At 35.9% G+C, this 72089-nt stretch overlaps 1 long non-coding RNA gene across 1 annotated transcript; it reads left to right on the plus strand.

The window, feature by feature from the left end:
* The first annotated feature begins 41702 nt into the window (after nucleotides 1-41702).
* Nucleotides 41703-43586, plus strand: LOC145106983 (uncharacterized). The gene is made up of 2 exons (XR_013707672.1): nucleotides 41703-41942; nucleotides 43002-43586. It is a non-coding gene; the product is annotated as an uncharacterized LOC145106983 (long non-coding RNA).
* Nucleotides 43587-72089: the final 28503 nt, after the last annotated feature.

Here is a 72089-nt window from a genome sequence, read left to right on the forward strand (position 1 = left end):
GGAATACGAGCAACTGATGGAAAAACTTCAGCACTGTCTGTGACCTCCTTCGGATAGTGGTACGATTGAAAAACGGCTCTTTCTTCATCATTGGGCACCAAAATCCCTTCCTTGTTGTAAAAATACTGCAAAATCAAGCTCCAGTATCTTGCACACGAAATACCATGAATAGCATTCGTGTGTTCTACACCCTTTTGGAATTCCTTCCATAATTGTGTAGAATAGTCCACTTGCAGATCATAATATATGCCAGCAACCATAGCATAAACCTCCATTCTTCCCTTATCAAGACCAACTGTTCTCCCAGTTAAACATCGTAGAAAGATTCCAAACAAGAAATTCCATAGTCGTGGAAGACTAGATTTCTTAAAATCACTGATCTTAGACAATGGAGGCTGATATCCCATCTCATTAAACATGTTAACGATTTGAGGGAATGTGAAAGCAACATAAGGAGGTGAATTCGAAATTTCAAGAATTTGACAAAAGAGTTTCTTGGTTAGCCTGACCTTTTTGTCATTCACCAGATGAAAAGTAATCGTATCAGAAGCTTGTTGGATTAGGTGTCTAAGCCCATAACTATAATTGGTATGTACTTGAATTGATAGCAGCACAGTCCTTTTGGGTTGCCCTCAACCTAGCAACTGGACAAGGAAATTCTGAAAGGAGAGATATTAATTTATAAGATTAATGAATTAATATAAATGATTTATTAATATGTTAAAAGATTAATATATTAATTAGAAATCATTATGTTTAATTAATAGTTAGCCAGAAATTAATCAGAATTAATTTTGGGGTTAAAAGAATTAATTATAAAGTAAAGGGACTAGTTTGCAATTAACTAATAGTTGAGTGGAAGATTCCAGAACCCCCTTGGAAGGAGGTGGACGAAATTCTTAGGGGAAACCCTAGAGATTTCGTCCAAGGGGTCCAAATAAGGCCTTTGGATCTTGCTTAGGCCCTAAGCAAAGGATAACTAGGGTTTTCCCTAAACCCTAGATCCCTCAGCTATTTAAGGAGCCTCCTGGCTCACATTTGAGGTGACTGATTTCTTTGGAAGAAACCCTAAGGCCGAAATTGCATACTCTCTCCATCCTCTCTCCTCCAAGTTTCTTTCTTGCTAGTTCTTGGGTGTGATTCCATTAGAGGCATTACATTTGTGGTGCTAAGCTTCCAAGAAGATCAAGATCAAGATCAAGAGGATTATCAATTGTTTGCTATAACAATTGAAAGGTATGTAACTCCTAAACCCTAGTTTGTTAATTTCGAAATTAGCCTCTCTCCTCTAGGGTTCTTGTTTTGCAATTCAAAGTTATATGTTCAATAGTTAAAACATAGATCCAAAGTAGGTTGCATGTGAACTTAGGAATTGTTTTCTAGTTTATTTGTTTTACCTAAAACCCATCAGTGGTATCAGAGCCATTGTTTGTTTTAAATTGAATTGCTATAATAGTTGAATTGCAAATTAGGGTTTATAGCCATTAAACCCTAAAGGCCAAATTTTCGCAATTAGGGTTTTGGATTGAAGGGTTTTCGAAAACCCTAGCCTCCAAAGAACCCTAATCGAAATTAGGGTTAGGGTTTTGAAAACCCTAGCCTCCTCCCTTGTAAATTTCGAAATTGCTAGAAGTTTTAGGGTTTCTTGTTTTGGATAATTGTTACTTAATTAGATTAATTGGATAATTATCCTTACCCTATTTTTCGAAATTTAGAGGGATAAGGATTAGGATTAAATTAATTGATTAATTTAATTAGATAATCCTTACAAGATTTAATAATTTGATTAATAGTTAATTAAAAGATAAATATTAAATCTAGTTAATTGGTTTATTTAAATTTAAATTTAATAGTTTGAATTTCGAAATTTATATAAACCCTTGAAGTTTTAAAATGTTTTAAAACACACCCTATATATGTATTATGATTAAAAGTTTAATATTATATATGTATAAGAATATGGTCAGTCAAATCGCTAGTATGCCTCATTCACGAAGCTAATCTATAAGGGGGGTATAAGGAAACTGCCTATAAAATGGTAGTTGAATGGGTGTCCACTCTCACCCACCGCTTCCTTGATTAGTGGAGGGTCGTTAGCAGAACGGATTTGATAGGACAACTACTTCTCATTAAAAGTATAATGACATTAAAGAAAGTACTAGAACATTATTTTTAAAAATCCCAACTCTAGTTACTTTAGGAAAAATGTGAAAAGTATGCTAATCCATGAAATTGCACATTATGCTTTATTGGTCGTTAGTGGAGCGTGTGTGGTTAACCAGCACACTAAAGGGCACTAATAAAGAGTAGTAATGGGTATCTCATAATTGTCATTTTGATGGAGCGTGTGTGGTTTACCAGCACATCAATAGTTAATGATAAAGACAATGAGGTTACCAAGCACATTTGCATGGTTATTCACATCTTGTTTGTGATCCTCGGCATCCCAGTCACAAATAGAAGAGCATAATCTGAGATTAAAACATGTCATTGAATAGTTTCAATGTATCTCAAAAGAATTAGGAATTTCACTTCGTTTGTTTCGTCTAATGGTGGAATTGGTGAATCATCATTCACCTACCTTTATGAAATTTACACTTGGATCTCGGCATCCCATTTCTAAGTTGTGAATCTTCATAGTTGGATCCTAACCTTGATATTTTATCTTTGGGTTATTATATTGAGGTATCTTGAAATCTAACTAAAACTTTCTTTCTTTTCAGATGTCTACTCCTGGAAACACTTCTGCTTCATCCTCCTCCAACTAGAACTTCTCTTTGCTCAATATCTACTCCAAAGTCGTTATGGATGGCTCAAACTATAACGATTGGATGCGCAACATCAAGATGGCTCTTCGTTTTGAGAACAAAGAATATGTTCTTGAAAAGGAGCTCAAAGAGCTTGATGAGTCTGAAGCTACTCCTGAAGATCTTGCTGCCTACAAGAAACATTACGATGATGCTACCAAAGTGGCGTGCATCATGGTGGCAACCATGTCCCCAGAACTGCAGAGGTACTATGAGGACTACTGGCCTTTTGAGATGAACAAGGACCTTATGGAAAAGTACCATAAGCGAGCTCGTCAAGAAAAGTTTGAAGTAGTCAAGTCACTCATGGCTTGCAAGATGAAAGAAGGGGAATCGGTTGTGTCACATGTGCAAAGAATGCAACGCTACATAGAGCGTTTGGTCAAGCTCAACATTCACTTTGATGAGGAATTGGCCATTGACATGGTCTTGAACTCACTACCTGATTGTTATGGTCAGTTTATTCTAACTTACCATTTGAACAATACTGAGCAGACCTTGGCCCAATTGCACAACTTGTTGCAGACAGCTGAGGCAGGAATGAAGGGTAAAAGTATACCCTCCACGCCTATAAGTGCCCCTGTGTTGGCTATTGGACAGGGAAAGGGGAAAAAGAGGAAAGGTCCTCCCAAGCAAAACTGGAAGAGCAAGGCTCAAGCTGGGTCGTCTAGTAATGGCCCAAAGGCTAAGCCCAATGGTTCCACTCCCCATGTTTCTGATCCAAAAGAGGCCGTTTGCTTTTACTGCAATCAAAAGGGGCATTGGAAGAGATCTTGCCCACAATATCTGCAAGATATCAAGGATGGCAAAGTGAAGCCATCTTCGGCAGGTATTTACACTATTTCTGCTAATAACTCATTATCTTCTCGTTCATGGGTCCTTGATACAGGATGTGGTTTTCATATCTGTTCTGATTTGCAGGGACTAAAGGAAAGTGAGGAGATAGAGCGAGGAAGGATAAACTTGATCATGGGAAACAGAAAGTCTTCACCAGTGACCAAGATCGGAGTTTATCAGCTTCTGCTTAGCAATGATGTTAGATTAGATTTAATAAATTGTTGCTATTCGTCTGAGATGACGAGAAACATTATTTCATTTCATGCATTGTTCAGACAAGGTTTCAAATAATCTTTTAATGATTTGAATGGTTCAATTTCTGTTTATAAGAATGGTGTTTTTATGTTTGAAGCTTTACCTTGTGATGGTGTGTATGAAACAGTGACTTGTGTTGATAGCTTAGGAAATAGTGTACTTAATATTGACTTGTCTAATAGTGTAGACAAGGCATGCTTGTGGCATTGTCGTCTTGGACACATTAACAAGAAACGCATAGCCCAACTCCAAAAGGATGGAGTGTTGGAATCATTTGACCTAAAATCAGATGATATGTGTGAATCTTGTCTTTTGGGAAAGATGACAAAATCACCATTCACAGGGTCTTGTGAAAGAGGTAAAGGTCTGTTGGATCTCATACACACAGATGTGTGTGGGCCCTTCAGATCAACTACAAGAGATGCTAATCGATTCTATGTGACTTTCACTGACGATTATAGCAGATATGGATATATCTACTTGATCAAGCATAAGTCAGAAACTTTTGAAAAGTTCAAAGAGTTTAAGCATGAAGTCGAAAATCAATTGGGCAGAAATATAAAGATACTTAGATCCGATAGAGGCGGGGAGTATCTTAGTATCGAGTTTAACGACTATCTGAAAGAATGTGGGATAGTCTCACAGTTGACTCCTCCTAGGACACCACAGTTAAATGGTGTAGCTGAGAGGCGTAATCGAACCTTGTTAGACATGGTTCGTTCTATGATGAGTCGGGCTTCGCTTCCCATTCACTTCTGGGGGTATGCCTTAGAGACAGCCGCCCACATCCTCAATCTTGTCCCTACAAAGAAGGTTGCCAAAACACCTCACGAAATGTGGACAGGGAAAGTTCCCTCGTTAGCACATATTAAAGTCTAGGGTTGTGAAGCTTTCGTAAGACGAGAGACTCACGACAAGCTAGCAGCTAGAAGTGAGAAATGTGTTTTCATTGGTTACCCAAAGCAGTCTTTTGGATATTTGTTCTACAGGCCTAGTGAGAACGTGGTCTTTGTAGCACGAAGAGGAGTCTTTCTTGAAAGAGAGCTCATATTCAAAGAGGACAGTGGGAGCACTATTGACCTTGAAGAAATTCAAGAGTCAGCCAATGAAGGAACCTTAGATGACACTAGCACTCAACCAGAGGAAACAGTTCCTGTTGAACCAATCGATAACTCATTACCTCTTAGAAGATCCACTAGGGTGAGTGTGCCACCTGAGTTGTATGGTTTTCATATTACTTCAGATGGTGACACATTCATAAGTGACAGAACACTGGTAAACTTAGATGAACCAGTCACTTATAAGGAAGCAATGGCAAGCCCAGAGGCTTCCAAGTGGAAAGAGGCAATGGACAGCGAGATTAAGTCCATGTATGACAACCAAGTTTGGAATTTGGTTGATAGTGCACCAGGTCGTAAGACAGTTGGGTGCAAATGGATCTTCAAGAAGAAGACAGACATGGATGGAAATGTGCACACATTCAAGGCTCGACTGGTTGCAAAAGGTTTCACTCAAACCCCAGGGGTTGACTATGATGAGACCTTCTCGCCAGTGGCTAAGATTAAATCTATTAGGATATTGCTCGCCATAGCTGCCTTTCATGATTATGAAATCTGGCAGATGGATGTCAAAACTGCTTTCCTTAATGGGAAGTTGGCTGAAGATGTTTACATGAGTCAGCCAAAGGGTTTTGTTGTTGCAAAGTTCCCCAATAGAGCGTGCAAGCTTGAGAAATCCATTTATGGATTGAAACAAGCATCTCGCAGTTGGAATCTTTGCTTCCATGAGAAAGTCAAAGAGTTTGGTTTCTCTAGAAGTGAAGATGAGTTCTGTGTGTATATCAAGGCTAGTGGGAGTATAGTAACTTTTCTGGTGTTGTATGTCGATGACATATTACTCATTGGTAACGACGTTCCAACCTTGAAAGAAGTTAAGTCTTGGCTTGGAAAGTGTTTTCCCATGAAAGACCTTGGAGAAGCTGCCTATATTCTTGGGATTAGAATATTGAGAGATAGAAAGAAGAGACTAATTGGACTTAGTCAGAGCACATACGTGGATAAGGTACTAAAGAGGTTTAGTATGGAAAATTCCAAGAAGGGAGAGCTACCTATCCAGAGCAATACCAAATTGAGTAAGACTCAATGCCCGAGTACAGATGTTGAAATAGATGACATGAGTCGTGTACCTTATGCTTCCGCTGTCGGATCGATCATGTACGCTATGACATGTACTCGCCCTGATGTGGCATTTGCTTTGAGCATGGTCAGTCGCTATCAGGGAAACCCAGGTAGAGCTCATTGGATAGCAGTTAAGAATATACTCAAGTATTTGCGAAGGACAAAGGACTGGGTCCTTGTGCTTGGTGGCAGTGATACTTTGAGAGTAGATGGTTACAGTGATGCCAGCTTTCAGACGGATAGAGATAACTTACATTCTCAGTCGGGCTGGGTGTTTTTACTGAATGGAGGAGCAGTTACTTGGAAGAGTTCCAAGCAAAATACGGTGGCTGATTCTACTTATGAATCAGAGTACATAGCAGCAAGTGAAGCGTCGAAAGAAGCAGCTTGGTTGAGGAACTTCATCGGGGATCTCGGAGTTGTTCCAACCATCCAGGAGCCTATGGAACTGTTCTGCGATAATGAAGGAGCGGTTGCCTTGACAAAGGAACCGAGAGATCATGGTAAGACCAGACATATCGACAGAAAGTACCATTTCATCATACATAGAGTTGAAGAAGGCCATCTTATAGTAAAGAAGGTGTCATCTGAAGATAACCCAGCAGATCCCCTCACAAAGGGTCTGAGTAGGGCTAAGCATATTCAGCATGCTCAGAGCATAGGACTGAAAGATGATATTAGTTTTAGTAGTTAGATTAATTTTGTTCTGAAACTTGTAACAAAGTAAATGTAATTGACTTTTGGTGATTAAATAATAAAGTATTATTTATAAGTTCGGTTTATGCCTTTTGTCAATTGTTTATTATTGTATTTCATTTTTGCATGTTTTACTTCCCGAATAATAAGATTATTCAAACTCTACAGTCGCTCGTACTTTTGGAAGTAAGTAGTGAATCAAGACTGTCATGAACTGGATTGTAGATTGTCTAAAGGATAGACATGGCAATAGAATTGCTGCAACATTCATGAGTACTCAGAAATTGAGATTTGAGTATTGGATAAACCCTCGCTCAGAGTATCACTTCATGGAATTCATCACGAGTAATACTAAGACGATAATATCTTATAATCTTGAAACAAGGATATATGAGTTGTAATTTACAAGTCGGTCATGCATTGGTGATACGAAAACGCATCAGTAATTTGGTGTTATAAAACGTATTGTCATGTATAATTTGATGAGTAAAAGATACAAGCATATGAGTCAACGTTTATTCTTTCCTTTTGCCCTAAGCGGAAAAGCGATATATGTGGGCCCCTCGATGATTTGGTGTTGACTTATGTGCTGGGCCCAGCCAGGACTAAATTGATGTGTTCAATTAGAAGTCCTACATCATCACAAATCAGGAATCGGGAAACATAGATTCTGGACAAAGAGATTGATTATATTCCATGTCTTATGTCTAGGGATATCTAGTAGAACGAAGGATTATATGATCACTTATCTTAGGACACGTAACTGACTGGGTCAGAGTTCGGCAGCAGCTTTTGGAAGCTACAATTTGCTGGTCAAATTTAGAAGGCATACTAGCAATTATAGTTACAGACTTATCCAAGTGGGAGACTGTTGGATTAGGTGTTTAAGCCCATAACTATAATTGGTATGTACTTGAATTGATAGCAGCACAGTCCTTTTGGGTTGCCCTCAACCTAGCAACTGGACAAGGAAATTATGAAAGGAGAGATATTAATTTATAAGATTAATGAATTAATATAAATGATTTATTAATATGTTAAAAGATTAATATATTAATTAGAAATCATTATGTTTAATTAATAGTTAGCCAGAAATTAATCAGAATTAATTTTGGGGTTAAAAGAATTAATTATAAAGTAAAGGGACTAGTTTGCAATTAGCTAATAGTTGAGTGGAAGATTCCAGAACCCCCTTGGAAGGAGGTGGACGAAATTCTTAGGGGAAACCCTAGAGATTTCGTCCAAGGGGTCCAAATAAGGCCTTTGGATCTTGCTTAGGCCCTAAGCAAAGGATAACTAAGGTTTTCCCTAAACCCTAGATCCCTCAGCTATTTAAGGAGCCTCCTGGCTCACATTTGAGGTGACTGATTTCTTTGGAAGAAACCCTAAGGCCTAAATTGCATACTCTCTCCATCCTCTCTCCTCCAAGTTTCCTTCTTGCTAGTTCTTGGGTGTGATTCCATTAGAGGCATTACATTTGTGGTGCTAAGCTTCCAAGAAGATCAAGATCAAGATCAAGAGGATTATCAATTGTTTGCTATAACAATTGAAAGGTATGTAACTCCTAAACCCTAGTTTGTTAATTTCGAAATTAGCCTCTCTCCTCTAGGGTTCTTGTTTTGCAATTCAAAGTTATATGTTCAATAGTTAAAACATATATCCAAAGTAGGTTGCATGTGAACTTAGGAATTGTTTTCTAGTTTATTTGTTTTACCTAAAACCCATCAAAGCTTTGTTGTATGTAGCAGTAGATCCTGCTTGAGACAGCCATGACATTGGAACAGAGAATGAACTGAACATCGCCTTTGACAAAACAGAATTCCTCAAAGCAACAATTAGCATCTTCAAGTCTTATGGGTATTGAGAAACATCACCCTCCAAGTGATAGTTTGTTGCTTGAATCTTCATTATTGGTAATGAAGAGGCATCTTCAGTGGTATGAGAATCAACATGAGCAGAAGTCGCCATTGTTAGGGTTGGAAGATTTTGATGATCAGAGAATTTGGAAATTTTTGCTTTTTGATCGCGTCAACTGATAATGAACCCTTGAATCCCCTTTTATATGTAACCTGAAGTTTGAATTTGAAGCGGGATAGGTAATTAATGATATCTGACGTGGCACCTTGAAAATCGGACCATTACTGCGTAAAAGTAGTCATGCGTCAAAAAGTAGTTGTCACATCGCCTTGAAAAACGGACAGAATACCATACGTCATTTATAAACAGCCTGTCTTGTTTTCCCTAAGAATATTGTAACCGTCAGAACACTTCGAATGGAAGCAAGGCTCTTTCACTTTTGGGATTAAAAGCGAAGTCATATGCCAGAAGTTTTGAAATCATCAGCCTGAGTTGGTATTACTCAGAACCTCAAGGATTTCGTGATTGCAGTGTTCCAAAGAATGTAGATGAGAAACAAATATAAGAAAATTTGGGAATATCGTGATGTCAAACAATTGACACAAAAGCAGATAAAATCTCGGGCAAAGATTACTTCATTAATCATTAAGAGAAATGATCAATTGCTTGTGTGGGTTCCCGAGAATTACAATCGAATATTTGTTGATAAATATCGAAGGGCTTCTTTTATTAAGCATCGTGGCTAGTTAAAATATTTCGTTACATGTCAACCTAAACATAAGGTGATAAACTATAACCGAAATTACTTGTTTGACCAGTGTAGTCAGTGACAAGTTTGCTTTGAGAAATTTGAAATGACTTTGACATTCGAATGAAACTCACACGGAAATCATATTCAAGAATAAAAATTTGTGTTGGATCTTGTTGGATAACAAACATCATGGGTTTCAAATGTTTGATCAAGACCACTCATTCGAAATGAATATGATTTGGAGTTTCGAATTTTGGTACAGAAACAAAAGTTTCGTGAGAATCTGGATCATTGTTCCCCGTCAATTCCTTAAAAGTGTAGTGAAAATTGGGTTTCACTTTCATCACGGTCTCATGATGTCAGATCATAAACACAGATTTTTGATATGTTTAAGTCTCGATGGGTTTGATCACAGACCTCTCGGACATATGTCTTCGTGTGTGATCGTGTAAGAATTTTATAGATGAAAAAGATTAATGTAAGACACGAAAAGTACCTCTGTTATAGTAGGACCAAACAGTAAACTCTTAACTCCTTTTGAGAAGAGTCGGGTAGCTCAGAGACTAATGTGAATATAAGCCTGATTGGTAAGAAATTTTCGTATGAAAAATTTCATTAAGGCTTTCGTACACACACATTGAGTCATTGGAGGCTTTTGGACAACATGCAGCAGCATGCTTCTAGGGGCATCTTAACTAGTTCAAAGGATGAAAATTTTATCAATTCATACGAAAAAGGTACCTGAACCTAGAACTGCTAGCATAATCCACTCTGTATCTTCAAGATTAACTGCAACAAAATATTAAAAAGAAATAAGAATCAAAATATTTTTGTTGTTTTGATTTTTCGAAAGTAAAGACATAACATATGAAAATCTTTTTGGATTTTTAAATTTTCGAAAATTAAATGACAAAACAAACGAAAATCTTTTTGGATTTTTGAATTTTCGAAAATGAAATGACAAAACAAAAGAAAATCTTTTTGGATTTTTGAATTTTCGAAAATGAAATGACAAAACAAAAGAAAATCTTTTTGGATTTTTGAATTTTTAAAAATGAAATGACAAAACAAAAGAAAATCTTTTTGGATTTTTGAATTTTCGAAAATGAAATGACAAAACAAAAGAAAATCTTTTTGGATTTTTGGATTTTCGAAAATGAAAATATACTGTACTTGTTGCAAAAACACGAAATTTTATCATTCCCTGATTTGTGAAAAATGTACGAATTCGAAGGGGTCGAAGGGTTGACTATGAACAGTAACCTCTGAATCAACCCGTAAAATAAGTAACAAATTTACAAATTCGAAGGGGTCGAAGCATTGACTATGAACAGTAACCTCTGAATGCTGAATGACTTTGCATTGTCTTTTATTCAGCGCCTCTGAATCATTTCTTGTCAACCGTCATTCTCCTTTTTCGCATGGAACAGAATTTCCATCGATCATTCCAAGTCCTTCTATAATTTTCACAAGCGATTTTTCATCCAAAGGTTTCGTGAAAATGTCAGCTAACTGATAAGTTGTTTTCACGAAATGCACTTTAATATTTCCATCTTCCACGTGATCTTTGATGAAATGATAGCGAAGTGCTATATGTTTAGTTTTCGAATGTTACACAGGATTATGACAAATTCTTATTGCACTTTGAGAATCACAATATAATGGAATCTTTTTCATATTGATTGCATAATCACGCAATTGACTTTGAATCCATATAATTTGTGAAGTGCAAGCAGCAGTAGCCACATATTCTGCTTCAGTTGTTGAGATTGAGACACATGTTTGCTTTTTCGACTGCCAGCTCATCAATTTGCCATCGAGAAATTGACATCCACCACTTGTGCTTTTCCTATCAAGATTACAACCACCCAAGTCTGCATCCGAATATGCTTGTACAAAGAACCCAGTGTTCGAAGGATACCACAATCCTAACGAAATTGTTCCTTTAAGATAACGAAATATATTCTTCATAGCAGTGAGATGTGGTTCTCGTGGATTTGACTGATACCTAGCACAATTACACACAGAAAACATGATATCAGGTCTACTTGCTGTAAGATAAAGTAATGAACCAATCATGCTCCTGTACAGAGTTAGGTCAACTGCAGGTTTATTTAACGAAGGTGTCAATTTTATGCCAGTTGCCATAGGAACTCGTAACTTTCTGCTATTCGTCAATCCAAACTTCTCTAGTAGATTTTTCGTATATTTTTCCTGATTAATAAAAATCCCTTCTCTGTTTTGACGAATATTCAGTCCAAGAAAATTATTGATTTTTCCCATCATGCTCATTTCAAACTTGCTTTTCATCATATCTTCGAATTCTCTAGACAAGGCAGGGTCAGTTGAGCCAAAAATAATATCATCAACATAAATTTGAACAAGCATTAGATGATTCCCAACTTTCTTTCGAAATAATGTGGGATCAACAGATCCTTGTTTAAATTTAGATTGTTTCAAAAATGAAGTAAGTGTTGCATACCATGCTCGTGGTGCTTGTTTCAAACCATAAACTGCCTTATCTAAAATATAAACATGATTTGGAAATTCTTCGTTAATAAAACCTGGGGGTTGTTCCACGTAAACAGTTTCTTCAAGCTCTCCATTTAGAAATGCACACTTCACGTCCATTTGATAAACATCAAAATCTTTGTGAGCTGCATAAGCCAGAAATATACGAACAGCCTCGAGTCTTGCGACAGGGGCAAAAGTTTCTTCATAGTCGATTCCTTCTTGTTGTGAATATCCTTTAACAACAAGTCTAGCTTTGTTTCGAACAATGTTTTCATCTTTGTCGGTTTTATTTTTGAAAATCCATTTTAACCCAACAACTGAAACATTTTCAGGTTTAGGAATTAATCTCCAAACCTTGTTTCGTTCAAATTCAGACAATTCAGATTGCATTGCAACAACCTAATCTCAGTGGTCCATTGCATTCTTAACTGTTTTTGGTTCAATTTTAGAGATGAAAACATTGAACATGCAAAATTCTTGATGAGTATTCAATACCTCATTCTTTGCACGAATTTGAGCTCTTGTTAAAACTCCCTCTTGTGGATTCCCAATTACTTGATCCTTCGGATGATCTCTTGTCCACTTTTCCATTGGTGGATATGCTGGATCAAATTCCAAAGGTGCATCTTCATACATATCATCATTCTCTGATCCTGCAATTGAACAAACATCATCAAAATCATTATTATTCTCAATGTTTTCTAAATGCTCCCCCTCAACATTATGCTCCCCCTCAACATCAGCATTCAATCTTCCATTCTCCCCCTCGAAAGAATGTTCTTCCTCAACTAGAGTATTCGAATCCAATTGCTCCCCCTCCACTGGATTGGTTTGCATACTTTCGTCTTTCTCTGGAGAATTTGATGTTGAATCATCAGTAAGCTTCGTTAGTTCAGAGAGATGATTATCATTTGCTTTTATTTCAGCATCAACAGCATGATCTGAAATTCCAAAAATTAAATCATAATCAATATCTAATGTTTGTAAGGATTCAGATTCATCTTGTATGTCTTTTAGAATAGGATGATTTTCAAACTGTGAGGTAGTTTGTTTAATGTAATGATCATCAAATGTAAGATTAAAAGTTTCTTCAACTTTTCGTGTTCTTTTATTCAACACTCGATATGCGACTGAAGTATGCGAATATCCCAAGAAAATCCCTTCATCTGCTTTTGCTTGAAATTTCGTAAGATTATCCTTGAGATTCATAATGAAGCACCTACATCCGAAAACATGAAAAAATTTAACGTTAGGTTTTTTATTGTTGAGAATTTCATATGGAGTAATGTTAAATCGACGATGAATGAAAGATCTGTTTTGAGTGAAACATGCGGTTGATACTGCTTCAGCCCAAAGGTATTATGGAAGATTCGCATATGCCAACATAGTCCTTGCCACTTCGCATAGTGACCTATTTCTTCGTTCAACAACACCATTTTGTTGTGGAGTGTATGGAGATGAAAAGTTATGCGAAATTCCTTTGTCCACCAAAAATGAATCAAGAACATTGTTCTTAAATTCAGTTCCATGATCACTCTTAATTTTTTGAACAATCTTTTTCAATTTTGTTTCCATCTTTTTGATAAAGTCAATCATGATTTTTGCAACTTCGGATTTAAGCCTGAGAAAATAAACCCACGTAAATCTGGAAAAGTCATCAACAATAACTAGAATGTACCTTTTCTTGTTGAGAGTTGAAAAAGTTGAAGGACCACACAAATCAATATGTAAGAGTTCCAAAGGTGCAACAATTTTCGAATCAATCGTAATTGGATGACCTTGTTTATGTTGCTTGCCAACTTCACAAGCTGCACATAAAGAATCATTGTCAAATTTAAGTACAGGTAAACCTCTTACCAGATCTTGTACCACAAGTTTATTAATGTTTCAAAAATTGAGATGAGAAAGTCTTCGATGTCATAGCCAACTTAAGTCTGTTGTTGCTTTCGAAAGAAGACATATAGCAGGTTTCCCTACTATCGGATTGATATCCAAAGTGAACATGTCACCTTTCCTTTTGGATTTCAGTAAGACTTCTTTTGTGTTGACATTCGAAATAACACTTCCTTCTTCGTTAAAAAGAACTTGATTGCCAGTGCCCACAACAAGTTGAGAAACACTTATCAAGTTATGTTGAAGACCTTCAACATATGCAACACGATTCACTGTGAATTGTCCATTCATGATCTTCCCATATCCTTTGACTTGACATTTTTGATTGTTCCCAAACTTCACTACTCCAGCATTTTTGAGACTCCGAAAATCACGTAAATTTTCCTTCTTCCCAGTCATGTGACGAGAGCAACCACTATCAATGTACCACTTGTTATCATATTGCTCGTCACATAGTACCTTTAATCAGTGGAAAAATTTAGGTACCCAAGGCTTTTTGGGTCCTTGGAAATTAGATTTCAATTTCGAATGTAATGAAGAACTTTTAACCCAATCACAAACTTTGGTTTTGAGACTATCAATTAAGTTTACATCTTCATTTAAAGGAACCGAAACATAAGTTGTTGATGGTTTCGAATGTTCGCTGATATTACCCTTTGAATTCTGAGTTTGTGAATGAACATTCTTTGCTTTTATTACTGGTTTCCAAGCTTTGACTGAAATGTTCGAATCCTTAGAAGATGAACTGCCATTTGATGAAGTATTCACATACTTCTCATATGCTTCGTGAATTTGCTCCTTTGAAAATGTATTCGACTGATACATCTTTCCTTTACTTTCAAGCCAATGATCAATGTTCTTCCTTGAAGTCATTCCTTTTTCCCGTGAAGTTTTCATATGTTCTTTCTTCGTATGATTAGGAAAATTTGGCTTTTGAGGAACAAAATCAACTTTTGGATTTGTTAGAAAAGATTGAGCATAAGATGTACCAACTTTTGATTTAAAATTTTGACGTTGAAAGAATTTTTGATTTTGATTTGATTTATTTGAAAATGTTCTTGAATTGTTAGGTTCTGAAACTTTCGAAAATCCTGGTTGTTTATTCACTTCAGACCTTGAATGATTTGATTGAGATGAATGTTGAGGTTTTGTTGAAAAAGAGGAATTTTTAGCTTTGAAAACATTTTTGGGTGATTGTGATTCAGACATCTTTTGAGTCTCAACATTTTGCCAAAATATTTTCTTTCTTGCTTGTCTTTTTGAAATGTTGTTTTCTTTCTAAAATTTGTCAATTTGATCTTTAAATTCCTTAGAGTTTAGTTTGACAACTTTTTCACATTCCTTTACAACTTGTTTTGAATTCTCTTTTTCAATTTTTGATTTTTCAACCCATTTTCTTTGTGGTTTTTGACGTTGGAACACATACGAATTCTTTGTTAAGTTGTTTTCAACTGTGCTTTGATTTGCGAAAAAACCTTCATCAGTTGTTTTTGAATTATCCTCCTCAACTAACTTCTTTAATTCTGGTTTGACATTTTCAACATTTCCAGTAGTTATGAAAACTTGATTTGGAAAAATGACATCATCTGTACATTTGAAATTTGGATAAACCACTGTATTCGTTTCAAGATAGCGTTCACCTTTTTCATTCATTACTTTTTCGAACTTTTGTGTATCACCATACACTTGATCAACCACTATTCGAGGAATTTCTTCTTCCTTTGAAGATTTCTTTTCCTTCGAAATTTTCTTTTCATCTTCATCATCACTATCATCAGTTTGACTGTCTTTGAGATCCACAAAGTTCATATCACAAACATTCGAACTTGAAGGTATATCAGTTTCATTTTCAACCATCAAATCCTTAACTTTTTCTTTCCCTTTAGATGTTGATGCAACATTAACAACAGACAACTGAGAACAATCAACATCTTCAAGTTCACTAATTTCACTAATATTGTCAGAATTATCTTCAATATCAGCAAAATTAGATTGAGAATCAGATGTTGAATTCTCAGTCTCTTTCAAAATTTGAATTTGTTCAGATTTAGTCAAAGTATCATTCACTATGTTAACTAATTCATTCGCATCAAGACATTCATCAATTTTGACAATTCCATATTTATATCTATCATCAGGAACTTTGTCAAAAGCAGCTATTATTTGCTCACAATCATACGAAATATTATCTACCTTAGCTCTTTCGAATGCTAGAAAAGGTAGTAATTTTCTATGTTGCTCTTTACTTATGTCACACGAATGATGTAAATCAGTTAATTTGCCATAAAGTCTTTTAGCAGAATTACAATAAATGTTTCTTTGTGCTAACAAAAGTTTGACTTCACTCGTTAAAGTATCCCTATCACACATAATATTTGTTATTTGTAATTCCAAACATTCAATTTTGCTTATTTTCAAGTCTAATCTCTTTTTGGTCTCTAACAACTCCGTGGACAATTTGTTGGCCTCATTGCTAGCAGACACAACAATTGAATCAAAATAAGTAACCGTCTCATCAAAAGATATTAGTTCAGAATCATAAGCATGTGTAGGAATATTAAAAGATTCGAGAATTTTACGTACCTTTGTTGTCATTGGAGATTTGTCAGCTGCTTTGGATACGAAGCATCGTCCTCTCACTTCGAATTCCTCATCATCCGAGTCCTCCTCCATTTTCGCATACAACGCTCCGTGTGTCGGATTTCGCATTTCTTCATCGTCTGATCCGGGTGACCAGATTTGATAAGTTCCATCTTCATCCTCATGTTCACCCTTTGCAACCAATGACAAATTTTTGGCTTTCGCACGAACCTCCTCAAGCCTCTCTGCATAATACGCCTCATCCTTTACTTTATTCTTCCTCTCATCCTTCTTTCGAAGCATACAGTCATTCGCAAGATGATTCACACCGTTGCAATAGTGACAATCTATTCCAGCATCACCTCTCAGCTTTTTCTCAATTTTTCCTTCAGACACTTTCGAATCTTTCTTCTCAACTTTCTTTTTCTCCTCATCAGTAGTTTTACTCACAACACTTCCTTTTACCTCAGCAAGCTTACTTTTCGGATTGAACGGCTTTTTGAAAAACTTCTTAACATGATTATTCGAGTAAAAAGCTATTGCCTCATCATCCGAATTCATGATGAATCCTTCTTCTTCCTCAGAATCACCATTTTCTGCTTCTTTCTCAGATATTTTTGACACAAGTGCCAATGGACCTCCCAAATTTTGCTTCGTCTCTTCAGCAATTTCATTTACTTCTGTTTCGTGTGTTTTCAACTGATTGTACAAACCATTGAGAGTTGATGTATCAAAACTTTGCTGATTCTTCACCATCATACTAACACTTCTCCATTCTTTTCGAAGACCCATCACAGAGATGAGATTGAATTCCATTGAAGTCCTGGTAATTCCATAGCGATTACAACGATAGGTTAATTCGTTCAGTCGATCATAGTAAACTTCGATTGTTTCACCTTCTTTTTGTCTGAAGTCTTTCAGCTCAACCAAGCACTGTTTGACTGAATTGATTTTCGTCTTCTCACTTCCTTGAAACTTATCTTTCAGACTGTTCCAGATTTCCTTTGCAGTTATACAGCTCCTTATGTAGTTGTATACAACTTGAGGTAAAGCTCCTCGCAGTTCTCTGATACACCTCTTCTCCAGTTCTTCAGACGATCAGATTGATTATCAACTCCAGAATTTGTAGAAGATGATCCAATTGGTTGAACATTCACTGGAACATTGACATTTCCAGTGATACATGACCATAATTCTTCATCCAGACCATTCAGATAACCCTGGATACGATCAGCCCACTGATCATAATATTCAGGGATTAGCATTGGAAGGTTTCCTCGTAGTCAACTCCAGGAGTTTGAGTGAAACCCAGGAGTTTGAGTGAAACCCAGGGTTCTGACTGGTGAGAAGGTTTCCTCGTAGTCAACTCCAGGAGTTTGAGTGAAACCCTTCGCAACCAACCGCGCCTTATAGGTATGCACATTTCCATCCACGTCAGTCTTCTTCTTGAAGATCCACTTGCACCCGACCGTCTTACGACCTGGTATATTGTCAACCAAATTCCAAACTTGGTTGTCATACATGGACTGAATCTCGCTGTACATAGCCTCTTTCCATTTCGCAGACTTCGGGCCTGCCATGGCTTCCTTATAGCTGTAAGGTTTGTCCAGATTCACTAGTGTACTATCACTAATGAATGTATCCCCTTCTGTAGTAATATAAAAACCATAAAACTGGAGTGGAACACTAACCCTTTCGAAACGTCTAAGAGGCAAGGACTCGTCAATCGGTTCAACCATAATTTCCTCCTCAGGTTGAGCGCCAGTGTTAGAGGTTCCTTCATCGCTCGACTCTTGAAGCTCTTCAAGATCAATTTGCCTCCCACTGTCTCCTTGGCTTATGAGTTCTCGCTCTCGGAAAACCCCTCTCCTCGCAACGAACACAACATTGTCACTCGGTCTGTAGAAGAGATATCCAAAGGATTTATGTGGGTAGCCGATGAAAATACATCGCTCACTTCAAGGTTCGAGCTTGTCGTGATTCTCTTGTCTTACGAAGACCTCGCAACCCCAAACCTTGATATGTGCTAACGAGGGAGCCTTCCATGTCCACATTTTGTGAGGTGTTTTGGCAACCTTCTTCGTAGGGACTAAGTTAAGGATATGGGCGGCAGTCTCTAAGGCATACCCCCAGAATGAGATAGGTAGTGAAGAACGACTCATCATGGAACGAACCATGTCTAGCAAGGTTCGATTACACCTCTCAGCCACACCATTCAACTGTGGTGTCCTAGGTGGCGTCAATTGTGAAACTATTCCGCATTCCTTGAGGTAGTCGTGGAATTCAAGACTTAGGTACTCTCCACCTCGATCAGATCGAAGCATCTTGATTTTCCTGCCCAATTGATTCTCCACTTCTTGCTTGAACTCTTTGAACTTTTCAAAGGTTTCTTGCTTGTGTTTGATTAAGTAGATATACCCATATCTGCTGTAATCATCTGTGAAAGTCACATAGAAGCGGTTCGCATCCCTTATGGTGGATCTAAAGGGCCCACATACATCTGTATGCATGAGATCCAATAAACCCTCACCCCTCGCACAAGTGCCCGTGAAGGGTGACTTGGTCGTATTTCCAAGTAAACAAGACTCTCACACGTCATCATCCCTAAGGTTGAATGACTCCAACACTCCATCCTTTTGGAGTTGGGCTATGCGTTTCTTGTTGACATGTCCAAGACGACAATGCCAAAAGCATGCTTTATCCATACTATTGGAAGAATCCACACACAACACATCATTTCCTAAGTTATCTACAACCATCACAGTTTCATATATTCCATTACAAGGAAATGCTTCAAAATATAAAACATTATTAAGATAAGCACAAATAGAACCCTTTTCATTATCAGAAGAATATCTAAAACCTTGTCTATATAAACCATGAAATGAAATGATGTTTCTTGCCATATCTGGAGAATAGCAACAATTGTTTAAATTCAAATCTAATCCATTACTAAGCACTAAGGAATATACTCCAATCTTGGTGACAGGCAACGTTCTTCTGTTTCCCATGATCAGATTCATCCTTCCATGCTCCACATCCCTATTTCTTCTTAGTCCCTGCAAATCAGAACATATGTGAAAACCACATCCTGTATCAAGAACCCAAGAAGTAGCATGTGATAAACCATTAGATTTAATTGTGTAAATACCTGCGAAAGATGGCTTGATCTTCCCATCCTTGATGGCCTGCAGATATTCTGGGCAGCTTCTCTTCCAATGCCCTATCTTGTGGCAGTAGTGGCACTCTGCCTCCTTTGGGTTTGAGTTGGGTTTAGCAGAACCAACTTTGGTTCCACTAGAAGAGGTGCCATCTTGGGACTTTCCCTTGTGGTGGCCCCTTGAGGGAGCCTTCCTCTTCTTACCCTTCCATTGCCCTATTGCCAATACAGGGGCAGCATCGGGAGTTGGAGTTGATGCAACAGATTTGTCTTTGAGGTTGCTCTCAGCAGTCCTCAACAAGCCCTGAAGCTTGCTCAAAGATACCTCTTCCTTATTCATGTGGTAGGTCATGCGGAACTGGCTATAGCATGGATGCAATGAATGAAGGATGATATCAATTGCCAACTCTTCATCGAAGTTCACATTTAACTTCAGCAGGCGATCGACATATCTCTGCATCTTTTTCAGATGAGCGGTAAGGGACTCTCCATTACCCATTTTGGTAGTGATCATCGAAGTGATGATCTCGTACCTTTCTTGCCTAGCGCTCTGGTGGTAGCGTTCCAGCAGATCTTGATGCATCTCATAGGGGTATTGTCCTCATATGACTTCTGGAGTTCTGCAGTCATAGTCGCTAACAAGATGCAATGGAATTTCGTGGCATCACGCTTGTGGGCCTCATAGGCCGTGATCTCTTCAGCGGTAGCAGTGTCGATGTCAGTCTCCTTTAGCTTCTTATTGAGGACATATTCTTTGTCCTCGTAGTGAGTGACCATGCGAATGTTGCGGATCCGATTACTGAAATTGGTCCCATCAAAGATCACTTTCCCACACAAGTTCATGAGTGAGAACGAACCAGAGGAGTTTGAACCAGAAGCGTTGTTGTTTGCGTTCGAAATCTAAAAAAGAAAAAAGAACAAAGTTCATTAGAAACGAATTTCCCCAATTAATCACCCAAATGAGAAATTAGGGCTAGGAACCAAAAGCATTATTCACAAATTAGAAAAGGGATGTCGTAATCTAACAAGTAAATAATTTGAAGGCAAGTGAATGTCGATTCACTAATTCTTCACCTTGAAAAACGAAAAAAGATTAGGTTTTAAATGTATTGAAAAACTCCTAGATCTTTTGAGATTCATTGAACTTTTCAATGGCATGTTTAAATCTCGATATGCCCCTCTAGTTTGTGACTGGGATGCTGAGGATCACAAAGCGGGTGTGAATAACCATGCAAATGTACATGGTGTCCTCATTGTTAAAGTCACCTATTCGATGTGCCGGTTAACCACACACGCTCCATCAAACTATGACAAACAATGAGTCACCCTTTTCCACCTTTGCTTAGAACCCAATTAATGTGCCGGTTAACCACACACACTCCATTAATGTCTTAGCAAGGGTACAAAGTGTAATTTCATGGAATTGCATCAAATTCACTTTTGCCTAAAGTAACTAAGATTGGGAATTTGGTGAAAACATTTAGTTACCTTATATAGATTCATTATACTTTTAAATGAGGAAAGTTTTCCCTATCCTACCCGTTCGGCTAACGACCCTCCACCAATCAAGGAAGCGGTGGGTGAGAATGGACACCCATTAAAAGGCCATTTTATAGGCCATAACCTTATACCCCCTTATAGATTGGCTTCGTGAATGAGGCCTACTAACGGTAAGACTAACATTTAAGTTATACATATATATATATATATATATATATATATATATATATATATATATATATATATATATATTAATCTTATAATACTATAAAGTATAAGGTTGAATTTTAAAACTTGTAAAATTCTAAGGTTTGAAATTTAAATAGTTCAAATTAAACTTTTAATCACCAAGATTTAAATTTCAAAACTTGAGGACAAGTTTTGAACTTTTCAATCAAGGAAGCGGTGGGTGAGAATGGACACCCATTTTATAGGCCATAACCTTATACCCCCCTTATAGATTGGCTTCGTGAATGAGGCCTACTAACGGTAAGACAAACATTTAACTTATACATATATATATATATATATATATATATATATATATATATATATATATATTAATCTTATAATACTATAAAGTATAAGGTTGAATTTTAAAACTTGTAAAATTCTAAGGTTTGAAATTTAAATAGTTCAAATTAAACTTTTAATCACCAAGATTTAAATTTCAAAACTTGAGGAAAAGTTTTGAACTTTTCAAAACACAAAGGATCAAATAGCAAATAATATAAACTAACCAATTAATTTAATGATTATCTAAATTTGACCTAGTCAATATTACTTGCAAGATAATTCAACAATTAACTCAAATAATCAATTATTATCAAATAAGGAAATTATTATTTAAACAATTGGTAATTATCTTTTGTTTTGTTAAAGATATTGTCAAACAGGGTATAAAATTCGGATTTTATTAAACCAAAACGATTTAGGTAAGAATCCTTAAGCAAAACAACAAGAAATCCCGAAAATCACTCTGACAGATGCTCCAACACTTCCCCCCCCCCCCCCCCTCTCTTTAAGGTACGGCCACAAGGCCATTTCCCTTCACCATTTCTTCATCTTTTGTTCTTCTTCTCCAAGAAAGACTCTCAACTTCCCAACCCTAATTTCTCCCAAGTTGATTCTTGAAGTTTTGGTAAGTATTTTCTTCATCTCCTAGTGATTCTACACACTTCTATACTAGTTTCAATCCATTTACACACATTTCATGTGTTACCATTCATAGAATCTTCAAATCTTCAAAGTGTTCTTGGCTTGAAACTTTTCATCTACAGCCTTTCATTCATCAAGAAAACCACACCAAAGGTAAGTTCATACCCCTTCATTTTCGAGATTTCTAAGGTTTTTTTTTTTTTTTGGGGGGGGGGGGGGGGAAGAATACAAGTAAACTTTTAAAAATATACAAGTTATTATGAATATTTACTTATATGTTGTAAAAAAGTGCTAAATACTTGAAATAATGTTATTACCAAGCTTTATGAACATTTAGATGTAGATTTTGTTTAAAATACAAAACTATGAAACACAAATTTAAACATGCTATATTTTCTTAAGAAAAAGCCATAAACACAAAACTATAAAAACTATGATTTTTATGAATGTAATATGACTTTTTTAGCAAAGATGGTTATAACCAAGTTATTACACCATTTTTGTGGGATATAAACCAAAATATGTTATTTGGGACATATTTGCTTGAAACTAGTTAAAAATACCAACGATTTAGTTTTACAAAAAAAATTAAAAATCTATCGTTTTATGTAAAAATGGGCTTTTCTAACAAAAATGGTCATAACTAGGTTATGGCACCATCTTTGTGGGTCTTGACCAAAAATATGTTGTATAAAACATATAAAGTTAACTTGACCTAAAAATTACAAAAAGGTAAAAAAAAAAAAAAAAGTTTACATAACTATATTTCACTAATTGCCGTTTGTGACATTAAAAGTCAAAAACTAGAAAAAATGGACATTTTCATACTAAGGACTCACTTATTTGTGCTAGATGTAAAATACTTGTTATTTATGAATATCTAAGTATGCTATCCTCTCTCTCTCTCTCTCTATATATATATATATATATATATATATATATATATATATATATATATATATATATATATATATATATATATATATATATAGGTACAAAAATCAAATATTATAATTAACTATATAAGTATAGTTTAAGGATCATTAACATTATTGTAACATGTTGAGTAAAGTGCATAATTATATAAAGATATATATAATTATTTTATACTATTTTATTATCATGGAAAAGTGATAATTACACATACAAAGGTTTTCATTACAACAACACGTAAACTCACTGAATCAATATTTATGAGTCAAAGTCTTCATCATACCTATCAGGGTGCCTACAAAAGTCATGTATTATAACCAGAGTCTCCCGTAAGAGAGTGTGATACTTGTGTATAGATCTATATGGGACTGAAAATCTCGCACCTAAGTTGCTTGCAACAGCTACACCGACAGGTCTGGGGTGACATATGTCATACTATTCCGACGCCTGAAGAACGTCGTAACAGACCATCTATGTCTTTAGCACGGTTATAATAACTCGCATGGGGAAACAACGATACATTTAGTTTATGGGGAAACATTCATTCAAACGGTTTTATATAAATTAAAACTGCATATTACTATTTTAAGTATGGAAATACTTGTACATTTCGGTCTTAGGGTTTCTAAGACTACAACTCATTTTTAAGGAAAATATTGGATTTTCTGGAAACAAGCACTATCATTTTACAAGGAAAGGCTTACAATTCTTCATACAAACTCTTATGATCTCATCAACTTAAGTGTTGGCACTTTTTCAAAACTACTTGTATTCTCAGGAAATCACTAAAACATGTAACACAAGCTTTTGAGGATGGGACGCTAAGGTGTCAGGCAAATCTTTTTCTCATCATATTGTAATTGATTTTGAAACATGCAACTCTTACAACAATGTAACTTTTTCAATTATATATATGATGGTTGTGCTTGATTTGATCACTATTATTCATTATGTTATGATACAATACATGAAAGTCATCCACCCCTGGACGTTTCCGCCATCCTGGTTTGGGGGTGTGACAGATTGGTATCAGAGCATTGTTTATAGTGAGCTAAGTATATCAAACCATGTAAGATATACAACTATAAATACAATGGGGCTAAAACTCTCTAACTAAACATTTTTGCACAAGTATACTTTTAAAATATAATGATATTTTTATAAAAGTATAAGTACATACATACATACTAGAACGGAGTCATAACAAGAACAATACAAAAGTAAAAAGATAAGTTGAACACTACGATTAATCCTAGATAGTTATGTAATCATATCTGGGATAAATATTGCCTGATCAACTATATTTATGCGAGATATCACTAACATGTGTTTGGGAATAGTCGTGGTGAACAACGAGTCTAAAACTTACCAACACTCCATACAAAAAAACTCTAAGAACCAAACATAAAGTTTAAAATACTATAGGAGTATTTTATGATACTATAGAACCATACATCTAGACTCTTTATGTGTCTCTTATGCCTCTATTCTTGCACAGTAGACATAACAACCGTATAGTTGAGACGTTCTATTTCGATAATACTCGATTCATAACCATAATCGAGAACTTACCATCATTCCATCTTTGAACTTTATGGCAGAAGGATGCCACCACAGAGAACTACCAGAAGTGTCGTCAACACATCAACGACTCCACTGCCACTACCTCCACAGATGGACTCTGCTGTATTCCAAGCCGCCGTGACTTCCGCTGTGGTATCCGCCATGGCGCAAATTAGTACTAATGGTACGAATAGGAATGGGAACAGTACCAATAGTTCTAATCATGGCGAAAGCCATGGACACCCAAGAGGATGCTCCTACAAGGACTTCTCAAATTGCAAGCCCAATTCCTTCTATGGCAGCGGAGGCGTCATTACCCTGACGAGATGGTTCGAGAAGACAAAGTCAATATTCGAGATCTGTGCATGCCCGGAAGAAAGCAATGTCAAATTCGCAGCCTGCACTTTCGCTAACGGGGCCCTTTCCTGGTGGAATGGCCACGTCAAATCAATAACACTCCTGGTGGCTAACTCCATGAGCTGGGATGACTTAAAGATCATGATGTTGGAGCAATACTGCACGAGGGCGAAGTGAAGAAGCTGGAGCAAGAGCTCTGGAACCTCACAATGACAGGCTCCAATGTAGCAACCTATACTACCAGGTTCAGCGACTTGGTGGTACTATGTCCTGGGATAGTCACCCCGGAAAGCAAGAAGGTGGAGCGTTATATCTGGGGACTATCCCCCCGATTCAAGGGAATATGGTATATGCAATGTTGGGTTTTGAGCATTCTAACACTCCTATGGTGTACATGCAACCCTATAAACCTTGGATCTATGTTTTCTCTATTATACATGCAAATATTAGCTATTCCAAGGTTTCATCCTAACTAGCATATTATGAAGCACCTATACTACAAAGTTCTAGTTAGATGACATACCTTTTGATGTAGCTTGATGTCTTCAAGCTTTAAGAGCTTAGCCTCAATAGTGTGGAAGCCTCAAATGGAATCACAAATCACCAAAACACCTTGGAAGAACTTGAGAGAATATGTATGCACACTAAAATCGGCCCACTCTTATTTTCACACACTTGTTCCAATTTTGTGAGCCAAGGACCCCTTTATATATTATGGAGGATTAGGGTTACATCCATATAAACCCTAATACCCATGACCTTTCATTTACATAGGATCCATGGGTTAAAAGCTCCATGGACCATCCATGAAAGCTTAGCCCAACCTAAATGAACTTGACCCATTCCATATATATAAGAGTCCATATTTAATTAGTTCTTTTTGATCACTTAATTAATTCTAAATTAATTCTTGATCAATACTAATTAAATAATATGATTCCATATTAATATATTAGAACTTATAATATATTAATATAAATCATAAATATACTATTCTCAAAAGACTATCCATATAAATTGTGTCGGTGAAGTGCAACCCAAATGGACCATGCCGGGTCGGGTCAAGTACATACCAAATATAGTTATGGACTTAGACATTAATCGTAGCTCTTATTGAGTATGACTTCAAAACCTAACTGGCAATCGTAGCTCTTAAAGCCGCTGTCGAACTCTGACCTTGTCAATGACTTGTCCATTAGATAAGGGATCATATATTCCTCCATTCTAGATATCATATGCACCGAGACATGGATTATAATCATTCTCTCTGTCCCTTTGTTGTTTCCCGATTTTCGATTTACGATGACTGACTGATTGAACAAATCAAATCAGTCCTGGCTTGGCCAAGCACTCACATGTGTCATCGCTAAATCATCGAGGGGCCCACAGATATCGCTTTTATCCCAAAGGTAAAAGGAATGGATAAACTTCGACTCATATGGATTGTTCTACTACTTGTTGAATCATACACAAAGGCACATTTTATAACATCGAGTTACCAATGCGTTTTCGTGCAATCAATGTATAACCAACTCATAGTAACAACTCATATCTCTAGGTTTTAAGAATATAAGATATTATGTTCTCATGATCACTCGTGATAAAATCCATGAAGTGATTCAAATGAGCGTGGGTTGAATCCAATACTCAGAACTTATGAGCACTCATGAGTGTTGTAGCACCACTTTGTCCACCAACTTGGACCTCTACAAACCAACCCATGACAGTCTTGATTCATATCTACTTCCAATATATGACCGACTGTGGATGGTTTGAATAACTTAGTCATTCAGGAAGAGCGACTTAGTTATTCTGGAAGTCAAAACATGCAAAGTGAAACACAAGAATAAATGAATCAAATATGGTATCAAACCCTATGAATATAAATAAACACTTTTATTTATCACCATACTGATTACTCATTATTCATTGTTTCGGTTTTATCAACTTTATACTTGAATTAAAAACACTAGTTGTCCCATGCTCCAAGCATGTACACTATGTTTTTCTTAAACAATAGCTTTGCCATACACCAAGTATGCACTCTATGTTTGTCTATGATCCTTACTTTGTGAAATAAACCAATTGAACATAATTTCAATGATTCTAATTTCACACTCCCAAATCCTTATCGAAAAATGTGAGAATTTCAAATTCCTATCATTTATCGAAATCTGTTTAGATTTTAAACTTATATGCACTGACCCTCCTGTAATGAATATGTACAAAGTCACAAAGACTTGTCAACAGTCATTATAAGGTATTCCAATGGAGATCAACTCCATGGAAACTAAGTCTCATATTCAAAGTACATTGCTTTGGACATGCTTCTTGCATTAAGTTTTCTAATCTTACACAGATAACTTCCACCTGTGGAGACAACTCCATATTCTCATTTTGACTATCACTTCTGAATAAGAGATGCCTCTTTTCAGAATATGTCAATATGGTCCTTCCAAAATTAGCACTATACTTCCAACTGTCCCTGAGCAACCAATCTTTGGTAAACCTCAGATTGTCCTCGACAATTGCTTAATCATTTTAGTCATATCCAATTCTAGACCTTTTCCCTTCTTAATGCCTCTGGGCATTTGGAAAAATTTAGAAATGACAAATATTATAGCACATGCAATCGATCCTGTACCCAAAGCAAATGGTACACGATTCATGATGTCTCACATAAAGACATGATTCTAGACCAGTCTTTTGCTACAATATTTTTATTTGTCATGTTTTCAAAATTTGACTATGAAGAGGGATGCCGTAATCATAATCGAATTTTGAGAACGCAATATATAGAATTTCCTTAAGTTGAACCAATCCAACATGAAATTCATATATATATTCTTGACTAAAGATGATTAAGGTCTCAATCTAAGCCTTTAGAACTGAAATGAAGTATATCCTCTCCCTTAATTATAGCAAAACAACTTTTTCAATCCCTGCAGCCTCACGAATTGAAACTTTTGTTTTCTATAATTAACATTGCTAACTTGCAACACTAACAATAATTATCATGCTCCCACTAACATGATGATTATTAGCATAACATTTATGCTCCCACTAGCTTTGACATGTACTCAGAAATCAGCTGGACTTCTAGAAATCAATACTTTATTGACTTTCTTACCAAAGTTCAGATTTCTGATACAAGATGCTTTGATAAAACTTTATCAAAATCATACACCTTTCCTTAGATAGCATGCATGTGTGTCTAAACAATTCCAGAACAATGAAAAGGGATGTCATAATCATAGTCTCAATTGTTTAGACCTTTTGCCATCTGCTTCAAATCTACTTGGTGGAAGTGTTTCCTCACCATCATTTTCATGAATCGGAGAGAAACCTGATGACCCTTAGATTTTATGGTGTATGTGTTCTTATCCATGTGAATCGTCAAAACCATAGTCACAAGACAAGGATAATGACAAATGCAAACTCATATGGACTGAACTTATGCAATCTTAACTTCTTGCCACCTGGCAGTACAGGGCCTGCCATTGCTTCCAAGTTGTTATGCAACCAATTGAGAACTTTCAGAACTCCTATGCAAAGCCAACTTTAACTGGAATGGGCACAGAATATGTCAACACGATAGGTTATAAACCTCAAGTCGTGTGCTAGTGAAGAACCTCAGGTTTTATTCTTGATTAGTTCTTGAAATTCTTTTTAGGATCTTTAAGACTCCCACTATCCTCTTGACATATAAGACTATCTGGCCAAATATTCAAGAGATAGTGTGGATTCTTTATCAAGACAAACACTTCACACAATTGGCCTTAGTTGGTCTTTGTTTTATCCAAAACATCACAACTTACCAATTTCAAATGTACAAGAGTAGGACACTTTTACTCTTACATTTGACAAGTGTTTTAAACCTTTCTTTAAGATATGTCACTCAAGTTAAAATCTTGGAGTATGACTCTAAGAATTGTTTTGGAATGAAGTATGACTCATCTTCCTGATCTAACCATTTCAAAAATTCATGACTCCTCTTCTTAGTCATAAGAATGCACTAAGATGACCTTTAGAGGACTAATTGTGATATGATTTCTAAATCATTAAGATGATCACAAACATGATACTAAAGTACTCTCCCATCTTTTCAGATTTGAGAAACTTTTATCTTTCTGCCTAATTTGATTCTTCCCATTCGTTCTGCCATACATTGAGACTTTTCCAATGTTTCAGAATTATACTTAAACTCTTAAGTATAACCATATTTACTAAACTTTAGTAAATCAAATAGTCTTAATGAGCTTTGTGGTGGACATGACCAGTGCACAAGAATGTGTACTCGATCCCATTAGTCCTTCACTTGACTCACACATCCATGTGAACAAGTAATTAGTCTTGATTTTCCAATGCTTGAAAGTTCTCATTCATCATACTATTCAACTTGCATGATTCTAAGTTTCGGTCCAATTGAAACTTGGGCGATGAGGAACTTTCCTGATTTGGTAAATTTAGACACTACCACAAATGAAAGAATCAAATCCATTTTCCAATATTGTTGTCAGTGGAATCATATAAGCAACAATTTTCCACAAATGCCATTGTAAGGATACTTCAAATAAATAAAATTAAACAATTTTATTTTATTTTAAAACTTTGCGGAAAAACTTATCCTTACAATCCACATGGAAAATTGTTGTTATCTATTCCTTAGCAATATATCATAACTTCTTAAGCAACTGCTCAAAATTCTGATGCGATCGAAATCTACCTTCGCGATCAGAATCAACATATACTTCCTTTAAGATTTCTCTCTATTCTTTGATTCTTAAAACATCAACATGTGACCCAGTCACATCATGTAATGAGGATCTCATAATAGAACTTAACAAAGTTAGATAATGGGCTCTACCTGATGTAGAGTCAAACTTATTGACTTTAACATCCTTAGGTAAATTTGGCAGCTTTGCAATCAACGCCCCTTCCTTTGGCAAAATAAACATATGGACCCTTTGGTAATGGGACTATCTCAGACTTAGCCTTTCTCTTTACCATTTGGTCAACCGGGTTGACTATGGCCAATCCCTTTCCATTGGGAAGAGAATGCTTTTTCTGGATTTCCAGTGTCACCATTGTCACTGTCCATAAAGTTTTTGGGAAGTTGATCTTCTAATCAAATTTGCTTCACTATCGTTCCAAATCATTGCTGATTCAGCAGCACCAAGCAAATAGATATGATCATTAAGGTTCATGTCATAGTCTGTATCATATTAGCCCCAAAGGAACTCACTGTGTGACTTAGAAAGTGATTGAACATCCAACTTTCTCATGACTTTGAAACCCAACTCTCCCGGCTTGTCAATATGTGACTTCATCTCTAAGATGTGATCACACATAGACCTTGCTTGCCATTAGGGCTTGAGTGACCTTGAACTTGTGGGTTAGGGAGAATAATTGGAGGAGGTGGAGGAAGTAAAGTTCCAAGAGATTTGGGAAGATCATAGATGTCTGAACTCGACATCTTTTGGGAGATATTCAAGATATTTTATCTAAAGTCCTTAATATAACACCCAATATGAAATATTAAGGCTAGGATCCAACAACCTATTTATAACTGGAAGAGGGATGCCGTAATCCGAATTATAAAATAGTTGAAGGTAGGTAAATGACGATTTACCAATTTCCACCATGAAAAACGAAATAATTTAATTAGGTTTTTTACTTGGATTTGAAACTCCTAGATCTTTTGAGATTCATTGAACTTTTCAATGGCATGTTTCAATCTCGAGTGTGCCCTTCAGGTTTTGTGACTGGAATGCCGACGATCACAAAACAAGGTGTGAAGTAACCATGCAAATATACTTGGTACCCTTAATATTTACCCCTCAATCGATGTGCCAGTTAACCACACGAGCTCCACCGATACTATGATAAATATTAAGTTACCCTTTGCCTACTTTGTTAAATCCAGGTTAGTGTGCCGGTTAACCACACACGCTCCACTAACGGTTTAAACAAAGTGCAAAGTGTAATTTCATGGATTAGCACCTTATTCACATTTTCCTAAGTAACTAAGATTGGGAATTAATAAAAGGTTTAGTTACTTAGTATTTATCATTAATACTTTTAATGAAGGGAGAATTATAGTCCTTGTCCTACCTGTTCGGCTAACGACCCTCCACCAGTCAAGGAAGCGGTGGGTGAGAGTGGACACCCATTAAGCTGTCATTTTATAGGCAACAACCTTATACCCCCCTTATAGACCGGCTTCGTGAATGAGGCCTACTAATGGTAAGACGACTTGCTCTTATACATATAATATATTAAACTTTTAATATTATAATAGTATAAGGGTGTATTTTAGACATTTAAAATACTTGATGGTTTAATCTATTAATTAAACTAGACTTTTAATTTAATTAAACTCAAACCATATATTTATGGATTAATAATACTCTTTTAATTAAACGCTTTAATTAACTATTAATAAAGTCCATAAGAGTTAATTTGAACTATTCAACAAAACATCATAATTCCAATTATTAAACTCAAAATTAAAACCATTTAATTAATTGTTTAAGTTATGAACCCAAGAGTTTTAGAATTCAATTCTTTTTTTCATAAATTTTTTTTCTCAAATTCCAAAACTTGAGGGCAAGTTTTGTAATTCTTGAAAACCTTTGGATTCCATAACTTATGGAATTAATGGTGTTTTATGATGAAACTTTCCATGTTCCATAACTTAAGAACAAGTTATGGAATTCTTTAAAACATTAACACCAAATTTTGTAACTCCATAAAAACTTTGAATCGATTTTTTTTTTTTTAAAAAAAACTTTCATATCCATAACTTATGGAAGTTTCAAAAACCCATAAGATCACAACTTTAAAAAAAAATTTTGAGCTCCAAAATTTTATGACAAAATTTGTAACTCCTTAAAACATTTACATCAAACTTTTAAAACTAATAAAATAATCATATCATTTTATCTTTTACTAAATTTGACCTAATTCAGCTCATATAACAAATGATTCAAATTTTACAAATAATTCGTTTTTCACAAAACAAGTAATTATCTTAAAATTTGACAAACGTCATGTTTTTTTTCCTTTTTTTCCAACTTGAAAATAAAACATTTGCATCAATATAACAGAAAACAACCCATGGCTCTGATACCACTGTTGGGTTTTGAGCATTCTAACACTCCTATGGTGTACATGCAACCCTATAAACCTTGGATCTATGTTTTCTCTATTATACATGCAAATATTAACTATTCCAAGGTTTCATCCTAACTAGCATATTATGAAGCACCTATACTACAAAGTTCTAGTTAGATGACATACCTTTTGATGTAGCTTGATGTCTTCAAGCTTTAAGAGCTTAGCTCCAATAGTGTGGAAGCCTCAAATGGAATCACAAATCACCAAAACACCTTGGAAGAACCTGAGAGAATATGTATGCACACTAAAATCGGCCCACTCTTATTTTCACACACTTGTTCCAATTTTGTGAGCCAAGGACCCCTTTATATATTATGGAGGATTAGGGTTACATCCATGTAAACCCTAATACCCATGACCTTTCATTTACATAGGATCCATGGGTTAAAATCTCCATGGACCATCCATGAAAGCTTATCCCAACCTAAATGAACTTGGCCCATTCCATATATATAAGAGTCCATATTTAATTAGTTCTTTTTGATCACTTAATTAATTCTAAATTAATTCTTGATCAATACTAATTAAATAATATGATTCCATATTAATATATTAGAACTTATAATATATTAATATAAATCATAAATATACTATTCTCAAAAGACTATCCATATAAATTGTGTCGGTGAAGTGCAACCCAAATGGACCATGCAGGGTCGGGTCAAGTACATACCAAATATAGTTATGGACTTAGACATTAATCCAACATGCAAACCCATCCACCTTTGACAGTGTCAAATGCTTAGCAAAAACACTTGTGGATCATGGAGTCCGCCAAGGCACTATGGCACCCACCCCCGATCAGACAAAACGAGGAGATAACAAAAGAAAATTTTGGAACCAGAAGGAGGTCCAACCAATGCAAGAGCCCGCAAAAAGACAACAAATCGTGGCAGTCCACGCTGCCACTGTCCCTGCCGCCCCAGCACCAACGAAACAATATGATGGGATCCTACCCAAATGCAGCAAGTGCAACTTCCACCACAATGGATCTTGCCGGGAAATGCATTGCAGCAACTGCAACAAAAAGGGGCATACCACCCATTTCTGTAAGGCGCCAGCCCAACAGGCCACCCAAGCCACAAATGTTGGGGTGAGCCAAGCATGATATAGATGCGGGGAAATGGGGCAATTTAGGAGAGAGTGCCCAAAAGCCAATAACAGAAATGACGGAGGCATGGGAAGAGTCCTAACGATGGGGCACGAAGAGGCGATAAAAGACCCCGCGGTGGTTACCGGTATGTTTCTTCTCAATAACACATATGCATGCATACTTTTTGATAGCGGTGCGGAGAGGAGTTTCGTGAGTCATAAGTTCGAACATTTCCTCAAACAAAAACCTCAAACACTTAACGAAATATTTACCGTAGAAATGGCTAACGGGAAACTGAAACCACAAACGAAATATACATAGGATGCACTCTAACTCTAAACAACCATTCCTTCCAAATCGACCTAATGTCGATTACAATAAGGAGCTTTGACGTTATCATTGGTATGGACTGGTTAAGTCCTCACCATGCCAATATCATGTGTTACAAAAATGTCGTTCGTCTTAACCTATCGAGTAACAAAACCCTCGTCATCTACGGTGACAAACCCGACACAAACCTCCAAATCATCTCTTGCATCAAGGCTCAGAACTATCTACGCAAGAAGTACCACGCGTTCCTAGCTCACGTTGTTGACGAGAAGAGAGAAGTGAAAGACATCAAGGATATTCCATAGGTCTGTAACTTTCTCGACGTATTCCCAGAAGACCTTCCGGGAGTACCACTCGGACGACAAGTCGAGTTCAGAATCGATTTGATTCCAGGAGCTACCCCCATAGCCAAATCACCGTACCAATTGGCCCCAGCCGAAATACAGGAATTGTCCAGTCAACTGAACTAACTGCTGAGCAAAGGCTTCATCAGACCAAGCTTCTCACCTTGGGGAGCACCAGTTCTGTTCGTAAAGAAGAAAGACAGATCGTTCTGTATGTGCATTGACTATCGGGAGTTAAACAAACTCACCATCAAAAACCGATATCCCCTACCCCGAATCGACGACCTGTTCGACCAACTTCAGGGGGCGAGCTACTTCTCGAAAATCGACCTGAGGTCGGGGTACCATCAGCTGCGAGTCCATGAGGAAGATATCTCTAAAATGGCATTTAGGACTCGCTACGGTCACTATGAGTTCGTAGTGATGCCCTTCGGATTGACTAATGCGCCCGCGGTGTTCATGGACCTCATGAACCGTATATCTCGTCCTTACTTAGATAAATTCATGATAGTATTCATCGATGACATACTAATTCATTCACGAAGTAAGGAAGAGCATAGTCAACACCTACGACAAGTCTTGGAGACGTTAAGGACAGAGAAGCTATATGCGAAGTTTTCGAAATGCGAATTCTGGATTCGAAGGGTGGACTTCTTGGGACACGTGGTCAGCAAGGAAGGGATACATGTGGATCCCTCCAAAATCAAAGCAATCGAGAACTGGAAGCACCAAGGTCACCGACGGAAATCCGTCAGTTCTTAGGCCTTGTTGGCTACTACAGGAGGTTCATACAAAATTTTCCAAGATCGCAAAGCCACTCACTACCTTGACTCAGAAAGGAGTGACCTTCAACTGGGAGAATAAAGAAGAAACTGCCTTCCAAACGCTAAAACAAGCCCTATGAATTGCTCCGATCTTGTCTCTTCCAGAAGGAACGGAAGACTTTGTGGTCTACTGCGATGCGTCCAAGCAAGGTCTAGGTTGTGTGTTCATGCAGCGAGGAAAGGTCATTGCCTATGCCTCAAGACAACTTAAGACTCACGAGGTCAATTACACCACACATGACCTCGAATTGGGAGCAGTAGTATTTTCCCTAAAGATCTTAAGACACTACCTTAATGGTACAAAGTATACAATCTTCACTGAAAATAAGAATCTCCAGCACATTCTTAATCAAAAGGAGCTCAACATGAGGCAACAACGATGGGTAGAGCTGCTAAATGACTACGAATGCGAAATTCATTATTATCCATGCTAAGCCAACGTAGTAGCAGATGCCCTAAGTAGAAAAGAATATTCGGGCCGCCGAGTAAAATCATTGACCATCACCATCCATTCACACCTGTCTACGCAGATCAAGGAGGCGCAGTTTGAGGCTTTAAAACCTGAGAATGTCGCCAGTGAGGCCTTGCGAGGAATGGATTAAAACATTTAGGTCAAGGGTGATGGGGCTTATTATCTCCTGAATCAAATCTGGACACCAAAATTTGTTGGGTACAGAGACGTTATCATGAGCGAGGCTCACAAGACCAAATACTCCGTTCACCCTGGGATAAGATGTATCTAGACCTCAAGAAACTCTATTGGTGGCCAAACATGAAGGCAGAAATTGCTACCTATGTGGGTAAGTGCTTGACTTGCGCCAAAGTCAAGGTAGAATACCAGAACCCTCGGGTTTGCTACAGCAACTGGATATACCCGAGTGGAAGTGGGAGCGGATAACCATGGATTTCATAACTAAATTGCCCAAGACAACTGGTGGACTCGACACCATATGGGTAATTGTCTAAAGGTTAACCAAATCCGCGCACTTCCTGCCAATAAAAGAGACAGACAAGATGGAAAAACTAACGAGGACGTACATCAAGGAGATTGTACGACTGCATGGTGTACCAATATCCATTATCTCAGATAGAGATAGCAGGTTTACCTCGCGATTTTGCCAAACGCTAAAAAAGTCTTTGGGAACCCGACTTGACATGAGTACAACCTACCACCCACAAACCGACGGGAAGAGTGAGAGAACTATTCAAATGTTGGAAGATATGTTGAGAGCTTGTATGATCGACTTCGGTAAAGCTTGGGATACCCACTTACCCCTCATCGAGTTCTCATACAACAATAGTTATCACACTAGCATCAAAGTTGCTCCATTTCAAGCCGTCTATGGGCGCAAGTGCATATCACCTCTGTGTTGCGCTGAGGTGGGTGACACTCAGCTAGCAAGAGGGCAAGTACCTAACAACATTATCACTGTTCCGGAGATCATATGAGAAACCACAGAGAAGATCGTTCAAATTCGTGAACGATCGAAAGCATCTTGGGACCGATAAAAGAGTTATGCGGATAAAAGACGAAAGCCCTTGGAGTTCTAGGTTGGTGACCGCGTTCTATTGAAGGTCTCATCCTGGGAGGGAATGATACATTTTGGAAAACATGGGAAACTGAATCCAAGGTATATCAGGCCATTCGAGATCCTCGCTAGGATTGGCCCGGTGGCTTACAGACTTCAACTACCGCAGGAACTCCGTAATGTACACGCCACCTTCCATGTGTCCAACTTGAAGAAGTGTCTTTCCGACGAGACTCTTGTCATTCCACTTGAAACAATTGAGGAAAACGAGAGTCTCCACTTCGTCGAGGAACCTGTGGAAATCATGGACAGGGAAGTCAAGAGGACAAAGCAAAGTCGCATACCTATAGTGAAGGTCTGTTGGAACGCCAAGCGATGACCCGAATTTACTTAGGAACGTGAGGACCAGATGAAACAAAAATACCCACATCTTTTCCCCAATCCTTGAGGACCCACTCAGAATGCTAATTTCGGGACGAAATTCCTTCTAACGGGGGGATGATGTGACAACTTTCAATTTTAGGCCAAACAAAGTCAACAAGTCAACTCAACTAGTATTAGGATTTTAGGATAAGCGCTATGTTTCCTACTGTTCCTAAATGTACTACTTACAATTATAATACAAAGTATCTCTCGGGATTGCCAATTATCAAATATAAACCCTAATTGGGGTTAGTAACGTAACAACTTGATAATTCAGCTATATATTATTTGGGAATAAATAATATTTGTAACAAAAATATAGTGGAGTTCATAAAACTAACATTATGAGGCAAATTCATAACAAATGCGACAAACACAACTTATTGGTGAATTCATCACCAAATGCGACAAAGTTTATGCCCGTCTAAACACCAAATCTTAACGAAACAAACTTAACAATTCAACCTAACTATTCATGTAACGTATTATTATTTGATAACAATGTTGTTATAATAAATCTGAATTTTTATAATTCAGATTAAATATTTTATACATAAGCATTTAGCTATCATACAACCTCCATGGTTTTGTGAACACATGTTGTATTTAAAATATCCGTTCACTCAGTGTTTTGAGTCGGCGAGCCAAGCTGGACTGCTTCGATATAACTATTTGGAAGATCGTGATCTATACGTTACCGGCGATTTGTATGACAACAATGTCGTCACTCCGGCTATGATTGTCGTTCCTCGTCGCACTGTCTCGGAATCGGAAGTTACAACATTTGAAATCGGAATTGGCTTCAATCGACATCGACATCTTCAGAAATTGAAATCGGAATTTATTGATCGGAATTTCAGTCTAAATCGCAAGTCTCAACTTCTGATTTCACAATCGGGATAAGTTTGTTCGGAAATCATTCATCGAAATCGGACTTTCACAGGAAATCATCAATCGGTTTGTAGTTGGATGTCGCATGAATTTCCGTTCTCACAAGTTTATTTTCGTCAATCTTTCCATCAAACCGACCGCTGCTTTTTGGCTTGTGATTAATTAAATCGATTCCCAAACATTTTCAAGGAAAAAAAACCTTGGGCAGTTTCAAAGGAAGAAAAGATGCTTCTCAAGATTCTCTGTGTTGATTTCTAGATCCTTATGAGATATTAGATTTGATGGTTGATGTTTCAATGGAAGAAGATGAAGTTCTAAGAAGCTATTTTTGTTACCCACCAAGTGTTTGATAAAATGTCCAAACCAGTTTTTCTCTTGTTGCAGCTTTATTTTTCAAGATAATGTAGTTTGGTTAGTTTGGATGCTCCTTGTGCACACCAACAGTGTGTTGGTGTGCCATTTCCTTCCCTTCCTTGTTAAATATTGCTTCATAGCTTAAGCTGCATCTCGAGGCTTGTTCTCTTGTATGGCTTCTTCTTCTGCAAGTTCGAGTGATATTTGTCTGTGCCCGTTCAGAAGCTTCCATTGTTGTCCAAATGGAAAAGTAGGAAGTAAGGGGATTGGCCGTATGATTCCCCACATCAAAAGGCATCATCTATCTCCTGAAGATCGTAAATGTGTTTTGCGTGAAGCTCTTTCTGGTGATGTTGGTTTATTTATGGCAGTGGAAGAAACTGTGAAGGCCTTTGGTCAATGGATGTGTAGGAAGTGTATGGCTTTGCATGCTTTTAGCCGTTATTGTCATCACCCATATGGTTGTGCGAGGTTTCTTACAGAGGCTGACGGCGCAAGTTGTTGCATTGTCGGTATTCTAAAGCCGTCTACTAAAGAGTCAATGACAAATGCTCTTGGAGGTTTGGTTTTTGATGTTGGGCTCCTTGATCGTGTTTTTAAAGAGCCTATCACTACTGTCAAGAATATCCCCCATATTTTCCGCCTTGCTTTCTCTCAGGCTTTGAAAACTGCTCTTTAAAAGGTGATTGCCCAACATGGCTTGGTTGATGCATGGATTTGTTTGTTACCTCTTCCTCATTGCACACTGCATGTGTTTAGGCCTAAAAATAGACAAGTATGTAGGTCTGGAAATAGAAAATCCTTACAGCAAAGCTCCATCCTGAAGTCCTTGGATACATGGGGGAAAGAGGATGGTATCAGGAAGTCAGTTCAAAATATGTTAGACAATCCCGAGGTTGGGGCTATGAGACAGGGTGGAGGCATCCTTCAGAAGGAGTCTACATCAAGTAACACCAATATCAGGCAGTGTCTCCGTAAGGTTGTGGATGGGCACTTTACCGCAGTAGTGAAAGTGTTATGCTCATCGGGTGTTGCGCCATATAATGGTGATACTTTTAAAGCTTTGGAGGACAAATACCCTTTCGGGCCACCCCCATCCATGCCGAGCCCCATAATTTTTGAACCTCACCTTGTAGCAGACTTTGACTGTGTATTTGGTTGCATCAAATCCTTCCCTAAAGGAACTTCTTGCGGGAGAGATGGCCTGAGGGATCAACACTTACTGGATGCCCTTTGTGGAGAAGGGTCTGCTATTGCCACAGATCTCATACGTGTTATCACTTTAGTGGTTAATTTATGGTTAGCGGGAAGATGTCCGACCATTTTGGCAGAGTATGTTGCATCCGCTCTTCTCACGCCTCTGCTTAAACCTGTCAACGGGATTCTTCCAATTGCAGTAGGAATTATATGGAGACGTCTGGTTTCCAAGGTTACCATGAAAGGTGTGGGTAAAGAAATAGCCAAGTACCTTAATTGTTTTTAGTTCGGGGTTGGTGTGTTCGGGGGTGCTGAGGTCGTGTTAGACAGTGCCAATAGGGTGTTGAGTGAACACCATGCTGATGGGTCTCTTGTAATGCTGACAGTGGATTTCTCGAATACCTTTAACCTGGTGGATAGATCAGCCTTACTCCATGAGGTTAAGAGGATGTGCCCTTCTATTTCTTTGTGGGTAAATTTCTTGTACGGACAAGCAACTAGACTTTATATTGGAGACCAACATATATGGTATGCCATTGGGGTGCAACAAGGCGACCCCTTGGGCCCCCTTCTTTTTGCCCTCGTTTTACACCCGCTTGTGCACAAGATTAGAGACAATTGTAAGCTCCTTCTCCTTGCGTGGTATCTATATGATGGGACTGTCATTGGGGATTTAGAGGAGGTGGCTAGAGTGTTGAACATTATTCGATTGAATGGTCCAAGCTTGGGTCTTGAGTTGAACATCAAGAAAATGGAGATTTTTTGGCCCTCCTGTGATGGTAGGAAGCTTCGTGCCGATTTATTCCCAATGGATATAGGGATACCTTCTTTGGGGGTGAAGCTCCTTGGGGGGGGGGGGGCTGTTAGCAGAGACGCAGGGTTTATTAGCAGGCTGTCCATGAAGAGAGCGGTCAATGTTGTTGATTTGATGGGTCTTCTTCCACAACTATGTGACCCGCAGAGTGAGCTCCTTTTTCTTCGATCATGTATGGGCATTGCAAAACTTTTCTTTGGTTTAAGGACATGTCAGCCGGTGCACATAGAAGATGCAGCTTTGTTCTTTGACAAAGGATTGCGCAGGTCTATCGAGGGTGTGGTGGTATGTGGAGGCCCCTTCTTTGGATACATTCAGTGGCATTTGGCTTCCTTACCTATTCGTTTCGGTGGTTTGGGTTTGTACTCGGCATATGAGGTTTCCTCCTAAGCATTTGTAGCCTTGAGGGCCCAATCTTGGGCATTACAAGACCACATCTAACGTGACAGTGGCATATGTGGTATGGACTCTGATTACCTATGTGATATGACTTGTCTTCACGATACGATTTCGGGATTCGACTGTAGCGGTTTCACTAATATTGATACCCCCCAACAATCCCAAAAAGCATTGGTGTGTGCCCTTTTTAGCAAAATCGTCAAAGATATGGAAGTCGACTTCGACATGAATGTTAGACAAAAAGCAGTCTTTGAGTGTCTTCGGGCACCTCATGCTCAGGATTTTCTGCTAACTATCCCTATTGATGGCCTTGGCCAGCATATGTCTCATGTGGAGTACCGAACTATCCTTTATTACCGCCTCATGATTCCTCTATTCCCAATTGACGAGATATGCCCAGTTTGCCGCAAGGCATGTTTGGATACCTTTGGGGAACATGTGGTTCATTGTAGAGAGCTCCCTGTTTTCAAGTACAGACATGATGTGCTTAGGGATGTTCTCTTTGATGTCTGTCGGCTTGTCGGTATTTCTGCGAAGAAAGAAGCGCCAGCGAACTTTTTGACGGACCCGCAGGATGGAAGATCCACACTTAGACCGACTGACATTTTGGTCTCTGGATGGGTAGGAGGGAAGCACGCGTGTGTGGATCTTACTGGAAGAGCGGGGTTTTCACAGCAGGGCATGCCGCTTTGAAAGCCGTTGCGTGCAAAGTTGCAAAGCGCGAGCATGCATGTATAGAAAATCAACATGTGTTTGTGCCTTTTGCATTTGATACATTTGGTTTTCTCGCACCAGAGGCGGTGGAGCTCTTTAATAGAGTCCAACGGGTCATGCATTCTGTTGTCATATCTCCTAGATCCATAGATGTTGTTTTCAAAAGAATTAGTTTTGTCATCCAGAAAGGGATAACGACGCAGCTTGTTGCCCGTTTGCCTTCCATCCATATGTATCGAACTATATTAGTCGTATTTTTAATGAATAAAAATACTTTCTTTATACCCTATTTTCTTTATAAAAACCCCACCATTTTATAAAAAGTGCTAGGATTTATAGAAGTTTGACTTTTATGTTTATAAAAATCATTAGTTAATTAGGATGTACTCTTGTCTTAATTAGCCAACTACTAAACCTAAAGTAGACCACCTTTAAGTCCCATTCATTTTCCCCCTCATCACCCCTCATAACTCACCCTACCCACCCCACCCACCCTCCCCCCCCCTCTGTCTTAAAGTTACGGCCACAAGGCCATTTCCCTTCACCATTTCTTCATCTTTTGTTCTTCTTCTCCAAGAAAGGCTCTCAACTTCCAAAACTAATTTCTCCCAAGTTGATTCTTGAAGTTTTGATAAGTACTTTCTTCATCTCCTAGCGATTCTACACACTTCTATACTAGTTTCAATCCATTTACACACATTTCATGTGTTACAATTCATAGAATCTTCAAATCTTCAAAGTGTTCTTCAAGTGCTATTGACTTGAAACTTTTCATCTACAACCTTTCATTTCATCAAGAAAAGCACACCAAAGGTGAGTTCATACCCCTTCATTTTTGAGATTTCTAAGTTTTAGGGGGAGGGGGGGGGGGGGAATACATGTAAACTTGTAAAAATATACAAGTTATTATGAATATTTACTTATATGTTGTGAAAAAGTGCTAAATACTTGAAATAATGTTATTACCAAGCTTTATGAACATTTAGATGTAGATGGTTGTTTAAAATACAAAACTATGAAAAATAAGTTTACACATGCTATATTTTATTAAGAAAAAATCATAAACACAAAACTATAAAAACTATGATTTTTATGAATGTAATATGACTTTTCTAGCAAAAATGGTTATAACCAAGTTATTACACCATTTTTGTGGGATATAAACCAAAATATGTTATTTGGAATATATTTGCTTGAAACTAGTTAAAAATACAAAGGATTTACTTTTACAAAAAAAAAAAAAAAAAAAAAAAAAAAAAAAAAACTATCGTTTTATGTAAAAATGGGTTTTTCTAACAAAAATGGTCATAACTAGGTTATGGCACCATTTTTCTGGTTCTTAACCAGAAATATGTTGTTTAAAACATATAAAGTTAACTTGACCTAAAAATTACAAAAAGGTAAAAAAAATAAGTTTTACATAACTATATCTCACTATTTGCCGTTTGTGACGTTAAAAGTAAAAAACTAGAAAAATGGACAATTTCATACTAAGGACTCACTTATTTGTGTTACATGTAAAATACATGTTATTTATGAATTTCTAAGTATGCTAGCCTATATATATATATATATATATATATATATATATATATATATATATATATATATATATACCATTATATAAACCATATATAAATGTGGGCCCTTAAGATTTTAAGACTTTGTCTTAAAAAAAGGAGGATCAATATTGGCCATTGAATTTAGTTTGGATGGCTTAGATCACTTAAATGGTAATCCATGTGATTTAAAATCAACCAATCAAAATTAAAGAAAAAATATACAATTTTTGAAGCTTAATGTACAAAAGATTAAGCACACAAAAGCAAATCAAATGATTCTTATACTCTTACTCACGTGGATTGACACAAGGATTGACAACATGTATGCCCAAGAGTCGTTGATATGAAGCAACAATCCAATGGTCATGCTGGTAGCTACAACACCACAAATACACTCAAACCTAATCACTTTACTCCTATACTTGACGCCTTGCCTTCCGCCTTCAGCCACCCACGTCCGCCACCAACATTTTTGAAGCTTTTTACACCTTCAACCACTTCACCGACATGGCATGACCAGTTCCCTCATCACCATCCAGCATCACAACCGACCACCGTCTCCATATCTACCACAGCCGCACGATCTTGACTATCAACCTCCTCCTTAAACGCTGCCTTCATCTTAAGTCGCCTTCATCCCTACTCAACCACTCAACACAGCTATTGCAACAAAGCAAAAGACGAGATCTGGAAACCCTAGATCTAAAACCGCGACAACCACCACCCTTTCTAACATCCGCTGCCAAGTCTCTCTTTCTCTCAATCAAAAACCATATATCTTGATTTGTTTCTAATTTTTATTATTTGTTATTTGGTTTATGTGTATGTATTTACGTGTTCAATTATATGTTTTTGCATTTAATTGTTTATGAGAATCTAACAATGGTTTCTTGAATGGATCTTGGGGAAAAACCTTTCTGATTGTTCGTAGAACTTGCATGTTCTGCATCATAATATATGGTTTGCTTTTTCTTGATAAACATATTAAAATTCTCGAGGCTTGAATAGGATTTTAAATTTTTTAACAAAAATGTATTGTTTGTGTTTAATATGTTTGTTAGATTCTATTTTGTTTTTTAAAAAACCAAAAATATGATTTATTGTATAATCAAAACATGATTTATTGTATAATCATGTTCAGAGTGAATTAAAGAAATAAATTATATTATGGTTATTATGAATTAATCTCTTATGACAATAATTGTATGCAGAATGAAGATAATAAAATAGAAGGTAAATAGTTTTTATAGATGGGTAAGTAAAATTTCAAGTAATGTGTTGTGAGTAATTGTCGATTAATGAAAATTGAGTTTTGTTTTTCGGTTTTTCCAAAATAAAATTTCACAACGTAAATGTTTTAAAAGTTCTGACAATCATTATTTACAATAATTATTAAACCTAGCAATTAAACACGGTTGATCTTAAATTGAAAACTTATTTTCTTCATTCCATTAACAAAATATGGTATGTAAAATTAAAAAGTAGTTTAAGCAACTAACAAAATTAAGTGCATCATCTCTTTCAAAAAAAACTGAAGTCCATTATTACGTAAAACAAACACTTCAATAGAGATGATTTATTAAACATCAATATAATATATGCTGATAGCAAATACATTAATAATCGATAAAAAAAACAATATATTATTTGCATTGATTGTCTAATTAAATTAATGGAAAAGCAAAATGCTAAGTTAAATGATGGCATCATAAGAAAAATATATCGGAGAGAATTTTTCATATACTCAAAAAAGATGTTGAAAATATAAATAGAACATCATATCGCTTCACCTCCACCCTCTACAATTTAAATGTAAATGTAGGTGAAATGGAATGTAGTCTTAAAGAAAAAAAAATGAGAAACCTAAAAAGCGAAGATATACAATGAATCATGTTTCGTATTTTATTGATTGAATACAATTATGCAACTACAGAGATAGACATGGAAAATTAAGAATTATTTATATTATTTTTAATATAATAATGTTAAAATTTATAAAATGAACCAAGAGTTATATAATTTTATAAGTTTATATAAAAAATTTTAATTGTTTAGTTTTATAATAATAATAATAACTCTCATATAAAATTTATATTAACGAATAGAGGTTACAATAAGATTATCACAAGTACGATAATGATATTTTAATATAAAGTTATTAATTGATCGATGGTATGACTAAAGATAATTAATTACGTGAGCTTGGAAAAATATTTTAGTTCTATTTGAGCAACATTATATAAAAATTCAAAGTATGAATGAAAAAAATAGTTGTGTTTATAGTTTTTAACATTATTTAATAATTGTTATGGTGTTGGTAATAGTGATATGAGAAAATCATTTATTTGCCAATGGAGTATTTTTTTTTTATAATAGTAAAAACTTTAGAATTTTAAATCCGGGTGCTGAGAATAAGAATGGGTGCAGACCGGTTCATATATCATAAATGTTTTAGGAACCTTTAACCAATTTCGATTTAGTTTCCGACATGCAAATAATTAGTGATTTCGGTTCTGATTTCGATTCCAATTCCAAATAAAATTTTCTTATATACACCCTTAATATCATGTGTAATGCATTTATCATGCAAATCATTTAAAGGCACATGGACGGACAAATATCAAAATCAACAAGTTGTTCATAGTATTGATTTTTTTTTGTTTTGTTTTTTTATATTTGAACAACTATCGAAAGAATGGGCCAATGAAGTCGTTATTATAGATATATATTAATGATAATTGAAATTTACGGATATATTGCATCGTTTTTTAAATATTACATGTTTTCAAAAGAGACTATTACATGTTTTTTTTTGTAATAGTCTCTTTTGAAAGGCACATGAACGGACAAATATCAAAATCAACAAGTTGTTCATAGTATTGATTTTTTTTTTGTTTTGTTTTTTTATATTTGTACAACTATCGAAAGAATGGACCAATGAAGTCGTTATTATAGATATATATTAATGATAATTGAAATTTACGGATATATTACATCCTTTTTTAAATATTACATGTTTTCAAAAAAGACTATTTGTTGTAAAAAACAACTCATCGAAAACATCAATGTAAATGATATTTGTTGACGTGTGTTATGTTATGTTTTTTTTAATGTGAAATTTTCAATATGAAACTAATATAAGAAAAAACAAAGGTTGTAAAAATCGCTCGACGGTAGCTCAACGGTCAACTGACGTTAAGCGATTAATCGGACTAGGTGACGATTAACCGGTGACCCTAAATTATTAATAAAATTATTTAAAAAATTAATATATCGTAAAAAAATAAGTATATGAAAATTTTAAATTTTAAAAATTTAAATTTAGTATAATATTTTAAAAATGAAATTTAAAAATTTAAAAAATTTAAAATTTAAAATTTTGGTGTAGTATTTGAAAATTAAAAAAATTAAGATTTTAAAATATTTCCCGCCTATGACCGCCAAGCCCGATTCCGACCAATTTCCGCCAAGCACCATAATTGTAATCGTTTCAAGGCCGTCAAACGATTAATCGCCAAATAATTGGCCGTCAAGACCGATTTCTACAACACTGGAAAAAACTAATCGTCACCGCTGAAAGAAAGTTTACTTACAAAATGGTATTATTTGATGTTGGCCGAAGGGAAACTGATCGTCGCCAGAACCTAATCATCGAAATAAAACTAATGGCCGCCCGCTGCATTGTGCGGGTACCCGACTAGTATATATATATATATATATGTACAAAAATCAAATATTATAATAAACTATATAAGTATAGTTTATGGATCATTAATACTATTGTAACATGTTGAGCAAAGTGCATAATTATATCAGGATATATATAATTATTTTATTATCATGGAAAAGTGATAATTACACATACAAAAGTTTTCATTACAACAACACGTAAACTCGTTGAATCAATTTTTGTGAGTCAAAGTCTACATCGTACCTATAAGGGTGCCTACAAAAGTCATGTATTATAACCAGAGTCTCCCGTAAGAGAGCGTAATACTTTTGTATAGATCTATACGGGACTGACAATCCCGCAACTAAGCTGCTTGCAACAACTAGACTGGCAGGTCTGGGGTGACAAATGTCATAACATTCTGACGCCTGAAGAACGTCGTAACAGGTCATCTATGTCTTTAGCACGGTTATAATAACTCACATGGGGAAACAACGATACAATTAGTTTATGGGGAAACATTCATTCAAACGGTTTTATATAAATTAAAACTGCATATTACTATTTTAAGTATGGAAATACTTGTACATTTCGGTCTTAGGGTTTCTAAGACTACAACTCATTTTTAAGGAAAATATTGGATTTTCTGGAAACAAGCACTATCATTTTACAAGGAAAGGCTTACAATTCTTCATACAAGCTCTTATGAACTCACCAACTTAATTGTTGACACTTTTTCAAAACTACTTGTATTCTCAGGAAATCACTAAAACATGTAACTACAAGCTTTTGAGGATGGGAAGCTATGGCGTCAGACAAATATTATTATCATCATATTGTAATTCAGTTTGAAACATGCAACTCTTACAACAATGTAACTTTTTCATCTATATATATATATATATATATATATATATATATATATATATATATATGATGGTTGTGCTTGCTTTGATCACTATTATTCATTATGTTATGATACAATACATGAAATTCATCCACCTTCGGACGTTTCCGACATCCTTGTTTGGTGGTGTGACAAAATAGGAGACGACCAGCGCAAGCAACAACATTTAGAGCTACTCAGTGGCTGACTTGATTTCAATTTCAGTTGTAAACTGTTGTTCAACTGTTATCATGAAGAATAGTTGCTTATCAAGAGTGAGAAATATGCCACAAGATACAACCATGGAAAGTAAGCGTGATTATCATTCGGATTATACACTATTAAAAAAACCTTTAAACATAATACATATATTGTATACAAGATGGAGACCAATAACTCCCTAAATCCATATATGACCGTACATCCATACAAACCCCAAACTTCATCGTCGTTTCACCTCCCTCATTGATCAAAATGTAAGAGAACAAGGAGGTGTCTGTTGGGTTTTGGTATAATACAACATCCTATGGTGAACATACAACCCTAAATACCTTGGATCTATGTTTTCACTAATTATACATGCAAATGGTTTCCAAGGTATTGAACCTATAGCTAGCATGCAATTGTCATACAAACTACATGAAATACTAGATAGAGTAACATACCTTTTGTGTGGCTGGAAGTCTTGATGTATTTGGCCTTAAGAACTTAGCCTCAATAGTGTGGAAGCCTCAAATGAAGTCACAACACATCAAGGACAAAGGTAGGACTTGAGAGAGAATCTTCATGCACTCTAAAACCTTCATGAACTCCAAGAACATGCACACACACTAGTGGTTCCGGTTTTTAGGTCATAACATATGTATTTATATGTGTTGAATTCTAAGAGTCATGGGTATAACCCAGTGTTGTAAAAATCAATCTAGGCGGCCGATTAATCGAGGATTAATCGCTAGGCGGTCTTCAACCGAATAGGACTAAGGCTAATCGATCGGCTTAATCGGTTTTGGTCAAAGGGGGTCAAAATCGGAGCTGGACGGTTCTAATCGGTCCTAGGCGGTCCTAATTGGTCCTAGGCGGCCCAATCGGCCAAATTTTCAAAATTTCAAATTTTAAAATATTAAACCAAAATTTTCGAAATTTCAAAAGTTCATAGTATTTCAATGTTCAACTAATATATACAAAGATTTAAAAAAATTAAATTTTAAAGTTTTTCTCCAAAATTTTCAAAATTTCTATGTTTTCAAATATACAAATACCTAAATTTATTTCTTTTCTTAAGATATATTAAAATTTGAATAACTTTTCTTATTAATTGGATGATAAAATTGTTGTGCTTGTTAAACTTATTATTAAACTTGTATGCTTATTTATTTACATTCTTACGATTAAAGTTAGATTTATAAATTTTTGAATAATTTTCTTAATAATTAATGGTCCCCGATTAATCCCCGCCTAACCGATTAATCCCTAGACCACAGTCCACCGACTAGCTAACGTCTAACGTTTTCTGCAACCTTGGTATAACCCAAACCCATACCCATGGGTTTTATAATCCATGGTTCATGTGGCCCAACTCTTTATGTATCCATACATAAACTTGGTCCAACATGGATCATAAGCCCAACACATATAAATATAACTAATTACCATAATTAGTCCCCATAGTTTTAATTAGTCTATTTTGATCACTAAATTAATTCTGATCAATACTAATTAAAACATATGATTTCATATTAATATTTTAGAACTTATAATATATTAATAAATTATATATATACTCTTCTCTCAAAAGTCCATCCTAACAAATTGTCCTGATGATATGCAACCCAAATGGACCATGCTACTCTCGGGTCGAATACATACCAATAATAGTTATGGGCTTAGACACCTAATCCAATAGTCTCCCACTTAGATAAGTCTAAAACTATTATTGCGTATGACTCCAAAACCCGACTAGCAATCGTAGCTCTTAAAGCCGCTGTCGAACTCTGAACAAATCAATGACGCGTCCATTAGATAAGGGATCATATATTCCTCCATTCTAGATATCATATGGATTGAGACATGGATTATAATCATTCTCTCTGTCCATCTGTTGTTTCCCGATTTCCAATTTATGACGACTGACTAACTGAACAAATCAAATCAGTCCAGGCCCGGCCGAGCACTTATGTTTGTCATCACTAAATCATCGAGGGGCCCACAGATATCGCTTTTATCCCTCCAAGGGTAAAAGGAATGGATAAACTTCGACTCATATCCTTGTTCTACTACTTGTTAAATCATACACAAAGGCACGTTTTATAACATTGAGTTACCAATGCGTTTTCGTACAATCAATGTATAACCAACTCATAGTTAACAAATCATATCTCTAGTTTTGAAGAATATAAGATATTATCGTCTCATGATCACTCGAGATAAAATCCATGAAGTGATACAAGTGAGCGTGGGTTTAATCCAAAACACGAATCTCATTCCAGGAGCACTCATGAATGTTGCAGCAACTTTTGCTTTGTCCAACACCTTAGACATCTACAAACCCAATTCATGACAGTCTTGCCTTAATACCTACTTCCAACGTATTATCGACTGTGGATGGTTTGAATAACTTAGTCATTCGGGAAGAATAACCTAGCTATTTTGGAAGTCAAATGTCACACCCCCGAAACCAGACGGCGGAAACGTCCGGGGGCTCGCGTGACTTAAATTGAATACCATCACCATGAATATACATGAATCATAACATAAACATCACCATGCATCAATACATTACAACTGATATTGTTTACATCCCGTACATTGTTTCAAATATTACACATTCATAACACAAATTGTTTCAGAGTTTTCAAAACAAAACATTCTAACATACTTGGTATTACCCTTCCGCTTATCTGTTACCTGAGAATACAAGTTATTTTGGAAAAAACGTCAACATATGAAATGTTGGTGAGTTCATAAGCAAGGTTGTGAATAAAATGATTTGTATAGTTTGTAAAACCCAGAAAATCCGATATTTTCTGAAAAGACAATAGTTTATCAAAGTGTGAAGATCCATAAGTTGATGCATGAATGATTTTAAGACATATATATATAAAAGGGTGTTTTGTATTATAGTATAGAAATTCCGAGCGAGTAGTATTGATTTCCCCGGAAAACCCGATGTTTTCCGATGTCGAAAGATATACGTGATTACAAATTGTTATACCGCCACAACGAATGGCTTTTGATTACTCATCCTTGAATACTCGGATGGTGTCGGATAAACCAAGTGAGTCGTCGTAACGATGTCCGGTGAAGACATGTTATAACAGCCAACTACAAACGTCCCATAGAGGTGTCGTCCGTTGTTACTCACTTAATCCAAACCACCTTGATTACTGTTGAATAACGTCCTAATTCCGTCTACTTTGATTACTCATGAGCCTTAGCGAACGAAGAGAAGAGGAGTACGAAGTCCTGCTACTTATCGTAAGTACCTTAGGCTGTCGTGGATGCGAAGGACACGTTGTCCCAACTCGCATTTGATTACTCTGACCTTACTAGCCATACTAATGGACCACTAGGGCCCAATAGCACATAAAAGCCATTGAAAGTCCTTTTATATGGAATTGAGCCATAGGAGGCCCAATAACATATAAGCGTTATCCCTTTGGGCCCAAAGATCATGTTAGTGGACTTGCAAGATCCAACAAGCATGATTTGAAACTCTCAAGCCCAAAGTTTGTATATCTACTCATCTTAGGTATCGCGTATCTATTGAAGGGTTTGATTTAACGTTTGTTGGTTTGGTATCGATTCGAGACCGATCGATTCGTTTATCACGATATTCGGAGTTAAACGTGTATTCGTCTTTCGATTTGTCGGTCGTCATGATTTTGTATTTTGACTTAATGAAATAGTTTGTTTAAAAGTGGGGATTTGACCTTTTCACTACCTTTCTTTTTATAAAAATAACAATTTTAGTCTTTTAAATAAAAGAATTGCATTTTTAGTCCTTAAAACATTTTCTTGACACTTTTGCATCATAAATTTATTGAAATGATAGTTTTAACCCAAAAGTTGTTTTGTTAACAGATTCAGCCCTTCCAGAATGGTATTTTTCGGTTAAAACCCTATTTTTCGCAATTTTTACAGTTTTGGCCCAAAATCCAAAAACTTTACATTTTTGATCCTTTTTGGATATGAAAAGCATTTTTGACTCTTGAAATAGTTTTGTTACACTTTTTATCAACTGTTTTGAATAAAGTTTCATTTCAGTCCCTTTAGTTGTCATTTTTCGCAATTTTGGGCTTATTGGGCCAAAAAGCCCAAAATTAGCCCATTAAGCTAAAAATTTACATTTCAAGTCCTTTGAAAATGTTAATATTCAGAAAAACAATTATGGAAACTGTTTTGACTCTTTTGGCCCTTAAGAAACCGTGACTTGACAATTTTTAACCCAAGTTTTGTATTTTTGACAATTTAAGCCCAAAAATGGGTTTTTTTTGTTGAAGTATGTTTAACACAATCTTATAAGTTATTATTCTTGACTTGTTTGATGTGAAATAACTTAGATCATGTTTGTTTGCTTTCTCATGTCATAGATCTCGACATATCACCCCTTTTTGGTTGCATGTTCATCACAAAAATACATAAAATCATACATACATGCATAAAATCACACATAACATACACATACACATAGATCTACACATTTTTCTTGTATTCTCCCCCATAAAACATATAAAAACCGAAAAGAGAGGGGTATGAAGCTCACCTTGAGTTGTGGGTTCGGTTTTTGAAGAGGAGATGAAGAAAGTTTTGATCCTAGCAAGTGCTCTTGGAAGATTTTTGACTTAGATGTGTTCTAAGGAACAAGATCACGAATTTGATTAGATTTAGAAGAGATTTTTGATGAAATGAAGTAGCTAGATCATGGATTAAACATCAACTTACCTTAGATGATGAATTTTGTGGTTTAATTTCCTTGAAAGCTTCCTAAATCTCGAAAATTTGGTGAATGAGTGCAAGTATTCTTGAGAGGATTTGGAGAGAGTGGAGATGAATTTTGTGAGTGTGTGTGTGTCTTGTTTCGGCCGAGAGCAAAAGAGAGAGGAGAGAAGAGAGAGTAGATGAAGTGATGGTTGTATGGAAGCATGGGATTTTTGCATGGAAATCCATTGTATAATAATGAGGTGGCACAAGAAGTCAACTCCTCCCTTTTTTTTGTGTAGTTGGGCCGAGAAGAGGAGAAAGGAGAAAGGAAATTGGGCCTTGAATGCTTAAGCCCATATTATGACTTAATTTGATCATCTTTGGCCCAAAATAAATCAAGGAATGATTTTTATGATCCATTAGGGCTAATTAGATTTGTTGTGAACCAATAAGGCTCATTAAAGTTAACTTAGTTTATTTTAGGCTTATAAGGCCCAAAATATTAAGTTTCATGTATATGGGTCCAATTAGGGCCCATTTGAGAGTTCTATGTTCAAAATAGTTAAATTGGAAGCTTATTGGTCCATTAGGCCCAATAAGGAAATCCTAGTCCAAAATGGACTTAAACCGGGATTTCAAGGGTTTCCAATTCTTTGTTGACTATTTGTAGTGTTTGAATGGAGTATTTAATGAAGTTTTGTTGTTATTGAATAAGCATCATACATGATTTCATATTGTTGATTCATAATTGATATAAGTGTTGTAGTTACAAGGCATCAAAATTCCTAGTTGTGACATCAAAACATGCAAAGTGAAAGACAAGAATAACCGAATCCAATATGGTCTCAGAACTTATGAATATAAATAAAACACCTTTTATTTATCACCATATTGATTACACATTATTCATTGCATAATGTTTCAAATAATCAACTTTATACTTGAATCAAAACAATAGTCATGCCATGCTCCAAGCATGCACACTATGTTTATCCAAACATTAGTTATGTCATACACCAAGTATGCACACTAAGTTTGTCTATGATCTTTTACTTTGTGAAATAGATCGATTGAACATAATTACAATGATTCTCATTTCACAATCGCAAATCCTCATTGTAAATGTAAGAATTCCAAATTCCTGCCATTTATCGAAATCTGTTAGATTCTAAACTTATATGCATTGATCCTCTCGTAATGATTATGCACAAAGTCACAAAGACATGTCAACAGACATTACAGAGTATTCCACTGGAGATCAATTCCATGGAAACAAAGTCTCAAATTCAAAGTACATTACTTTGAACATCCTTCTTGCATTAAGCTTTCTAATCTTACACAGATTTGAAGAACAACTTCCACCTATGGAAACCTTTCCAGATTCCCATTTTGACTATCACTTCTGAACAAGATTTTCCTCTTTTCAGAATATGTTAATATGGTCCTACCAAAATTAACAATATACTTCCAACTGTCCATGAGCAACCAATCTTTGGTAAACCTTAGATTGTCCTCGACAATTGCTTAATCATTTTAGTCATATCCAATTCTAGACTTTTCCCTTCTTAATGCCCTGAGCATTTGGAAAATTTAGAAAGGATGAATATTATAGCACATGCAATCGATCCTATATCCGAAGCATATGGGACACGATTCATGATGTCTCACATAAAGACATGATACTAGACCAGTCTTTTTGCTATAATATTTCTATTTCTATTTGCCATGTTCTCATAATTCAAATTATGAAAAAGGATGTCGTAATCATAATCGAGTTTTAGAACGCAAATAATGTAATCATGACTAAATTCGATCAAAATCTCACAATCTAAGCTATTTAGAATTTGAAATGAAGTATAATTTCCTCTCCCTTAATTATAGCAAAACAACCTTTTCAACCCTTGCAACTTCACGAATTGAAACTTTTGTTTTCTATAATTAACATTGCTAACTTGCAACACTTATCATAATTATCATGCTCCCACTAACATGATGATTATTAGCATAACACTCATGCTCCCACTAGCTTTGACATGTATCCAGAAATCAGTTGGACTTCTAGAAATCAATACTTTATTGACTTTCTTACCAAAGTTCAGACTTCTGATACAAGATGCTTTGATAAAACTTTATCAAAATCATACACTTTTCCTTAGATATCACACATGTGTGTCTAAACAATTTCAGAACTATGAAAAGGGATGCTGTAATCATAGTCTCAATTGTTTAGACCTTTGTCATTTCTCACAAGTCCATGTTAGTGTGCCGGTTAACCACACGCGCTCCACTAACGACTTTGAGAATGCAAATATCACAATTGCTATCTACCTAAAATCTACTTAGTGAAAGCATTTCCTCACCATCATTTTCATGAATCAGAGAGAAACCTTATGACACTTAGATTTTATGGTGTATGTGTTCCTATCCATGTGAATTTGTCAAACCATAATCACAAGACAAGGTTAGTGACAAATCCAAACTCATATGGACCGAACTTGTGCAATCTTAACTTCTTGCCACTTGGCAGCACAAGGGCCTACCATGTCTTCCAAGTTGTTATTCAACCAATGCAAAACCAACTTTAACTGGAATGGGCACAAAAATAGGAATATGTCAACACGATAGGTTATAAACCTCAAGTCGTGTGCTAGTGATAAACTACAGGTTTTATTCTTGATTAGATATTGAAACTCTTTCAGGATCTCTTAGACTCCCACTGTCCTCTTGACATATAAGACTCTCTTGCCAAGAATCATTCCTTGACAAACAAATATTCAAGGGATAGTGCGGATTCTTATCAAGACAAACACTTCACACAATTGGCCTTAGTTGGTCTTTGTTTTATCCAAAACATCACAACTTACCAATTTCAAATGTACAAGAGTAGGACACCTTTTACTCTTACATTTGACTAGTGCTAATAAACCTTCTTTAAGATGTGTCACTCAAGTTACAATATTGGAGTATGACTCTAAGACTTGTTTAGGAACGAAGTATGACTCATCTTCTTGATTTAACCATTTCAACAATTCATGATTCCTCTCCTTAGCCATAGGAATGCACTAAGATGTCCTTAGAGGACCAATGGTGATATGGTTTCTTAATCATTAAGATGATCACAAAACATGATACTAAAGTACTCTCCCATCTTTTTAGATTGAGAAACTTTTATCTTTTTGCCTAATTTAGATAGTGGACTTTACCTGAAGTAGCGTCAAAACTTTTGACTTTACCATCCTTATAGACTATCAGGTAAATTTGGCCAGCTTCGCAACCAATGCCCCTTCCTTTGGCAATAGAAACCTATGGACTCTATGGGAATGGTACACGGGACTATCTCAGATTTAGCCTTTCTCTTTACCATTTGGTCAACCGAGTTGACTATGGCCGAACCCTTTCCATTGGGAAGAGAAAGCTTTTTTGGATTTCCAATTTTACCATTATCAATGTCCTTGGTAGTTTGGGAAGTCGATCTTCCAATCAAATTTGCTTTACCAGTGCTCCAAATCATTGTTGATTCAGCAGCACCAAGCAAATAGGTAAGATCATTAAGGGTCATGTCATGGTCTGTCATATAGCAGCTCTAAAGGAACTCACTATGTGACTTAGAAAGTGATTGGAGAACCGAGTCAAAAATCAACTTCCTCAAGACCTTGACACCCAACTCTCCCGGCATGTCAATATGTGACTTCATCTCCAAGATGTGAGCACACATAGACTTTGCTTGCCAATAGGGCTTGAGTGACCTTGAACTTGTGGGTTAGGGAGAATAATTGGAGGAGGTGGAGGAAATAGATTTGGGAAGATCATAGTTCTCTGAACCAGACATCTAAAATGGGAGATATTCAAGTTAGTTGATTTAAGTCCTTAATATAACACCCAATATGAAATATTAAGGCTAGGACCAACACGATATTTTACAACTTGGAAGAGGGATGCCGTAATCCAAGCTATAAAATATTTGAAGGTAGGCGAATGAATATTCACCAATTTCCACCATGAAAAACGAAATAATTTATTAGGTTTTAATTGGTTTTGAAACTCCTAGATCTTTCGAGATTCATTGAACTTTTCAATGGCATGTTTCAATCTCGATTGTGCCCTCTCAAATTTTGTGACTGGGATGCTGAGGATCACAAAACAAGGTGTGAATAACCATGCAAATTCACTTAGTACCCTTAATATTATCACCTAATCGATGTGCCGGTTACCCACACGCGCTCCACCGATCTATGATAAACATTAAGTCACCCTTTTCCTCTCTTACTAGTCCATGTTAGTGTGCCGGTTACCCACACATGCTCCACCAACGACTTGGTAAGGTACAAAGTGTGAATTTCATGGGTTAGCACCAAATTCACATTTTCCTAAGTAACTAAGATTGGGAATTTATAAGTGTTTAGTTACTTAGTATTTATCATTAATACTTTTAATGAAGGGAGAATTATAGTCCTGTCAAAACCGTTCGGCTAACGACCCTCCACCAGTCAAGGAAGCGGTGGGTGAGAGTGGACACCCATTAAACTGCCATTTTATAGGTAGTAACCTTATACCCCCCTTATAGACTGGCTTCGTGAATGAGGCCTAGTAACGGTAAGACTGACTTTGTTCTTATACATATATAACTATTAACTATTAATATTATAATAGTATAAGGGTTGAATTTTAACTTTTAAAACTCTAAGGGCTTAACTTGGAATTAAAGTATTCATGGGGGGAAACTTTACAAATTCCAAAACTTGAGGGCAAGTTTTGAACAATTCAAAAACTTTTTCAGTTCCATAATTTATGAATTTAAAGTAGTTTTAATGAAAACTCTGCAAGTTCCATAACTTGAGGACAAGTTATGGAAGACTTTAAAAACATTTAAGGAAAAAGACTCTTCATTTTCATAACCTATGAGTTTAAAGTAGTTTAATGGAAAAACTCTTCAAGTTCCATAACTCGAGGACAAGTTATGGAAGACTTCAAAATCATTTAAGAAAATAAGACTCTTCATTTTTCCTAACTTATGAAAATCTTATGAGTTTTAAAAATCATAAATGTGACTTTTCATATAACTTGAGGACAAGTTACAAAAAAACATTTTATGAACAACTTTAAGATTAATTTGGATTGAAAACAAATTATCACATAACTTTTCTATTAATCTAAACTAACTCATAAGAACAAGATAATTCAAGTCAAACAATTTTCATGTAATTAGCCTAACCACTAAACTAAAACAAAACATGAATCTATTGACAATTATCTTTTGAATTGGATTAGCATGAACATTACCACATAAAAAACAGGTTTACCAGTTCAAAAACAGCTTAGGGTAATGTTTCTAGTCCAATTCCAACCTTAAAAGTCGAATATATGCTGTCAGGGGGTCCAACTCATCGAGTGCATGAACCAACTCGACGAGTTGGATGAATTTCTTCCTGGACTCGGTGAGTCCAGCAGTGGACTCGGCGAGTCCAGTGCCCAGACAGCCAAAATTTTCGATTTTTCATCCATTTCAGCAAGTATAACATGAAAACAAGCCTTGGCTCTGATACCACTATTGGGTTTTGGTATGATACAACATCCTATGGTGCACATACAACCCTAAATACCTTGGATCTATGTTTTCACTAATTATACATGCAAATGGTTTCCAAGGTATTGAACCTATAGCTAGCATGCAATTGTCATACAAACTACATAAAATACTAGATAGAGTAACATACCTTTTGTGTGGCTAGAAGTCTTGATGTATTTGGCCTTAAGAACTTAGCCCCAATAGTGTGTAAGCCTCAAATGAAGTCACAACACATTAAGGACAAAGGTAGGACTTGAGAGAGAATCTCCATGCACTCTAAAACCTTCATGAACTCCAAGAACATGCACACACACTAGTGGTTCCAGTTTTTAGGTCATAACATATGTATTTATATGTGTTGAATTCTAAGAGTCATGGGTATAACCCATACCCATACCCATGGGTTTTATGATCCATGGTTCATGTGGCCCAACTCTTTATGTATCCATACATAAACTTGGCCCAACATGGATCATAAGCCCAACACATATAAATATAACTAATTACCATAATTAGTCCCCATAGTTTTAATTAGTCTCTTTTGATCACTAAATTAATTCCAAATTAATTCTTGATCAATACTAATTAAAACATATGATTTCATATTAATATATTAGAACTTATAATATATTAATAAATCATATATATACTCTTCTCTCAAAAGTCCATCATAATAAATTGTCCTGATGATATGCAACCCAAATGGACCATGTTACTCTCGGGTCGAATACATACCAATAATAGTTATGGGCTTAGACACACAATCCAACAGTGTCTTGGTGGGAAGTAGGATTATTAGAAGGGAGAAGGAGAAAGTGGGATTGACAATCATGCGTCTGTGTCCTGCTCTTTCTTTAGAACCTATAAATAATAACATTGAAGTCGGACAAAACGGAAGTAGAATGCATGACGATACCAAGTGAAGGACTAGGAGATCTGGTACACAATGTTGTGCACTGGTCAAGTCCACCACAAAGAACGATGAGTTTATTCGTCATGATTTACTAAAAGTCTAGTAAACGTGATTATGCTTACAAGATTAAGTGTAATTCTGAATTATTAAGAAGGTTCAATGAATGGCAGAACGAATAAGAAGAATCAATGAAGGCAGAAAGATAAAAGGTTCTCCAATCTAAGAAGAAGGGAGAGTACTTTTGTATCGTGTTTTATGATCGTCTTGGTTATTGTAGGAACCATATTACAATTCATCCTCTAAGGATACCTTAGTGCACTAGTTTGGCTAAGAAGAGGAATGGTGAATTGTAGAAATAATTTAGTCAATAAGATGTATCGTACTTCGTTCCAATATCAAGAGTCATACTCCAAGACTGTGAATTGAGTGACATAATCTTAAGTAGGAATGTTCTACATTTGCACATTTTGGTAAGTTGTGATGTCTTGGATAAGACAAAGACCAGCTAATACCAAATTGTGTGTAGGTTTGTCTTGATAAAGACATACACTGACTCTTGAATATTTGTTTTGTCAAGAAATGTTTCTCGACAAGAGAATCTTATATGTCAAGAGGTCAGTGGGAGTCTAAAGATATTGGAAAGTTTCAAGAACAAATCAAGAAGTAAACCTCTTAAACACTAGCACACGACTTGAGGATTGTAACCTATCGTGTTGACAAAATTTTATTTCTATGACAATCCAGTTGAGTGATTATGCATATGAGTTCTACGAGTTCTCAATTGAATGCATAAGGACAAACACCTTGATCAATGAAAGTACATTGACTGGCATAGGTGAGCTGCTAAATAACTTGGAAGCAATGGTGGGACCCTTGATGGCAAGAAATTAAGAATGAACAAGTTCTGTCCATAAGAGGTTAAATTTGTCACAAACATTATCTTACGATTATGCTTATGACAAATTTGCATGGATAGGAACACATGCACCATAAAATCTAAGTGTCATAAGGTCTCTCTCCTTTATGAAAATGATTGTGAGGAAATGCTTTCATTAAGAGAGATTTTAAGGAGATAGCGATTATGTAAATTGCATTCTCAAATTCGATTATGATTACGACATCCCTTTTCATAGTTCGAATTGTGAGATTTGACAATTAGTTTGAACAATTGAGACTTATTGCTATAAGTTCTGGAATTGTTTAGACATACATGTGAACTGTCTAAAGTAGGGTGTATGAGTTTGAGATGCTTAGATAAAAGCTTATCAAAGCATATCGTATTAGAAACAATGAACTTTGGAAGTCAATAAGTATTGTTTTCTAGAAGTTTAGCTGGTTTCTGAATACGTGTCAAAGCTAGTGGGAGCATAAATGTTATGCTGGTATGAATATAATCATCATGTTAGTGGGAGCATGATTATTATTGCAAGTTAGCAATATTAATTATAGAAAACAAAAGTTTCATTTTGCAAAGTTGCATAGGTTGAAAAGTTGTTTTGCTATAATTAAGGGAGAGAATGTTATACTTCGTTTCAAATCTAAAGTTTTAGATCGAGAAAGTTTACTCAAATTTAGTCAAAAAGATATATGGATGTTATGTTGAAAGGATTCAACGTAAGAGAATTCTATATATGGAAATATTTGTTGCGCTCTCACACTCGATTATGATTACAGCATCCCTTTTCATAGTTCGAATCGTGAGAACATGGCAAATAGAAATATTATAGCAAAAGACTGGTAAAGTATCAAGTCATTGTAATATTCGACCGTTTTAAAATTTTCCGAATGCCTAGGGCATTAAGAGGGAAAGAGGACTAGAATCGGATTTAACTGAATTAGTTAAACAACTGTCAAGGATAATCTAAAGTTTGCCAAGGATTGGTCGCTTGTGAACAGTTTGAAGTATAGTAATGGAAGGACCATATTGACATTATTATTATTAGATATGATTCTATTAATAATGAGTTGTCACATGGCAAATATGGAAATGTTTCCTTATTGGGAGTTGGACGTTAAGAGTTTATGTGTAGATTAGAAAAACTTTTATGCAAGAAGGATGTTCAAAGGAATGTACTTTGAATGTGAGACTTCATGTCTATGGAATTGTCTTGTAACAATCTCCAATAGAGCATTTTGTAATTTCATTGGCCGAGTCTTGGTAACTTTTGTGCCATGACATTACAAAAGGACTGTTGCATAAAGTGTTAGAATCTAACATATTCTATAAGTGGCAAGAATTTGGTATTATTACACTTGTGGTAAGGATTGGAAATTGTAAAATGAGTGTGATTGAAAATGTTGTTCAATTATACTATTTCACAAGAGTAAGGACCATAAGTAAACATAGTGTGCATGCTAATAGCATGGGACAATTGTCGTTATAATTCAAGCAAGAAGTTGATTACCCGAAACAACAAATAATGAGTAATCAATATGGTGATTAAATAAAAGTGTTTTATTTATACTCAAAAGTTTGGGGCCATATAAGATTAGTATTATTCTTGTGTTTCAATTTGCATGTTTTGACTTCCTAAATAATTGAGTTATTTGAGAATAATCGAATTATTTGAACGTTCCACAGTCGCTCATACTTTGGGAGTAAGTATGAAAGAAGATTGTCATGAATTGGTGTGTAGATTGTCTAAAGTGTTTTAGACATAACAAAAGTTTGCTACAACGTTCATGAGTGCTTACGAATATGATTTGAGCATTGGATTAAACCCACGCTCACTTGGATCGCTTCATGGATTTTATCACGAGTGATTGGTGAGACGATAATATCTTATGTGATTGAAACCGAGATGTGTGAGTTGTATCTTGCGAGTTGGTTGCACATTGATAATATGTAAACACACCAGTAACTTGGTGTTATAAAACGTATTGTTGTGTGTAATTTCGGTGAGTGAGTACAAGCGAGCATTGAGTCGAAGTTTATCCGTTCCTTTTACCCAATGTAGGATAAAAGCGATATATGTGGGCCCCTCAATGATTTAGTGATGACAAAGGAAAGTGCTCGGCCGGGCCAGGACTGATTTGATTTGTTCAATTAGTCAGTTGTCATAAATCAGAAATCGGGAAACAACACATAGACTGAGAGAATGATTTCAATACATGTCTCACGTCTATACGATATCTAGAATGGAGGAATATATGATCCCTTATCTAAAGGACGCGTATCTGATAAGATCAAAGTTGACAACGGTTTTTGAAAGCTACGATTGCGGATCAGGATCTGAAGTCATACGCAGAATAGTTATTAGACTTATCCAAGTGGGAGACTGTTGGATTAGTGTTTAAGTCCATAACTATTTTGGTATATACTTGACCCGATGGTGCATGGTCCTTTTGGGTTGCCTTCATCAAAGCAATTTGATAGGATGAATTATGGAGAGAGAGGATTAATTATGATTTATTAATATATTATGAGAATAATATATTAAAGGAGAAATCATATTGTTTAATTAATATTAGTCAATAATTAGTTAAGAATTAATTTTGTGGCTAAAAGAGATTAATTAAACTTAAGGGACTAGAACTGTCAATTGTGTGATTGTTGAATATTGGGTTATTGGACTCCTTATTAGAGGAGTGGATGAATTCTATGGGGAAACCCATTAGAAATCGTCCAAGGCCTCTAAAGGAGGAGTCCATGGGTTGCTTAGGGCCTAAGCAGTCAAATTAGGGTTTCCTTGTTAGATAACCCTAATAGCCTTACTATTTACGCACCCCTAGGGCACCAAAAACGTGGCTATCTTATTCCTTAGGGTTTCTAGATGTTTTTGAGTGCCTCTCCTCTTCTCCTTCTTCATCCTCTTGCTCTTGGTGTTTGTGAGCCATTAGAGGAGTGACATTTGTGACTCTAAGTTTTTCATAATCCATTACTAGAAGGAATAGATTGTTATTGCTACATAACAATCAAAGGTAAGATATAAACCCTATTCTTATGTTTATATTGATTATCACATGCTAGATCTATGGTTTATGGCTTTGGATGATTATTGCATGTTCATTAGACAAACTAGATCCAAAGCTTTAGGGTTTGCATGTACACCATAGGAATGATGTAGTGCTCAAAACCCATCAATAATAACCTCTTTCTCTATTATTCATCCAGTCAAGTTGCTTCGATGAACGCAACCCAATAGGACCATGCTACAACCGGGTCAAGTACATACCAAATATAGTTATGACTTAGACACCTAATCCAACAAAATCCCCTTTTTGTTGTCGTCCATAAGTTATAAGTTCTTGTGCTGTTATATCTACAAAAATACCGAAAATGTCAAAAATTAGAAAAAGTTCAGGGCATAGGAGGTAGAGATATAAATACTTATGACGTGATAAACATCTTCATATCGGTATTGAGTACAAATTATAGTTTGTATATCATGAAACTCCATTCGTACGACTTCAAATCAAGGATGAGGTATTTCTGGTAACCTGAGAGGGTAAGCTGACAGCCAAACCAACCAAATTAGAGTATATAATTGAACTTCACAGTTTCTATCTCATTTTTCAAAACAAAACGAGATGAAAAGAACCCAAAAGCCATAAATCAAAGGATAATGGAAATTATACATACATAAAAATATATTCTAAAATGACCAAAATTTAAAGCCTAAATAATCTAACATCGATTTTTAAAATAGAAAAAATAAATAAATTAGAAGATGGAGGGGTGAAAGATAAAGAGAAGAGGAGGTGCGTGAGGAGGGAAGGCGTTGTAAGGAAAAATCAAGGGCGAACACACGGAGAGGTGACTCAGCCGTAATCAACCAGGACGTGGCGTTAAAGGGAGAAGCAGAGGAGGCACCAAGCCAAGCAACAAGCAACTGACGTTAACGCATCTAAGGAAACAAAAGCCAAAAGAAGAAGCGGGTTGACAACCTAGGAAAAGCCCAGAAGAAAAAAGTGGCGAAACCGAAAAAAGAGGAACAAAAACCCCAAAAATTGTTTTAAACCCAAAAACTCACTGGTTCGTAAAGGAAAATCAAGAACAGAAAGATAAATAGGGATACAATTAAACAACATGTTTCATCTTCTTATTGGGAGTCTCTGATGTCTTACGTCAGAGGAGCAGGGATTAAGAAAAAAGAAAAAGCGGTGAAGCGCATAGAAGGAAAAAGAAGAAGCATGCCAGGAAAAAATAAGAAGGAGACGGAGAAAGAAAGCAGATGAAAATATGGAGGCGGTGGAGCTTGGTGGTGGTCGATTCAATATGGTAAAGACACGTGGTACAATAGATGTCCTCATTCAATGGGAAGCCAGGAGGCGGTGAGAAGCTTTGAATTAAGAAGTACGTGGCAAGGAGCCTGAAAAGGCTTTAAAGCAAGTGAGATGCCAGAAACTGGTGGCGACTTGGCTCCTATTGGATAACATAAGCTGAGGAGAAAGCAAGGCAAAAATCCTGGCTTCTAAGGCCAAACTATTTTTGTATAAGTATATGATATATATATATATATATATATATATATATATATATATATATATATCAATGGTTCAAAACTCGTTAGATGTTCCTAAGGCGGCCGACTAGCGTTTAGCGAGTATTTGGTATAGGCAGCGAGTACTCGGATTAGATTACTGAGAGTCGTGATTGCACTTTCAAATTAAAGTATTTCGACGGTACAATCGAAATATGAAAATCAGATAAAACCCAGTATGAGATGAAGAGCAGCGAATGATGAAGTACGATCTTATATATACCATATTCAAAAATTAACCAAAAAGGGATCTTAACCCCTTGCGTGAAGTTACAAATTGCCACAAATTGTCACTCGACCCCAGGCAGGGCTCTGCCCCTTGCACCCCGGTAAGAGGTTGACCATGCTACGCCCTTGGACCCTGAGGTTCGGGGGTTTCACCCCTAAATAACAATATAATTTAACTCAAGACAAACTAAAACATGTATGCCTCCGCACCACCCTTACTTGTTCAGTATTTGTCAAGATCATAATGATTAACAAGTTCAACCATTACATTTAAAATGATATTGGTGACACAAATCACCAACATAAATAACGTGAGTTGTGGCGTGACATTAATGAGAGGACTCAAGCTTTATGAACCGTAGCGAGCCACGATGTTTGTTAAGGCGTGACCTAATGCAAAAATTTTGTATATAATTAATAATTCTATTCTCTCTCTCTCTCTCTATATATATATATATATATATATATATATATATATATATATATATATATATATATATATATATATATATATATGTGTGTGTGTGTGTGTGTGTGATTTTAGAAAAAGTCAAAATTTCATGAATTTGGCTGAGTTTTTCCGAGTAGTCGAGTTAACTGAATTGGACCGATTTTTTCCAAATTTGATCGATTCCGCGTTTTTTCATCGATTTTTACAAAATCTCATTGGTACATACCAATTCTAAGTATTCGGCCAAGTAAGCCGAATTTAACAGATGAATGTGTTTAGGAACACATGTTTATGAATACCTTCTTAAAACCTGATATAATTTTAAAAACATTTTCGAAAACAGTATTTTTATCATTACCGATAAGAATACCTTTGGTGGTTTTCTAAAACAAAGTTTACATTTTTTTGTTGACAAATCTAATATAATCCTAAACTACTTTTAAATCCACCAATATCTCTAACGAGACTTGAACCATCAACCTCAAAGAGAGAGGATAACACTTGTTTAAGGCTATTTGTTACATCTTTCTTTATCCTTTTATTATTTATGTGTAATGTTAGTATCATTTTTTCTGATACAAATAATAATTTTAAAATTTTAGAAGAAAAAAAATATAACACAAAGTTAATATTTTTGCTAACTTAAAAAACAAATTTCATACTAGAAAAACACATTACTTCTGATTTATAAAAGAGAAATTAAATATCCTCCTACTTTTTATTCCTAAATATCCTCCTACCCAATTAAATAGTGACATGTGTAACATTTAATGCTCATTTAATGATATTTTAGTATATACTAATATGACACATGTTATCATTTAATTAGGTAGGAAGATTTGTAGAAACAAAAATAGGAGGATATTTAATTTCTCATTATAAAAATATGTAAAGTGCATCTTTAAGAAATATGGATCAACAATTGGATTCTAATATGGATCCGTTTTTTTTTAAATATGGATTTTAAGAACGTGTACAACAACTAAATGTAAATGCTTTTGTGCAAAAAATTTATGCATATTCTCTAAAAAGGGTAAAGAAAATTTTCTTTACCAAGGCAGTATAGCACATTCATGGTCATCGCTTAATCCGGGACGGGTCACTACCTTGCCGTCTAAGACGTGATTAGTAAGTATTTGTACACACCATAACACATAGCCTAAACGTGATTAGTAAGTAACACATGTTTACATTTTAGTCAAAAATACACACAAACTCACATGGAGATTACCGACAACAAATTCAAAACTGAATATGGTTTGTTGATTGTTTTTTCTCATATATATTTGAAAAAATAACTTCTTTAGGTGTGTTTGGGATTTTTTTTTAACTTAAAAGTACTTTTATAAAAAAGACTTTTAATAATTTTTTTCTTCTAAAAAAAGATCTTTAAAATGTGTTTGGCTTGGCTTTTAAGACTTTTAAGAATTAAAAGTCAAAAGTCACAAAAAGATGGAATTTTATGACTTTTAAAAAATCTCATTTTTGTTCATGGCAAAAAGTTGATTTAAAAAAACTTTTCTATTTTACCAAAATCAATATTCTCAAACCCGGGCACTGGATCTTAATTATGAACCCAACAACTCTAACTCCATTCCGACCTAAAATCAATATTCTCAAACCCGGGAACCTTCGGCGGCTCAAAACTCTCCTCCTAGAGTGTTGTCCACGTCTTCATCGAGGACGCCAAATGTTCCAGTTAGAGATAAATCCCAAGATAAACCTCAAGAACTGGCAAATCTACAAGAAAACAGAGTCGCTTCCTCTCAACCTCCACAGGAGGAATCTGATTCTACATCTATGGAAGTACTTAAGACAATTGAAGTTAGAGAAAGAGTAGGTTTTAGGGTTAAAGACTGTGCAGATCAGCTTAAACCTATGATTAAAAAACATGGAGTGATAATTCTGGATCAATGAATATCTTCTCCAATAATATATGTGGTGTTGGGTGTGAAGTCAAAAGGAACTGGATCAAAGATTCTATAATTCAAAATCGTTCTTTTCTGGTTGGGCTACAAGAAACGAAATCCCTAGAAGTCCAAGGTCGCTTAGATAGACAAATATGGGGGTCTCCAAATTTCCAGTGCGATGTGGTTGATCCTGTTGGGTTATCTGGTGGAATCGTATCTTTATGGGACCCTATGTCATTTGATGTCTCTTAATCAATTAAGGGTGAAGGGTTTCTAGCTATATAAGGTGTGTGCTTCCGCTTAAGAAAGGAATGCTGCTTTGTAAATGTCTATGACCCTCAGGAACCGGCCAAGAAGAAGGTACTTTGGAATAATCTCCAAAATCTTGTGAGCTCCGATTCTGAATGTCATTAGTTTGTATTTGGAGACTTTAACGTTGTCTGACTCCCAGAAGAAAGGCTTGGCTTGGTATTTTGCCCCAACAATGCTTATTATTTTAACAAGTTTATTCATTTGGCAGGACTAATAGAAATCAAAATGAGTGGGCACCGGTTTACTTATATGAATACCTCTGGTAACAAATACAGCAAGCTGGATAGATAAATTGTCATTGCAAACGTCCTCGACTCTTGGCCTCTTTTGAATGTGACATCGTTACTAAGGGTGCATTCGGATCACTGTGCCATAATATTATCTTCCAATCTTCTGGATTTTGGCCAATACCCTTTCTACTTTTTTAACTCTTGGTTGTCTGATCTGGGGTTTGATAGCATTGTGGAAAAGGGATGGGTAGCCCGAACTGAACTTGGAGGTGGACTCCATATATCCCCTCTATCCATCATTGCAGGAAAGCTTAAAAATCTAAAGGAACACATTAAGAGATGGCGAATGAAATTGTTGGAGATGAGCCGAAAAGAGGTAACTGAACTCTCTAAACTTATCGATTCCATTGATCTCTATGTAGAGTCGCATCCGATCGATGATGAGTTATTGAAGCTAAGGCAGAATGAACACCAAAAAATTCTGAATGCTGAGTCTACTAGAGTTTTCAGACCTAAAACTGTAACGCCCGGTTCCTGGTATGTATTTTTATTACAAGTTTTTGCATATTTACACAGGGACTTGGCGACATGGAGGCCCAACTCGTCGAGTAGGTGCGAGTGATTTGACGGGGTGGAAAACTCTACTCGCCGACTCAGAAGCCCCGACTCGACGAGTAGGCCTGTCTGGATGAAACCCTAAAATTTAGGGTTTGCACCCTATTTAAACTGTTGGATTAGTGTCTAAGTCCATAACTATATTTGGTATGTACTTGACCCGACTCGGCATGGTCCATTTGGGTTGCATAGCATCGGAACATTTGGATAGACCGTTTGTGAGGAGAGGACATTTGTGACATATTAATATATTATAAGTTCTAATATATTAATATGAAATCATGGTATTTAATTAGTATTGATCAAGAATTAATTTGGACTTAATTTAGTGATCAAAAAGAGACTAATTAAATATGTGGGGATTGATTGTGTAAATCATTCATTCTTATATATGTGGGCTTATGATCCATGATTCCATATGTTGGGTTTAACCCATGTGGTGATCCATGGATACTCCATGGAGGTTAAAACCCATGGAGCATAATGAATGGGTAAAGTCATGGGTTACATGGTGTAACCCTAATGTGCATACTATATAAGGACCCCTTTAGCTCAAGAAATTGGCACTTATGATACATAGATGAGGGCTAGACGATTTGATCATGAGTGTCTTCTTCTCATGGTTATTCCATGTGTTGGTGATGTTGTGTGAACCATTTGAGGTGTCACACTTGGGGCACTAGACTCTCGAGCTTCATGGAGTCAAGCTACATCGACAAGGTATGTATTTCTATCTAGTTTATTACCCAAGTATCAAAAGATTGTATGCTAGTTAGGGTAATACCTTGGAATGTTCATATTTGCATGTATAATAGAGAAAACATAGATCCAAAGTATTTAGGGTTACATGTACACTTAGGAGTGTTAGAATGCTCAAAACCCAACAGTGGTATCAGAGCCTAGGCTTGTTTTCTTGTTATACTTGCAAAATCTGCTTAAAAATCGAAGTTTTTTGCTGTCTGGGCAGCTGACTCGGCGAGTCCATCAGGGGACTCGACGAGTCCATGCCTTAAAAGTGTTCAAAACGATCCAACTCGTCGAGTTGGTTCATGCACTCGACGATTTGGACCCCCTGACAGCATATCTTCGAGTTTTTTGGCTGGAAATGGACTAGGAACATTACCATAAGCTGTTTTTGAACCTATAAACCTGTTTTTGATGTGGTAATGTTCATTCTAATCCAATTTCAAAGATAATAGTTAATAGATTCATGTTTTGTATTAGTTTAATGGTTAGTCTAATTACATGAAAAAGTTTGATTGAATTATCTTGTTCTTATGAGTTGCTTAGATTAATAGGAATGTTATGTGAAATTGTTGTTTTCAATCCAAATTAATCAAAGAGTTGATTCTAAAATGTGTTTTTGTAACTTGTCCTCAAGTTAGATGAAAAGTCACATTTAAAATTCATAAAACTCATAAATATTTCCATAGGTTATGAATAAAGAAAAGTCACATTCTTTAATGGTTTAAAGTCTTCCATAACTTGTCCTCAAGTTATGGAACTTGAAGAGTTTTTTTGAATTAAAACTACTTTAAACACATAAGTTATGGAATTGAAAAGTTTTTGAATAGTTCAAAACTTGCCCTCAAGTTTTGGAATTTGAAAAGTTTTCTTTCATGAATACTTTAATTCCAAATTAAGCCCTTAGGATTTTTAAAAGTTAAAAATTCAACCCTTATACTTTATAATATTATAAGTTAATAATATATATATATATATATATATATATATATATATATATATATATATATATATATATATATATATATATATATATATATATATATATATGTATGTATAAGAGCAAGTCAGTCTTACCGTTAGTAGGCCTCATTCACGAATTCGATCTATAAGGGGGGTATAAGGTTACTTCCTATAAAATGGCAGTTTAATGGGTGTCCACTCTCACCCACCGCTTCCTTGACTGGTGGAGGGTCGTTAGCCGAACGGGTAGGACAAGGACTATAATTCTCCCTTCATTAAAAGTATTAATGATACATACTAAGTAACTAAACACTTATAAATTCCCAATCTTAGTTACTTAGGAAAATGTGAATAAGGTGCTAACCCATGAAATTACACTTTGCACTTTGATTAAGTCGGTTAGTGGAGCGCATGTGGTTAACCGGCACACTAGCTTGACTTAACAAGGTACGCAAAGGGTAACTTAATGTTTATCATAGTATCGGTGGAGCGCGTATGGTTAACCGGCACATCAATTAAGGGGTAAATATTAAGGGTACCAAGTATATTTGCATGGTTACTCCACACCTTGTTTTGTGATCCTCGGCATCCCAGTCACAAAACCTGAAGGGCACACTCGAGATTGAAACATGCCATTGAAAAGTTCAATGAATCTCAAAAGATCTAGGAGTTTTCAAATCCAAGTAAAACCTAATTAAATTATTTCGTTTTCATGGTGGAAATTGGTGAATCGTCATTCGCCTACCTTCAAATATTTTATAGCTTGAATTACGGCATCCCTCTTCCAAGTTATAAAAGTATTGTGTTGGGTCCTAGCCTTAATATCTCATATTGGGTGTTATATTAAGGACTTTAGATCAACTATCTTGAATATCCCCCAAAAGATGTCTAGTTCAGACATCTATGATCTTCCCAAATCTCTTGGAACTTCACTTCCTCCACCTCCTCCAATTATTCTCCCTAACCCAAAAGTTCAAGGTCACTCAAGCCCTATTGGCAAGCAAGGTCTATGTATGATTGCATCTTGGAGATGAAGTCACATATTGACAAGCCGGGAGAGTTGGGTGTCAAAGTCTTAAGAAAGTTGGATGTTCAAATAATTTCTAAGTCACATAGTGAGTTTCCTTGAGACTACTATGAAACAGACTGTGACATGACCCTTAATGATCTTATCTATTTGCTAGGTGCTGCTGAATCAGCAATGATTTGGAGTACTGGTAAAGCAAATTTGATTAGAAGATCAACTTCCCAAACTTCAATGGACATTGACAATGGTAACATTGAAAATCCAGAAAAGCTTTCTCTTCCCAATGGAAAGGGATCGGCCATAGTCAACTCGGTTGACCAAATGGTAAAGAGAAAGGTTAAGTCTGCGATAGTCCCATGTACAATTCCCAAAGAGTCCATATGTTTCTCTTGCCAAAGGAAGGGGCATCAGTTCCGAAGCTGCCCTAACTACCTGAAAGATCTGAGAGAAGGTCTAGTAAAAAGGTTTGACTCTACTTCAGGTAAGTCCACTATCTAACTCTATTAAGTTCCTATTTGGTGATTCTTATTACATGATGTGACTGGGTCACATGTTGAAGTTTTAAGAATCTAAGAAAGGAAAGGAAGCTTAAGCTGATTCTGATCGCGAAGATGGATTTCGATCGCATGGTTCGGTGATCAGAAATTTGAGTTGTTGCTTAGGAGTTGTGATAGATTGCTTAGTAATAAATAACAACATAGTTTTCATATGCATCTGCATTGTAAGGATAAGTTTTTCCGCAAGTTTTAAAATAAAAGAAAAGTTTTGATTTTATTTATTTTAAGTATCCTTACAATGACACTTGTGAAAAATTGTTGTTTATATGATTCCATTGACAGCAACATTGGAAAATGAATTTGATTCTGTCGTTTGTGGTAGTGTCATAATTTACCAAATAAGGAAAGATTCTCATCAACCAAGTTTCAGTTGGATAGAAACTTGGAATCATGCAAGTTGTATAGTATGGTGAATGAGAATTTTCATCTTTGGAAAATTAAGACTAATACCTTGTTCACATGTATATGTGAGTCAAGTGAAGGACTAAGGGATCGAGTACACATTCGTGTGCACTGGTCAAGTCCACCACAAAAGATCAATAAGACTATTCGTCATGATTTACTAAAGTTTAGTAAATATGATTATACTTACAAGTTTAAGTATAATTCTGAAACATTGGAAAAGTTTCGATGTATGACAGAACGAATGAGAAGAATCAAATTAGGCAGAAAGATAAAAGTTTCTCAAATCTGAAAAGATGGGAGAGTACTTTAGTATCATGTTTTGTGATCATCTTAATGATTAAAGAACCATATCACAATTGGTCTTCTAAGGACATCTTAGTGCATTCTTATGGCTAAGAAGAGGAGTCATGAATTGTTGAAATGGTTAAATCAAGAAGATTAGTCATACTTCGTTCCAAAACAAGTCTTAGAGCCATACTCAAAGATTGTAACTTGAGTGACACATCTTAAAGAAGGTT

Source organism: Lactuca virosa, chromosome 1, assembly GCF_052849685.1.
Source record: "Lactuca virosa cultivar CGN04683 chromosome 1, Lactuca_virosa_CGN04683_v6, whole genome shotgun sequence".
Classification (NCBI taxonomy): Eukaryota; Viridiplantae; Streptophyta; class Magnoliopsida; order Asterales; family Asteraceae; genus Lactuca; species Lactuca virosa.